Source organism: Pinus tabuliformis, chromosome 8 (genome assembly GCF_031772625.1).
Source record: "Pinus tabuliformis cultivar Carrire ecotype Pingquan chromosome 8, CPIR1, whole genome shotgun sequence".
Taxonomy (NCBI): Eukaryota; Viridiplantae; Streptophyta; class Pinopsida; order Pinales; family Pinaceae; genus Pinus; species Pinus tabuliformis.
In genome coordinates this window covers 1,876,825,488-1,876,891,997 of record NC_142294.1, presented here as the reverse complement: position 1 = coordinate 1,876,891,997, position 66,510 = coordinate 1,876,825,488, and the positions used below count along the sequence as shown (strand labels likewise).

General features: G+C 38.4%; 1 protein-coding gene across 1 annotated transcript; it reads left to right on the top strand.

Annotated features, from left to right (window-relative positions):
* Positions 1-5,773: 5,773 nt before the first annotated feature.
* LOC149243874 (lipase-like PAD4) lies at positions 5,774-35,571 on the top strand. Its single transcript, XM_089374646.1, has 4 exons — positions 5,774-6,036; positions 7,458-7,776; positions 7,918-8,673; positions 34,395-35,571. The coding sequence occupies exons 1-4, from the start codon at positions 6,020-6,022 to the stop codon at positions 35,169-35,171; spliced, it is 1,869 nt and encodes a 622-aa protein (XP_089230772.1). The 5' UTR covers positions 5,774-6,019; the 3' UTR covers positions 35,172-35,571.
* Positions 35,572-66,510: the final 30,939 nt, after the last annotated feature.

The following is a 66,510-nucleotide window of genomic DNA, read 5'->3' as shown; positions in this document are numbered from 1 at the left end:
ATCTAGGGATTCTTTAATACTCTTAGTTTGAATATTTGTCATTATTTCACCCTTCAATTACTAGCAAAACTCATCTTGGCCTTCATTTCTGTTATGGCGTCCTTCATTTTTATGAGCTGAATACATATCTATAAATGCATTTTTTATCATTTTTCCAATTTTCATACTATTTTCCTAATTTAAAAAATCTATCGGCCTCTTTTTGCACTTTTTAGGGCAATTGCTAGTTATAATTCTAACGTACATATTATTAACCCTCTTTACACCAGTCGATCATGTTGTTGTGAAGGCCAAATCCCAACACATACCACTATCAAAACTTTAATTTACGCGTCATTATGAGGATGGGAGTTTTTTTTAAAGAAAAAAAATAAGAACAGGAATTTCAATGTTCATATACAGTTGTTAAAGTGGCAGTGGTATTACTATACTGTTTATTGTTGTTTTTTTTAAATTAGTTTTTATTTTTTTGGGTTTTATAAGTTATTTTTTAATTATAAAATTGTTTTTGTTTGGTTAAAAGTTTGTTTTTTTTTTTAATATAAAGAAATAGGCTAATAGCCTAAGACCTAAAGGTATCTTGGAAAAAGTGAAAGCCTACATTTTTATGGACCACCAGCTAGAATGACGTGGTTTTTATTGAATAACAATGATAAGTCAACATGCATTTGTAGATCACTGTCAATAATAATTGTCTCCCTTATTAGTTTGACAAATGAATTATGATAATTTTTTCCACTATATAAAAATATTATCTTTCTTATATAATTTATCTAAACATATATCACATATAATATAAATTATCTAAACCTACATCACATATAAACATAAAATTGTGAATATGCATTCTTTTCAAGGAAGCTCTAAAAAGTCAAACTACTTCACTGATTACTCCTTCCATACTATCAATTATTACATCGAATGCTTAAAATTTAATACCGTAAAAATTCGAAAATAAACATCTTACAAATACTTAAATATATTGTTTTATCAATATTTAAATTTTTTGAGAATTACAATATAATATTGAAAATTTAAAAAACATTTATTATCTATATAATCAAATCAAATTCTAAATTATAAAGATTAACAACAACATTTATTACCTGTTATTATATATTAGAAAACTTTAAACATTATAATTTAATATTTATTCAAATATAAAAATATTATCAAAATTTTCCATCATATAATCTTTATCTTTTTAAATTTAATAAATATACCACAAATATATTTATCATCTATTTAAAAAAAAATCTATTTTAAATATTATAATTTAATAGTTATTCACATTTTCCAAAAAAAAATTAATTCACTTTGCAAATCCTAAACCATAAGTAATTAAAATTTCCAGCCTTCCTAATAAATTCACCTTGCAAAACCTTCTGTAATTCTGATTAGAAACCTACTCCGCGTGTAAACAGAGTATGCTAAATCCAACTCCATTAATGGAAAGTTGTATACAGTTTAACAATTAACCATATGCAATTTCATGAATGCGAAAGGGTTTATGAAGAGCGGATGAGCCACGTGCTGCGCTATAGCATAAATTGCGCCGTACTTTCGAATTTTTTCCACCCATTCGATAGAATTGGGTAAACTATGGTTTGTATTATATGTGAATTTTACTTCTAATCTTATTATGTTTTACCTTTTCTTTTCTCACCTTCCCGAATAATGTATATACTATATATGTAAATGTTTCTTAAATTAATTGTTGTTTTTAATATTTTTTTCATATATTGACTCTATACTCTGATCTTGACTCAGGTTTATTTTTCAATTAAATATATATATATATATATATATATATATATTTTTTAATCAATTAAATATATATATATATATATATATATATTTAATATTTGTGATGTATTTTTGTTATTTATTTATAATAATATATTTATTTTTTCAATTTTGTCAAGAAGATGAATGACATTAAATAATTTGAAATTTAGATCAACAAATGATAATGTAAATAATCTGAAAAATATTCACTAAATCAATATAAACTCTGAAATCAATAATATAAATCATATTAATTTATCTATTGTAACATAAAATTATTATTATCACATAGACAAATATAAATCACAAAACTCTGAAATCAATGATATAAATCATATTAATTTATCTCCTCTAATATAAAATTGTTATTATCACAAAAACAAACAAAATATTGTGAAGAAAATACTATAAAATTTTCATATATTTAGTTTACACATTTATGTTATTAATTTTTCATTTGGAATAATATGTTTATTAAATATTTTTTTGAACAATCAACATATTTTATATATAAAAAAAAAATATTGTTTATATTAATTTAGGTACTATTTTCAAGTATAAAATTATTGTAATATGTTTCCTCATTTATAATATGTACAATTGTTTTACTTTCCACCCATCTACTTATCATTTTCATTATTCTCTCATATTTCAAATTATTTCAAATTTTTAGTATAAATGTAATATTTTTCGTTTTAATTTAAAAATATTTATTAAATTTAAATTAAATAAATATTTATATTATTTTAAATATTTTTTTTATAAATATAAATATATTATTTTAAATTTATAAATTACAATTAAATTTAAATATTTAAATAAATTTATTTATTCAAATTTCATATTTGAAATGAAAGGAAAAAATATTTTGAAAGCTTTGTATTTTTTAATAATAGTTATATATAGAGATGGTGCTTTGTATAAATTAAAATTCAAATATTATATATACATTGTTTTCCAATTTTTTTTTCACTATTTAGATTTCTTCATAACACAACTCAAAATACGACTAGGACTAAGAAGCCCATATAGAATTAAACTCCAAAAGTCCATACAAAGCTATTAACTATGACTAGCACTTAACCCATAGCCACACAACAAAACGGACATAAAGACCTGCCAAACAAAAGATCACACATAACAAAGCCAAAACATAAGTCGCCACAACATTACATCTAAGATCAACGTTTAAACAAATGAAGGTTAAGATCATCATCAAACAGACAAGGACCTTGTTGACGAGGCCAAAAGTAAACCTCTAAGTCACCAGACTACACAGATGACCATCTAAAACTCTATACATTCTCAGAAGAGGAAATTGTGGCCAAACCTCTCGCATTTGACCTCAAAGGATCCACCAGATCTCCCATGTGCGACTCACATGCAATGTGACCCTCCACATGTAGCAGGCGATAATCGATCATGTCCAAATAAAACCTCTGATTTTCCAGTGCAATGTGATCAAATTCATATATTTCTTCTTCCTACCCCTAATGTGTCCAGGGTCAGGAACCCATGTCGACATGTCTTCTAGGATTTTTGAAACAGATTGAGATTAACGTTCAATCCCTACTTAAGTCTCTAATTTTCGGATTTCCTTTCTCATCTATGGCAAAACATCATTGAAGTAGGTGGTAGCCAAATCATGATCAAAGAGTCTTTCCCTTCTCTACCCCTACGAGACACTGCCACACCACCGCTGCCCCGCCCCCCCTCATTGTTTGCAATGCATTCTTTGGCTTGGAGGCATAGTTAAGATGTTGGGGGCATGCCTAGAACACCCACTAAATATTTTGTGACTTGCAAAGTAATAAGAAAAGAAATTGAATGAACCCACTTTAGGGCCAAGACTTAAACCAATTATGTCATCCCCATAACTTCGAACATATGTTTAGCCTCAACCGAGTTAGTTGAAGAGACGACAGAGTTCACAACACCCTCGAAAGACGACCCACTCCAAAAAACCATGAAACAATGAAATATACTTAGGTAAAACACCACGGCTCAGATGATAGATACAAACAACGAGACACGAAAGCCAATCATTAAGAGTCTGCATACTTTACTAATGGAATTCACATATAGACACCCCAAAATTTTCATTAAAACTACAGCCTCATGCTCCAAAGCACTCAAAAACAAGATACCTTAGAAATGATCACACAAGTAGACTACCAAGGTCCCTTGACCTCTTTCAGCTAACAAAGATTGGAATTCAACAGATGGACACAGTAACCTTAATACTAATGGAATTCACATATAGACACCCCGAAATTTTCATTAAAACTACAACCCCATGCTCCAAAGCACTCAAAAGCAAGATACCTTAGAAATGATCACAGAAGTAGACTACCAAGGTCCCTCGAGCTCTTTCAACTAACAAAGACTGAAATTCAACAGATGGACAGAATAAACCTAATAACATAGACCCCCACAACAAGCTTTTGACAAATAAAGTAACGGAAATACAAATATTTGATTTTTAAATTTTGGAATATGATTTTAACCATCCTATAGATGTAAGTCCACTCCTTTAACATAAGTTCATCTCTTAATATTACTAAATAACAAATTAATGATATATTTGATAGAACACACATTTGAATATGATTTTAACAATATTGTAATATGATACATGAATGATTGGAAATTTAATATAATTTATTTTAATAATTATTAATTTATCTATGGCTGATAACATGGAGTCAAGTTCTTTTTGAGGAACTTAGGGTGAGTTTGGGTGAAAAATGATGGTCGATCAAGCAATTTTTAAGCGCTTAATTGAGCCGTTGAAGAGCTTAAAAATAACTGGATTAAGCATTTAAATAAATTCTCGATCGAGTCATTTTCTAACTCAAGTTAAAGACTCGATTGACCATATGGCTGTGGTTAGACTTTTAATGGCTGGATCAAGCTGCTATTTGGCCACGTATACGGCTCGATCGAACAATTTGAATTTTGAATTTAAAGGCCTCGAGCAATTTGAATTTTGAATTTAAACCCTTGATAGAACTCCGGAATTAAAATTAGCACTAGATTTTTTCTGCAACCCCATTTTGTACCCTAGCAGATTTCCTAAAATTCGCACTAGATTTTTTTGCAACCCCATTTTGTACCCTAGCAGATTTAGGGAAAAATTTGTCCTTAAGTGGCAGAGTTGATCCTATTGGATTCGTGAAAAGAATCCTCTATCCAATGGCGCATGAATTTGAAACTTTTGAATTCATATGATATTTTTCATCTAATTTCTTTTAAACATAAAACTTGAATTTTTTTGAAAAATTTCGAAAACACTGAATAAAAAATCAATAACATAAAATATACACAACTAATTTTTTTCAAAAAATACCACTCGCTTCATTTACTCATCCTCTTCAAAAGTGTACTCTTAATTTTTAAATTTATTTAAAGAGTTGAAAAAAATCTTAAATAAACATATATATCTCCAAAATATAATTGAAATATTACTTCACCAATTTTAAAAAATAATTAATTATAAATATAAAATACTAAAATAATTTTTCAAATAATTTATAAATTTTATTTTTTAATATATAAATAAGAGTTTGTGTTTCTTTTCAAAAGTCATAAATGAGTAGATGGAATATTCACATCCTCTTAAATTTTAACCATTTTCAAAAATTATAAATTAGTAAATAGAATATTTACATCCCCTTAAATTTTAACCATTAAATTATACAAAAGACAAATTCTCATCTCATAAATCAATTTAATGTAGAAATTAGTGGATAGAATATTTACATCATCTTAAATTTTAACCATTGAATTATACAAAAGACAAATTCTTATCTTATTAATCAATTTAATGCGTAGAATAATTTGAAAAAATAGATTATTATTATCATATTTTAAATAATTAAAATATATATATAGTTCAATACCCCAATTAATATTATATAAATATGTTATCGTATACAACAAAAGCTAAACAGATATGACTATTTCAACTAACCCATAGTTGCGTTCATATAATATTAGATGACTCTGTACAATCATGCTTTTTCGTCCTGGAAAAAATATTAGATGGCTGTGTACAGACGCTGACACTGACCGGGAATCTCCATAAGATTGAAGGTCTTCAGACATACCCTTTGGAGTTTTCTTTCTTCGTTGTTGGAAGATATTGGACACCCATTTTCTGGGTTGTAAGGAAATTTCAGTTCTTAAAACGAAGACCACTCTGATGCCAATCGACCAGCAGTAGCGGACCATGGAATCTACTACACTGTAAGGCTTCAAAATTCGTTTTCTTTTCACTGGATGTGGTTGTTTTCTTTAAATTTTGATAATAGTTTCTCTGTTAAGCTTAAATTTTGTTTGGATCAAATTTGAACGGATTGGTAGGTGAAGGATCGAGCTCTAAGCGAAAGTATTTTACAAGATGAAGAATGAAATGTTGTAGTTAGTTTAAGATGGGTTTAGAAGAAATTATGGGTTTTTGTAGTGTTTAAACTGACTATTTTTCGAGTTCTGATGGGATTATGCCAAGACAAAAAAAAGTGTAAGTATAACCATTGTTGGGTAAATTTTTTTCATTTCCATTGTGAATTTTTATGGGTTTTGATTTTGTTGGGTTTTGGTTACACCAAAATTGGCTGGTTTACTAAAACTTTCAAACCCTTATTATTATTTTGAGTGAGCTTTTACTTTTTGTGTAATTTTTGTCTCAAATTTTTTACTGGGCTGTTAGTCCCATGTTCCCCCCGTGGCGGCTAGTCCATGTACTTGATTCCCAATGAGGTGAGGTAAGTGTGACAATTACTTCAACCATGCCTAATCACAACTCAAGGAACTTGGCCAAGGCTCTGATATCATATTTAGGTTTTCCGTTACACCAAAACCCAAAAACAGTAGTAAACTTCCAAACCCTTATCATTACTATAAATAAGCGACTAATACATGTAATTGATTCCCAATAAAATAAGTGTAAAGATCCAAACTGCTTGTGTGAACCTGGGCAACCAGAATCATAAAAATGGTGGCAGTTAAACATGAAATGCTTCTCCTACTCAAAATTAATTTTCTTAGGCCTTTGGAAGGATTTTAGGATTTATGCCCTTCGGACTGAACAATCTAAGAAAACAAGTGTATATGTTAGAGGATATATAAGGCTAAATCGATTTTTCAGTATACTAACCTCTTTATGTATGCTGTTTGTTCTTTAAATTTCAAAATGACGACATTTGCTCTGTAATTTTGAATGGGTTGTTTTGATTTAGCTCAGTATTGATAGATCGAATAATTTGGAAGTTGGTCTTTGACTTATAGTTTTTGGCCAGTTAAGTGGTTTCATGGTTATAGATAGATGAATAGACATTAAAAATCAAATTATATAAGTGAAAATGGTTTCACAAACAATAAGTTTCATATAGTTATATTTATAATGTTTTTTTATTAATAATTTTTTCTCATGGACACATATAAATTAAGAAGGAAGCACAACTCACTAGTCCATAACGCCTGAAAGATTATATTTATAATGTTTTTTTATTAATAATTTTTGTCTCATATATTTAATGCACACAAGTATAAATTAAGAAGGAAGCACAACTTTGCAAATTTGACATATTTAATGCACAAATTTCTGAATTCTGAACAGTTCATTCTCGAGTGCCCTTATGGTGCTAATGTATAGAGTGTTGTTGCAGGTTCACTGTTGGTCAGGAGATTGCAACTTTCCTTGTTTCAAGTGGAATAGTGTCCAAGGCTTGGGAAGAGTCACGTCTTGCAAACAACTCGGAGGGTTTTAGTCTGAATGAATATGAAGGCGTTGCATATGTTTCCTTCCCCTCATTTTATGAAATAGAAGGTTTCGCTGCCCATAAGAGCAAATACGGAGAGGGCAATATACAAAATGACAAGATCTTTGGTTGCCTCGAGGGCAATGATGGTCAACCAGCCCTTGTCCATCAGGGATCTCTCAATTTGTTCCTACATATTCTGGAGAATACAGATTTCCCAGCAAAGGTAAATTAATTTATCTAAATACGCCCATCAGGACAAAGTGATTTTAGTTTTATAAAAGATGATTTATTGCACTTATTAGAGATTAATTTAATTTTTGAGACCAGGGAAATTAATATTATCGATGCATTATCTGTCATTCAGTTGCAGACTTATATGGACTCGAAGCAAAGGAAACTCAAACCCATTATATTTGTGGGTCATTCCTTAGGAGGAGCAGTTGCAACGTTGGCCACATTATGGGTACTGGAAAAGAGGCTGATGCAAAGCTCTCCTTTGTGTATAACCTTTGGTTCGCCTTTAGTGGGAGATGTAAGACTTGTTGAGGCTGTTGGCCGTGAAAATTGGGCAAACAACTTTTGCCATGTGGTTTCCCAGAATGATATTGTTCCTCGGATGCTCCTTGCACCATTTGAGTCCATTTCTGATCCGCTGATTGCTATTTTGCCTTATTGGCAGGGCATAATAGCAAATGACAGTAAAGATGAACCTGATTATTTTATTCAAGATGCATGTAGGACTCTTCTTAATAATGTTCTGCAGTATACTCAGACAGTAGCAAACTACGAGCTTGATTCTCAAAAGAAGTTAGATGGGATTATCAAGAGAAGCCCATACAAACCATTTGGCACTTACATGTTTTGTTCAAGTGAGGGCGCAGCTTGTATTGAGAATTCCGAGATCGTTTTGAAGATGCTTCATTTAACAATGCAGAGCCATGAAAAGCTTTCCAACGAGATTGTGCATGACTGTTTTTCAGAGCATATAGGGTATGGTTCTGTTTTAAAACATGTCATAGAAAAGTCCATAGTTGGGAAGAGAATTGCAAATCCTGGTTCAGAATCCTCTTACGAGAGAGGAATCTCATTGCAGCTACAAGGTATTGGTGTTGGAGCTCAGGTAATATTCAATTTTTTCTAAATTTAAATTTGAAAGAACAATAAATAAAAATTATATCTAATGTTTTTGTTTTGCTGTTAGTTTTTATTGAACTTAGAGTTTATTCTACAGCCTAGTATATGTGTAATACTGCCTGTCTGTTATCAAAGTTGAAATTTTGCTCTGTCCACCAAAATAGAAAATTTAAAAACTTTAAAAATAAAAAATAAAATAACTATACAAAACATTTAAATAATGCCCGTCTGTCATTAAAGTTGAAATTTTGCTCTGTACACCAAAATAGAAAATTTAAAAACTTTCAAAATAAAAAATAAAATAACCATACAAAACATTTAAATAATACCGACTCATACAAAAATTGGATGTGAAAAAATTAGATCTCTGAGTTGCTCTGTCCACTAAACTAAAAAATTTAAAAACTTTAAAAATAAAAAAAATAAAATAACTGTACAAAACATTAAATAATGTTGATTCATACAAAAATTAGAAAATTTAAAAACTTAAAAAATAAAAAAAATAAAATAACCATACAAAACATTAAATAATGTTGATTAGATGTGAAAAAATTAAATCTCTAGATTCATTTTAGATCTATATTTAAAATAGATATATTCTAATATAACTTAAAAATATAATGATCTAATATAAATCCATCCAAATGAGGGGTAAAAAAATTTGGGATACCAACCTCCCACTTCCTAATTGACGCAGCCCGGGATAGCCTGCAATCAACAACAGCCACCAGGGCTGTCAATACTAAACTCAGAGGACACAGCAATACAATGGAAGTACACACAATTCTGTTAAAAAGAAGCACAAAAAGGGGACAACTCAGGTTTGCACAACCAGCTATATATATTAAAGTGCAGATTTATGAATTCGCACATAATACCTGAAATGGCTTCTGCTGCTGTAATAATTACAGAGCCAAATACTCTTTTCTTCAAACCCAGTTAGGGAGAGCCCGTTAGTCTAAGTCTCGGAAAGAACAAATGATATATAGCATAAATGATAGTGGTTTTCCTTAACAAAACAAGGGAATCATTTCACGGATACTTCTACAGGAATTAATGGCTCTTCTTCTTGCTGCTTGTTTCTCTAAGAGCCGGCTCTTCTGCTATTCTCCTTGCAGCTCTACCCAGGTAAAACTCTGGATTTACCCTTCTTGCTCTCAAGAATTGATAGTACCAGAACTGTTGGTGGAACCAAGTTCTTTTCTTCCTCGAGGGTTCTACCCAGTTTCAACCCACTGGAACCCTTCCTTCGATTTTCTCTGGATTCCTCTCTATTCCACAATTCTGCCCAGCAAATACTGGAATTGTGTTCTTTTTATTTTGCAGATCGTCAATCTCTTTTCCTTCTTCAATCTGCCTTCAACGTCTCTGTCTCAACAATTCTATCCAGCAAGCTTGCGGGAATTGCTGCCTCCTCTCTATTCTTCTATCTGTTGGAACAGTCACACTGTTCTATTCGATAGTCTCTATCAACAACAGTTCTACCCAGCTGTCTGCTGGAACTGTCTATTCTTTCACTTTTCATTATTCTTGCCTTCCTTTGTTTTTCCTTCTTCTCCATTCTCTTCTTTATCCTCCTTTCTGTCCTTCCTTGAGACTGCCTGATTAATTCCCCTGTTCCAATCTTATTGTCGTCCTCCCTTTTTCGGAGAGCTTGGCGTAATAAGGCTCCCTTCATAACGCCAACAATCTCCTACAAAAGGCCGACACTCGCCCTCTCAACCAAGGCCACGTGGTGTCCCTTTTAAATCTTCCATCAAATAATGCTAAAGCCCAAATGGGAACGGACCAACCAGACTTAGACCACTGACAAACATCGCGTGGGTGTTGACCTGGAGCCTATTAAACATTGAAATGCATTTCAAAATGCCCTGAGAATTCACTGTCGGATGAGAGGGGGCAATTCAATGGAGGACGGGCCATTTCTGAGGGCAAGTGGGTTGATGTCACTTGACAATCCAAATGCCCCGAAATAAGGAGGGCCATCAGATCTTAGGGCGAGATAGATGATCATGACGACTTTGGAGGCAATAGAGGGAGACATCGCTCAGGAAACCAAGTGCTTTGAAACGCTACGAGTCCCAAACTCGTGCGCATGACATGGTGGGGTGCTCATGCGCTAGTTTTCCCTGGTAAGGAGAACAATGAGCTTTGGTTTGTTAAACTGGTAGATAAGATAAGATAAGATAATTATATTTATGTCCAATTAATGACTACAAAATAGGTCAAAGACACTGTTGAGTACATTGATGTTCATAAAATGCGGGAGAACCAAACGGTCTCCTATAAAAAATACAATGCATGAATATAAAATGTACAATGCAGGACAAAAGATACAATGTATGGAATGCCTCGACGAAGAGGATTAAACCCATCTCTCCTAACATCCGAGACTGACTGAAGAGCACTGAGAAAAATTCCACAAAGTTCGCTGGCCCGATGAAGGGTCAGTGGGAGGTGCGGACTGTCCATTAACTCGTTGTCTGGGGGAATTTGTTTTCTATCAATCTGGTGGTACCTCTCTACCTGAAGTTTATGAGAACCTACACTGAACTGGCCTAGAGGAATGCGAAGAGCATGCATCCAGTGGTGAAACATATACTGGGGTTGAATAATGAGCCCGTCTCTCAACTCCAAGAAGTGCTCAGCGTAGAAGGCCATCTTTGGGTGCAAGCCTCCTGGAGGATTGACCCAGGTGACCTGGACGAACTGCCTATAGATGTCCTCCTTGATGATCTTGTTCAACTCTTGTCTAGTAGGTAGAAGGTGACCAGGAGCATCCAAGGAATATTGGAAAGGAGGGAGACGATCCAACTGAATGCCCACTGACTCTAAGAGATTTGAAACTCATGTAAACCAACATCTAGCCCGGCCCGAGGGAGTAGAACAAGCAATAGTCTCAGAAGAGCAATATGCCAAGTAAGGGTAACGGTCCCTACTCTTTATTGAGTCTGCAAATCCCCAAACACGATGCAAGAATGAGACCAAACTGAAGACTATCTCAAGCCAAAAGGGTTGAGCTCCAAACTCTGCAAGGATGATGTGCTGAGGTATTGTCTGTTTGCATCTAATGATGCGGCGGAGAAGAAGAGTCTGGACTCTCTCAACTGAAGCCCAATCTGACTCAAGTAAAGACGGTCCCCAAATCTCTGAGCCATATAGAACAGTGGGACGAATCAAGGTGTCCATGAGGCTCATCTTGGATGAGATGTCTTGGAAGTGATGTCGAAAGCACTGTCTCTCGAGAAGGGCTAAGGATCCATATCCTTTGTTGATCCGAGGCTGAAGTGTTGGTCGCAAACCTAAGTTGCACTGAAACAGATACGGGAACGGATACGGATACGGGGTTTGAAACGGATACGACAAATTTTCAAAATATGAGGATACGATACGACAAGGAAACAGCATGCATATATATATATATATATATATATATATATATATTTCATATTACCATTCATCTTTTAGAATCTAGAATCTATATCTAAAAATGCATAGTCATCGTCATGAATTCAACATAAACAAATCATCATCATCAATTCAGCATAAACATTGTCATCATCATTAGTGATTATTATAACATTCAACATATTATCATCATGAGTAATAATGTAATCAGAAATGCAACAGCCTTTGTGCTTTCGGGTCCAACTCCTTCAAAGAACGTGTCATGCATGGCAGATGATATCTATCTTCCTTGCATGACAATTAAAAGGCCCATGGGATCATTGGGATATTCCATCAAGACCTATTTGAACATTTCAATCTTCTCAATGTCAGCTTGGTCTCATGACTATATGCAGGCACAAGATTGGCTAGAGAAGATTTGTTATATTGGAGGGATTTATGAAATCAAGAGCAAAATCAATGACAATTAACAAAACCTTAACCAAAATGAAAATTAATCACTCAAATAAATCTCTTTACGAAGACATTCATCAAACCCCTTTATTTTCATTTTTGAACATCTATCTTTTTCTTAGTAAGAATTTTTGATAAATATATGGAGTGTCGTTGTTTCTAAATATTTAGAAAAGATTTTATGAGACTCTGTTTATAGTGAGTTTATTTGCAAATCTGATTTCTTCATTTTTATTATTTATTTATGGCTATGCAAATTTTCAAGCTTTTAAACATTTTAAGGGTGGATTCTGATCACAATTTTCGTGGATCCGTTTTACCGGAAACGGATCCAAAAAAATTTAAATCCCTTGGAAACGTATCCAATTCCAAATCTAAAGTTTCCGATTTTTTGAAACGGCACAAAAACGTTTTTACAGCGTTTCGGACAAGAATTGTATCCGTTTATGTATCGGAAACGGGGATCCGCGTTTCCGGAAAAGTCTTCAGGAGTTTCCGGTAACTTAGTCGCAAACTGAAGTAGGGACCCGAGAATTGCACCCCCAAGTACGTATATGTGTTGGTGATTTCAACCTCCTCCCCTTTGAATAGGAAGTGAAGGTCTGAAGTTTTCTTCACCCCATTGAAGATCATAACCTTGGTTTTACCCAGGTTGACCATCAACTGTCAAAGATCGCAAAACAGAGCTAAGGCATCCAACTGTCTCTGTAATCCTTCTGGAGATGAGGAGAGGAGGACCACGTCGTTAGCAAAGAGAAGAATAGATATCATGCCCTGGTGAAGAAGGCAACCATCAGTGTCCTGGATATGCCCGTGTAGAAAAGACTCCAACTCATCAATATAGATCCCAAACAGGGTAGGGCACAATGGACAACTTTGTTCACCCAAATAGTGCTTCGGATGAAATCAGACATCCCATGAACCATGCGAAGACGACCAAGGACGGACTCATATAGGCGCGTAATAGCTGTCAATAGGGTCGTCGAGATGCCAATATCTCTGAGTCTCTGGAGTAAGGCTTCCCTCGGAACAGAGTCAAAAGATTTCTGAAAATCTACGAAACAACAATAGACTTTTGAAGAGCGATGTTGTGCCTCCTCAATCACGGCGCGGAGGGTGAAGATGTGGTCAATGGTTTGATGAGCTGGTCGAAAACCTGCCTGTCCCCTAGCTCTGAGTTGTCTCTGCTCAAGGTCACTGGAGAGCTTCCTATGTAGAACAATAGCATACAACTTCGAGAACGTGTGGCCCACCATGATCGTTCTATAGTTATTAGGATTTGAGCTGGAGCTTGATTTGTGGATCGGATGGATGATGTGGTGCGACCATGCCGGTGGAAAACCTTCATGGACTACATGGTTGAAGATGTAACAACCCAAAATAAACATGTAATTAATTAGATTAATCAAATAATCAACATGCAATTATCCACTAATTAACATCAAGGTTCAAAACTATGAGTAGAGACACTTACCTGTAATTTCAGTTGAAGTCTGCTAACTGCAACAAGGTTTTGGGGACGACTCTCCACCCAACCGTAGGCTCAGTTGCACAAAATCTTGCTACAACTGGCCACCCCCGAGCCCTCAATCAACGTACTACTGCCAGGGTATCTTTTGTCTCACAACACTATTTTCTCAAGAGAATGGATGGTGGAATCATGGAATGATGGAATGCCTCTCATCTTCCTCACCATCTATTAAATAGAGCAAACGTTGGAAGGGGAACCACATGCACACACTCCATGTGTCTACATGCAACTTTATTGCTTTCTTGTTTTATTTCTTTTGTTTTTACTTTTTGATAGCTTTACTGATTTTTACTGCTTTCCTGTTTTATTTCTTTTTATATTTATTTAGAGCTTTAACATTGTTATTTATTATTTATTTACTATTACTATTTTTATTTATTTATTGTTTATTATTTATTTTCTTGTATTTTAATATTATATTATATTATTATTATTTATTATTATTAAGGGACATTACATATTTCCCCACTTTAAGGAACTTCGTCCCGAAGTTAAGTTGAATTATTTATTATTAAAGGACGTTACATATAGTTATTTATTACTTCATGTTTGCCCTACACCCTCTACTGAACTAGTATAACCAGCAGGTATCGAAAGTTTCACGACACCCGTGAAATCTCAAGGAATCTCTGTCCTTTTTCCCACTTTTGGAACCAGGCATAAGCCTCCCCGGTCTGTATCCTAGTCCAAGGTTGGCCTCAAGGCTCGCGCCTGAATCAGACCTCATCTACCCCAAGGCAGGCATCCGGTACGATACTCAATGACTCCGGGCATCTCGCAAGGCTGGCCCACTCCCTCCACAACTACTAAGGTGCACAACCCCAGGCATCGAAGTCCTTACACCCCCACCAGACTTCGGCATCCCAATCCAATAACAGGCACCTAGCCTAGAACATCAAGCACTTGGCCTCCTCAAGATGGTCCCATAGCCCTTCAAGAGCTATCCATCAAGAGCTACACAAGACAAAGGAACCACTGGCATATGTAGTGTTGATTGAGTTTGTCCCCAACCCATATGGTGTTACTTATTCTCCCTCGTGCGTATGGGCTCGCACAAGATCATCAAATAAACCGGCCCTCTCGGCCCATTTGTGGAGTCCTGTGAATCATCACACCTCAACATGCAACCAATGCATTAGCTATACCATCATAGTATCATAGAAAATAATCCACATGCCAAGTCTTGCATGTCATTATGAAAACATTCATCATTGTTAATTGCAACATTATGAATAATAACGAACTGCATGCAAGACTTGGCATGTGGATTATTTTCTAAACCGTAGGCTCAGTTGCACAAAATCTTGCTACAACTGGCCACCCCTGAGCCCTCAATCAACGTACTACTGCCAGGGTATCCTTTGTCTCACAACACTATTCTCCCAAGAGAATGGATGGTGGAATCAGGGAATGATGGAATGCCTCTCATCTTCCTCACCATCTCTTAAATAGAGCAAACATTGCAAGGGGAACCACATGCACACACTCCATGTGTCTACATGAGATTTTATTGCTTTCTTGTTTTATTTCTTTTGTTTTTACTTTTTGATAGCTTTACTGATTTTTACTGCTTTCTTGTTTTATTTCTTTTTATATTTATTTAGAGCTTTAGTTTTGTTATTTATTATTTTATTATTATTTATTATTTATTTACTATTACCATTTTTTTATTTGTTGTTTATTATTTATTTTTTTGTATTTTAATATTATATTATATTATTTATTATTTTTATTATTATTATTTATTATTTATTATTTATTATTAAGGGACATTACAGAAGAGATCAACCAAGTAACTAACCAAAGCACGGAAACTGTGTTTAAAGAACTCTGCTTGGTAGCCTTCCTCATCGGCTGCTTTGCTGCTGTTCATCACCCAAATGGCTTCTCTAATATCTTTGTCTCAGAATAGGTAACAGAAGAGGGTGGGGAGGTAACATGAACTTTGCCCTGCCTCAATATCATAAAGGTTTGAAGTGTGAGAGAACATGGATGTAGGGTCAAGGTTGGATGGAAGCGGGGAGCATCGAGCATGGATGGTATGCCAGAATTGTATAGGGGAATGGGCGAGGAGAGTAGAAAGTTCCCGTCTTCTATGAGAGACAAATAGTCGTTTCTTGCGATGAAGGAGACGATGGTAAGAAGCTTCGAGGTCAGGGTAGAAGGGTTGAGAATGGGTGAAAGCATATCGAAGTTCTCGATGTAGAGTCTTGCATTTGTCGTCGTACCATTTGTTCATGGGGCATGATCCAACTTGTATGGAGGTGAAAGTGGAACGTGTGGAGTGAGGGAAGGATTTGAGTGTTGTTTCCCAAATGGCAGATGAAAGACAAGTGTATTTAGTGGAAGCAGAATCAAGCAAGGAGAATTGGGTTTCTGATGGGAGCATCTTGCGTAGAGTAGAGGAGAAGATGTGAGGGTCGCCTTCGTCAAATCGAAAGGTGGTTCGGTGTGGGCCCCAAGGGGAAGGATGGGGTGGAAGGGGAGGGTCAAACTGGAGAGAGAAGGAAAGAAGTGCATGATCAACAAGGGGAATGGGGGAGACCGAGAGATGGCGAATGAAAGGGAGCAAGTTCTGGCTAGCGAGGACATAATCAACTACACTCACACCCCCTTCCATATGGCCAACATGTGAAAAAGCGAGTCTGGGAAATAGGGGAAGAGCATTTAGAATTAACAATTCTTGTGTTTCCCCCAACTGCAATAAATGCTTACCATAAACTGTTGTGGGCCCCAAAGCATCATTTGACATCCGGTGAAGCCCAACTGAATTTGGAGCTATCCCCTGGGTACAAAACACGTCCTCTGATTGATTGTGGAGAGGGATTTGGAGATCTCTAATACGAGCATTGAAGTCACCTAGGAGGATGACTTCCCCAACAACAGAGTATTGGGTGATGCTGGTGTACAAGTCTATAAAGGGGTCCCCATTTGCGCCATTATGGATGGCAAATGGTGAAGAGTCTAGGGGAAAGTAACAGACTGCAATGTAGATGTCCCTCAGACGAGAGACTCTGATGTTAATCCGAATCCACATAAACCTGGCAAATTCGTCTTCGACTACCATAGATACCCTGTTCCGAAGTGAGTCGCTAGCCAAATAAGCAACTCCACCTGACCCTTTGACCCCTCCCGAGCTCCTCATCTCTTGCTTGCAAACTGAGAACCAATGGTAACCTATGATATCTGGGAGGGGTCAAACGGGGCTTGCATGAGTCTCGGTCATGAAGAGGACCTCCATTGATTCGAGAGCGTCATACAAAAGTCTTGACGATGACCAGAGAGATCTATTGCCATTCCAACAACGGATTGAGATTCTCGTACCCTATTGTCTAACCAAGCGGGCCCGTCATTTGGAACCTCCAATTCAAGGTTTCCACCCAGGTGGGAAGGAGTCTCGAATGATTGCCCAAAGATTCCTGATAACTGCCCATTTCCCTGCTTGCCGTGCTGCCATAACCTATTCTCTGGATTGTTTAAGTTCCGCAAGCTGCGCTCGGGTGAGGTCCTCATCCAAGAAAACCTGTTGGGGAGAGAAAACAACTTCCGTTTAGCCCTAAGGGTGCGGAGTCGATCGGATGCAGTCTGAAACCTGAGGAAGAGAGTGGAGTCGTAGCCCAACCAGGCTCTGTCCAGAGCTATATCAGGGAGGCTAAGGGTATCCTGAAGGAACCTAGCCCCCACTTCCATAAGATTCGGAGATGAGTGAGGTAAGGGGAGACCTCTCACCTTGAGATTCAATTCTCTCGCTCGTCTGGTGCGTTCTTCCACAAGTTTTGCTTGCACCACCTCCTCAACTGCTGCAAGAGGGGTAGGAGTTTTATCCTTTGCCCGAACCACCTGTGCCCAAGAATTGATGTGTGTCTCAGTTTCTTGTTTGAAGGTGGCCTGTTGGGATCGGATTTCTTCCTGCTTGCTTTTAAGGTCGAGAATTTCTGCATGCAACATATCATTTGGAGGATGGAGATTTTCCTGCTCTTTGCTTTCATGTAATATCTTCTTAAGGGATAAATTATCCCCTTCCACCTCCGAAACTCTGGTAGAGAGGGTGTGTATTTCAGAATGGAGCTTGTTGTTTTCAGTTTCCAAAAATTCCATTTTCTGCAAAATTTGTTTTACTTGGGCTGTCCAAAATGAAAAATTCGACTCCATGGTTTTTTCATGGACCCCAGTTTCAAGCTGTACCCCTTGACCTTCAACCATTGTTACTTTAGGCGAAGCTGGAGGCTCTGACAAGATTTCAAGGAATTGGTTAACGTCCATGTGTAGGTCCATCAGAAGTCCTGTAAAAATACTGCACAAACAGGGACTGTAACTTCAGTTGTTATACAATTGATTCATCAAACACTTAGCGTGCATCCTCTCTTCCTTTCCTAGTTTGCGCCTCTGCTGTTCCTGTCTGCAGTCGGTGCCTTGTCTGTGGCGGCAATGCGGCTTGGAGGTTACGGATGGATCCAAATCTATGGAAACCCAAGTGTGCGTTTCCGCAGGAAACCCCAGGTGAGTGTTTTTGTAGAAAACCCAGATGATTCCAGAAACTTGATCTGTGCGCAAATGAACCCCGAAAACACAAGTAATATTCCTAGCGCAGTCACCAACAGCGGCAACATGCAGGTGGTAACACCTTGATAAGCATACAGTTCACAGCCAGATAACAACTTATTGTTTCAACTTTCTTTTATGGAGCCGATTACAGTTGGAATTCCTTCCGACGTGTGGAGTGAGCGGACGGCTTCACACAGCAATGCGCTCGGACCGCTGGTCAACACAGCAATGCGCTCGGACCGCTGGTCAACTACTCTGTCTCTGTCTGTGAAAGAGCTAGCTTAGTGAGAGGATATGGATCTTTTGCAGGTATGCATGGCAGATTTATGCCGACAGATTAATGACGTTGTCTGGAGTTTATGGGTTTTGGAAGTATGTATCAAAAGACAAAAGCTGAGTAGTTCATCCAGTTCTGCTTCTGTATATCTCTTGCATTGCTTACCTCAATGTAGATGCCATTTTGACATGCACAGCCAATTTGTGCCTCTTTAGCTTCTTCCTCTAACTTCACGCCTTGAACTATTCTTGGTTCTGCACTTCGCTCCTGGAAACTTTCTCAAGGCTCCATCTGTTAAAACTTAAAATCTGTTGCAAATAAATCTCTCATGGAGTGGAATGACACCATATCTAACTCAGCACACTCCCTTGTCCGTCTTATCTTTCCACTAGCACTTGAAACTGTGATGTGTGCTTCTTGGGACACTAACATACCAAGCACTATTTCCTCTAGATGCTGCATGGACACAGTAAGGTCCATGATATTGTTCTCTTCATTTCCCCATTATTATAATTCCTGCCAATGGTCTTCTTCCAATTGACCAGCTGTCGGTGGTATTCTTCTTCCTCCGTGCTCCAAGGCAATTATACTACTTCTAATTGTCTCTTCTCATCTCCCTTGGTTGCAACAACCAAGGCTTCATCCTCTACTTCTTCCAACCTTTCAGCTACAATGGGCTTATCTTCTATATGTGCAGCAGTGGACATGGTTCCTATTCCTGCAATCAAAAGTATAACAACATTTGCTAGAAAAAACAAGAGTTCCCATAAGCTGACCTTTAGGTGGTGTTTCCTTGGCCACTTGATGCCCCTCGAAATCAATCCTTGTGGTCAAAACACAAGAGACATCAAAGAAATTGACGAATTCTGTTGACACATCTTACACTACTGCTTCCCCCGTTGCTTTGCCTTCGTGCAAATACAAGCCTCCGTGCATGCATATAACTGCAAGTTCATTTTCCTTCACCCCCTTCATCTCGGACATGAATGTATGAAATGCTGAAACTGCCTGCAAATCGATTACAATTTCCTCTTCTTGCATGCCTATGGTTGCAATTTCCTCTATGTCATCATCATTATTATCTTCTTCTTATTTGCTTACCCTTGTTTAGCCACAAAATTGGCACTTCATCACGGTGCCCTTCCTTCTTTACACTTGCAGTCGCAATGCTATTGTCTATCACAAGCACATACATCCACAAATAAATGGTAAGATAAAACACAGATTCATTCTGTAAACTTCTCATTCTCTTTTGCAGCTTTCACTGTAGCGTTTGCAATTCCAAGGGCTTTCCTCTGCTATTGCTTACACTGCTGCTATGTCTGCATAATCATCCTCATGTCTATCATCTAGATGGACTCTCTTTTCACTATTATGCTCCTCTGGGGCATAGGAGCATTCTTCGTCGCAATCAAAATTGACAATGGCAACATTTTTATGTCTGCATTTTGCTTCCATAGCCTTCAAGGTTATCTCTTCTATTCCTTTAAGTTCCTTTGTAGCATTCCTTACTATTGCCTTCTTCCCATCCTCAACTTCTGCAACCTTTTCCAATATTGTAGGGACTTCAACCCTTGCTGCGATGCCTTTTTCAGCAATCTCCCCTTCGAATGTACCTTCAAAGTTTGCAACTTTCTCATTGCTGTTACCTTGACCTCTGTTTGATCTTCTACAACCTTACCATGGGTTGTTATCTCTCTCCCACAACACTTCGATTTTTGTCTCTTATTCAAAGTTTTCTACCAATGCCACAGCAGTCTTACTGTTGTCCTATTCTTCAATTGCAACAAGAAAAGAGCTGCTTCTTCCTTCATCTATACCTGCACATTCACAAACATGAGATGAATTAATTAAGTCCATTACCCTTATGGGCATGCCATCCAAGGACTCTCCACTCTCAAATGCACAGATGCTAACTTTAGCATCACAATATTCTTCACACTTGCAGGCATTCAAAAACCTATTTCTCTTCACTTCCTCTCATCTCCACTGCTTGGAGATCTTCTTTCACATGGAAGGTGCCCTCAACCTGCTCTAAGCTATCCATTCTGCTATCATAACCTCATCTTCTCATCCATTCTCATCACTCCTTTCTCAACATTATCATAAACCCATCTTCCTCACAAGGTCTTCTTTTCCCCTTTTGAAGTCTTCAAAGAGTTATACTTAGGATTTTCTCTTTACCTTACTTCATTGGCTCTTTCTTTTAACAGGTTACTTGGGCTGCTTCCAAGGTTTCTAACCTAGCTGTTAACCTTCTTAATTTGTCTAAGATCTCTTCCTCACAAGACCCTTTTCTGCGGGTTCTCCCAGTCTTTGCGCTTCTTCCTACTGTCATCTCTGTACTTGCAACGCACAATCTTCTCCTTCTGAAAATTCCAATACTACCCATCTCGATAGATCTAGAACATCTTAGTGTTCTGATTTAAAACAAATTTTCATCAAGAACAAGAACATAGACAGGATCTAGAAATGCAGCCCTTTTATTTATATTATTAGCTGAAAACAAAATACATGCCCATACAATAAAACTGGAGCTCCTGCAAATGGCATGCACGACTGCTCGTTAAAAGACTGATCTAAGACATTGAAGCTCAATTGTGGACCTTGGATGGACCCACCGGATAAATTCACCACAGGGTTTTTGTCCCGGGATCGAAAATGGAACTGGCCACGCCAAGTTCTCAAGAAAACACAATAGGATAGATAAATCAGAATGATCCAAATGCCTAGCTTCTGTCCCCTTTTAAAGGCTTGATCGACTCTATAGAACCTTATTTTATTATTTTCCCTCGAAAACCGAAGGCAAATATCATGCGCTGATACCATGGGAAAATACCACAGTAAATACCGTGGGCAAATCTCGTCCAATTTGACCATATCAAGAAAGGAAATATTACAAATCCTCTTGCCCAAAGATTGCTTGCCCTCAAGCAATCCACTTCTATCCACAACAGAAGCATTCGTACATTGATACCAGGATCCCCTACAAACCAGTGTGCTATTCCATGCCTCCATGCTAAATGATCCTGAATGGATCCTTCGATACTTGGATCCCAAACAATCCTCCGACCAATCCTGCCCTCAATAGATTTACCTGGATCCCAATGCCACCTAAGTCCTGGGACCTGTGGGTTATGATACCGCCTCATTCCTCCATCACTGATTGTGCCTAAGAGCCCATGTTGTGATATGCCCTTGGCTAAGAGTGTCCTCCTTAGAATCATCCCATCAATAGAGTACCAACTCATAATCTCTCGCCAATCCATGTTGTGGGAAGGATGAATACATGGAACAAATCTACTATGCTGATGTTGCTCGATGTCCCACTCATGTTGCCCTACCCAGTCACTCAACATGATCCATTTGAAGAATTTTGCCCTGCTCTCCCCAATGTGTAGAGGTGGGTTGGTAGTGCTGCAAGCCTTATCTATGTACTCCTGTAGAGGGTTGTTCTGGAACTCCCCACTGTACTCCTCTTGCTGCCTTGTGAGGGACTTGAGTCGCTCCTCAACACTAGACAACTTGGCCGTTGATTCGACACATACTCTTATGAGCTCCTCAATTTTCCTATTCTCCTGTAAGGCAGTGTCTTGGACTGCCCAGACTCTTTGCTTCAACATCATAATATCTGTCTTAAAATGCATGATCTTTTCCTGAAAGTCCTCTACTAGCAATTATGGTGCCCTGCTGAATGTCTTTGTACATGTCTGCACTGGATGCCCAACGACCACAACTTCAATTTGAGCTTTTGACCGGCTCTCTGGGAATGGTTTATTTTGCACATTATGTCTGTCATGCTGCTCCTCATGATCCTGCTCATCATGCTGGTTCACTATTGTTGGCTCCTCACTCAAATTTCCCTGGCCTCCTCCATCTGTGAAGACAATATGTTGTTCATCCTCTTCAATTGTCGAACATAGATGTATTGGTGGGCTGTTATCTACACTTGATTGCTCATACTCTTCATGGACGTCCTCTTGGATATCTATGGACTCAATTATACAAGAGTCTACCACATCGTTAGGAGGAATTACCTCCTTCCTTTCCCCATGCACTTTGTCAAGTTGTTTGGCTATCATTGACTTGTCATGCAAGTGATGCTGCTCACCATCTGTACTTCACTGCTTGGATCCTTCGTGGGTGCTCTCCTGAAAACTGATGAACCCAATTATAGATGAATCCCCGTGATCTGAAGCAATCTCCTCTTGTTCTGTCCTTGTTGCCTCCTTGCTGTCACCTGGACATGAATGGTCAAGAGCCCAAGGACCCTTGCAAATAAAGCATAATCCTCTCCTCCTTATTTCATTCTTGCTACAAGTTTTACTACCTTTGTTCTTGCTTCCTCCATCAATCTTTTTAAGCTCCTTCTTAGTCAACACCCTTTTGAGCAATTTTATGTTTTGCATGACCAACTTCTCCACTAGATCATAGGCAGCTGGTGATACAATTAGTCCCTTTCTCCAAATGGTCAACAGTCTGGATCATAGGATCTTGCATATGTCAGCATCTCCTTCTAAAAACAAGGACATAATCTTTTGTATGCTTGTTTTGACACTGTCTGGATGAGTTGCTGTAATGCTGGTGTAAAATTTCTGGAACACCTGAAAGATCAAGTCTTCACATTCCAGATTCAGCATGAATGTGCGAAAGTTGAACTCTGCCATGAGTTCTAAGATTTTGTGCTGGCTTCTGAAAGGTAGGATGCATCATGTTGTTCAACCCTCGAAGGGCTTCCACTATCAGCTGCAATATCTCTCTCATGAGATCATTATTGTAAGGCAGCAATGACAATGTTAAAGTTATGATCCTGTTGAGACAAGAAGCAACTGTAAGCCTGACCTCTTCACAAGGATGCTCCCAGAGTTTGGGTTGTATTAATGCAAGCATGGATGGCTTGAGAGCCTAATTGAGTTTCTTCCACTCTGACTGCCCCACCCTGGATAGACATGTATCTAATTCCTCCAACTTATGAAGGTTTATGACTAACTTTGTTTGTTGTAGCTCGGATCCAAGTGTGAAGAGCTTAGCCCCTCTTCCCTGTCCTTCCTTCACTTCCCATGGGCGCTTTTGCTGCAAAATGGCATCGACTCTTTTTGAGAAAGGCCTATTGTTATGGTCTAAAGTGGTATTACTGCAAAAAGGCTCCCATGTTTCTTCTATTTTATCTAGAATTTTGTCCAAAATTTTATGGGTGTTTTCTAGGGAAGGTCCCATCTTCAAGGAAAGAATCCTTAGATCAATAATTCGAAAGGATCACAAAAACTCCCCATCACATTTTATTTTTTTTAATTATTACCCTGGACCCTCAAATGATTTGGGATTCTTATATCCTTATACCTCCCAAACTCACCCCCTCTCTCTCCTCTTTTATTTTTTTATATAGGAAAAATGTGATTTTATTGAGGATAATCTTTAACACAAATTGACGGCAACACCTGTATTCCACCCAGCTGATTCAATTACAAGTAATTTGCTTCCTTTAGATGGATTTGGCCTCTTGGAAAGTCTGCTACAACTCCGCTTTAATCCTCATGTGCTGATTGAAATACCAGCTGATACAAATATTAACTTTTAGAACCTCCGCTCCAAATCTAATGCCTTCATTTCACCGCTAGAGATAAGAATGTCACCACCCCAAATATGGATCAGCCTGTAGGGAATTTGATCTGAAGAAACCTCTGTATTCGATTCTATATGTTCAATGAATAATAATGTGCCAAGAACCCCTGAAGATGCCAACCTTATCCTCCTAAAATCTTAGATGAACTCGACCACTGTGCTCACATACTAAGCACCCATTGTTTCGGCCCTCTGAAATCTGAGTCAATTCGACTTCTGCTATAGATTGAGAAATTCAGCCTTTTCCCTTGGTGATTGTGGCACCAGATTCCACACTTCGAAAAGATCTCCAACAAGATTGAATTCAGCCCCTCTTCTTGTGTAAACAACCTCAGCTCTTGATTCAGGAATTCAGTCTCTCGTTGGCACCATGATTTCTGAAAATGTACATTCAAAGTCGACCTCTAGATCTAAGAAAGAATCGAACCAAGGAAGCAACTCGACAACTCTTCTTGCAGTATTATGACTTCCTTGTTCATCTCCTGCGTGTTGGAGGAATGAATCCTCGACCCTGCTTCACGGCCTCAATATTTGCTTCTAGAGTCCCCAGATGATGGCGTTATGGCTTCTCTGCCCCTGGTTGGTGACCCGGCGCTAAATCGAATGGCTCAGGCAATTAAGCCCACCATACTCTTAACTCCTTTCGGCGCTGTTACATAATAGTCCAACTTTCCACCAGCGAGCGGTCAACCACGTCAGATCGAATTAATATCTTATTTCCCTGCTGCGACCGATCTGTTGAACGCTCTCACGTCCTTTGGGCTGTTCCTTGGCAGTGCAGGTCTCACGCTCCTCCCGCTTAAACAGATATGGGACTCGCTGCGTCCCAAGGACTCCAGATCCCTTCTGATGCCAGCGACGTGCCTGACCCGTTGACTCTGCTCCACAACACGAGATCAGCAGCGCAGTCTCCCTGTGGTGGCCCGCTATCTACTTGAAGTGCTCCTCTTATCGTGATGCCCCTCGGCTCTTCCAAACAGTGGATCGGCCCCCAGAATCATTGACAATACGCAAATAATCTTGGCCGCGTAGATCCGCAACTAATGCATCAAGAACTCGCTCTCTGACTGTTGGGGGAATTATGGCAATTTTGCTTTTGAAAACCTTTGATCCACCAGAAGGAATATTATGGCTCCTAGCATACACAGTTGATCACAATGTAGAACTCGACCTTCTTTATTTGTGTTGCAGAAGTCTCTGCCTTGAATAATCCTTGTCCTACATGAAATCGATTCTTCAATCCGGACACTTTCCCCTCACAAAATAATATTTGCACTCGGTTGTGGGATTCCTCGTTTGTTGATGTGGATCGCTATTTAACGCCACAATCGCATTTGCTAATCAGTATCTAAACCATGGCATAAACCCCATGCTAACAGTCACGATCTCCTCAGAATTCAACGGTGATTTGCAACGCTGGTATGACTGGCTTACCCTTGATTCGACAATGCCTTTCCTGACATATTTGCCCAATCTCCACACAGCCGGATCAACTCGGTTGTCCAGGGACCTTGCTGTTGCTATGTTTTGCTGCAAATCGAATGCCCTATAAATAAATAATTGAGCTAATGCAATTATTTTGCCCTCCTTAAAAAAATTTATTTCTTCTGCAACATACAATGTTCTTCAAAATCACTTGCAAAATGATAAACTTCGGAAGAATAATAGACCAATAAGGGTGATTATAGAAAACCATCGAAATTGCTGAAATTCTAGCTAGGGTGATTTTGGAAAATCACCGAGTACTAGTTTCTCCTGAACCTTGATCTTCTTCAAAATTGATTTGCAATAAACCCTCAAGCTGGCAGATGCACAACTCTGATACCACTGTAAAATTCTAAACAATAAAAATTTCGATAAATCTAAAACATTTTAGTGTTCTGATTTAAAACAAATTTTCATCAAAAACAAGAACACAAACATGATCTAGAAATGCAGCCCTTTTATTTATATTATTGGCTCAAAACAAAATACATGCCCATACAATAAAACTGGAGCTCCTGCAAATGGCATGCACTGTTGCTCGTTAAGAGACTGATCTAAGACACTGAAGCTCAATTGTGGACCCTAGATGGATCCACCAGACAAATTCACCACAAGGTTTTCGTCCCAGGATCAAAACTGGCACTGACCACACTAAGTTCTCAAGAAAACACAATAGGATAGATAAATCAGAATGCTCCAAATGCCTAGCTTCTGTCCCCTTTTCTAGATAAATCAGAGTGCTCCAAAAACCTAGCTTCTGTCCCCTTTTAAAGGCTTCATCAACTCTCTAGAACCTTATTTTATTATTTTTCCTCGAAAAAGGCAAATGCCATGGGCTGATACCATTGGAAAATAACACAGTAAATAGGGTGAGCAGGTCCCATCCAATTTGACCATATCAAGAAAAAGAATATTACGACATTATCATAAACTCAAATACCATGTGCTGATACCATGGGAAAATAACACAGTAAATACAGTGAGCAGATCCAGTCCAATTTGACCATATCAAGAAAGAGAATATTACAACATTATCATAAACTCATCTTCCTTGCAAGGTCTTCATTTCCCCTTTTGAACTCTTCAAAGAGTTATACTTAGGATTTTCTCTTTACCTTACTTCATTGGCTCTTTCTTTTAGCAGGTTCCTTGGGCTGCTTCCAAGGTTTCTAACCTAGCCGTTAACCTTCTTAATTTGTCTAAGATCTCTTCCTCACAAGACCCTTTCCGCTGGTTCTCCCAGTCTTTGCGCTTCTTGGTACTGTCATCTCTGCACTTGCAATGCACAATCTTCTCCTTTTGAAATTCCAATACTACCCATCTCGATGGTTGGAGTTTTCCTTCCTCTTTGTTGGCTTTCTTCATTCAGCAGTTTACAACACTCCCCCCAACGTTCACTTTGCTAAAACTGTTGTCTTCTCAAGCTTTTCTTGACAAATCTACCCAACAACTTCGATTGCTGGGGCTGCCTTTTCAAAATCTACCTTTCAATCTTCAAAACCTCAATGGGTTCTTTTCCTGCATAAGAGTAATCCAAGCTCACATGCACTTTAACAATTACGACCAGATTTCAAATCTGCCTAGTTCTCAAAAGCAACGTCTAGCCAGTCTTCCTTCTCTTGATTGAGTCGCAATTTACAATTGTAATCCTCCTTATCTGGTAAGAAATTGATGTAGCCTATGATGGCACACAAACAACCATCACCAAGGCTGCTGAGACTAGACTCAAACAATATGCACCCCGCAGGATGCCAAACTCAATATGCTTCTGTATTAATGCACTGGGATATACATCATCAGATCTAAGACCATTTAAATTTAATAATGGATATTTCAGCATATATGACATTTATTGCATTGGTGCAGGATGCATATTGTTGATTTTTTCAGAGAAGAAAAGCATAAAATAAGTGTACACAATCATTTATGAAACACAAGCATGAAAAGGGACCACCCAAATATGCGCAGCCAACGGCATATATTAAATTGTAGATTTATGAATTTACACCCATAATGCCCAAAGGAGCTTTTAGTGCTGTAATAATTACGGATCCAAATGCTCTTTTTTTTCAAACCCAGATTTGGGAATGCTGGCTGGTTTAAGTCTCAACACGGCTTACACAACACAAATTTAGTAAATTTACAGCGGTTTTCTTTATCAAAGCAAGGGAATCATTTAGTTAATGTTAGCAGAAGAAGTGTGGGCTTTCTTTTCGCGTCCTGTTTCTATGAGCACTAGCTCTTATGCTGTTCTTGCACCACTATACCCAGTGAAAATGATGCAGGAGCATAACCCCTCTATCAAATTTGATTTCCAGAAGCCTTCGAAAGGAACACCGTGGCAATCAGACAAAGAGGACACTTATGTAAAATCAAAAGAAAATCTGTAAACTCTAAAAGGCGTGAGGTGGCAAAAGGACTAGATTTCGAGATTTCTCTCTTATTCTGTTAGGGTTTTGTTTTCTTTTATATGTGCAGCCGGCGAGCATGTCGTAGCCGGCCTGGCCCTGAGAGGTCGTACCATGTGTTCGCAGATTTGTGTTTGTTTGTTTTAAGTCCACAAACCCTATCAGATTTTCATGTTTGCCATGTTTTGGTAAAGGGGTCAAGAGGTGAGCAGAAAGTAGCCAAAATACCGAGCCACCAGTGAAGCATTGAGAAGAAAGCAAAAACCTTGGAGATGGTCCGAATTGCCAATTGAGGGAATTCGCAGTGCCTGCATTCCAATGCTCCAAGAACATTGTCGAAAGCATACCAAAGGAGGTGGAACCGTCGGCGGGGCCGTTTGAGACCTCGTTTTCCACCGATGAGCCACCTCACCCCAAATAGACTCACGCTTCAGCCTCGGATCAACAAAGGATATGGATTCTTAGCCCTTCTCAAGAGACAGTGCCTTCGACATCACTTCTAGGACATCACGTCCAAGATGAGTCTCATGGACACCTTGATTCGTCCCATTGTTCTATATGGCGCAGAGATTTGGGGACCGTCTTTACTTGAGTCAGACTGGGCTTCAGTGGAGAGAGTCCAGATTCTTCTTCTCCGCCGCATCATTAGGTGCAAACTGATAGTGCCGCAGCACATCATCCTGCAGAGTTTGGAGCTCAGCCCTTTCAGCTTGAGACGGTCTTCAGATTGGTTTCATTCTTGCATCGTGTCTAGAGTCAGACTGGGCTTCAGTGGAGAGAGTCCAGATTCTTCTTCTCCGCCGCATCATTAGGTGCAAACTGATAGTGCCGCAGCACATCATCCTGCAGAGTTTGGAGCTCAGCCCTTTCAGCTTGAGACGGTCTTCAGATTGGTTTCATTCTTGCATCGTGTCTAGGGCTTGGCAGAGTCGATAAAGAGTAGGCACTGTTACCCTTACTTGGCATATTGCTCTTCTGAGACTATTGCCCATTCTATCCCCTCAGGTCGAACCAGATGTTGGTTTACAGGAGTTTCAAACCTCTTAGAGTCAGTTGGAATTCAGTTGGATTGTCTCCCTCCTTTCCGATATTCCTTAGATGCTCCCAGTGACCTTTTACCTACTAAACAAGAGCTAAACAAGATCATCAGGGAGGACATCTATAGGCAGTTCGTCCAGGTCACCTGGGCAAATCCTCTAGGAGGGTTGCGCCCAAAGATGGCCTTCTATGCTGAGCACTGCTTGGAGTTGAGAGACGGGCTCATTGTTCGACCCCAGTATACATTTCACCACTAGATGCATGCTCTTTGCATTCCTCTAGGTCAGTTCAGAGTAGGTTCTCATAGACTTCTGTTAAAATTGGCAACTAGGGCCAAACTCCATGTGGGTCATCTTATTTATGGCAACTGATATTTTTCTTGGATCCCTCTCATCGAGAGGTGTAGGATTGATCTAAAGATCATCCGATTTCGATAAGTATTCATGGAGTTATGAATTTATTTGCGCTATAAGACAATTCGTCAAGGTCGGGCAGCGACCAAATAAACCCCACATGTGCTCAACGTTTTAATATAAATAGAGGTGACCTTCGACTTGGGATCTCTTCCTCTCTCTACTTGTTTTTGGTTTTAGTAGGAGGAGAGATCCTAAGGAATAACGTTCCCATGATCCAGAGCGCAGAAAGTTGGAACTGTCGGAAAAGTCGGAAAATCTGGAGCTGTCGAAAAAGCCGGAACTGCCGGAAAATATGGAACTGCCGGAAACGTCGGAAATGCTAGAAACGCCGGAAAAGCCAGAACTGCCAGAAAAGCCGGAACTGCTAGAAAAAACGGAACTGTCGGAAAAGCCGGAACTGCTGGAAAAGCCGGAAAAGCTGGAACTGCTAGAAAAGTTGGAAAAGCCAAAAAAGCTAGAAATGTCGGAATTGCCGGAACTGTTGGAAAAGCCGGAACTGTTGGGACTGATGGGAACAACTGGAACTGTAGAAACAGCCGGAACTGCTGGAAACTGCCGAAACAGCCGGAGCATATGTCTCTGAAGGAGAGCAGCATGTAAGGGACAACTAACTAACATTGGGACAGTTGTATGGTACTTAGCAGCGAATACACCAAGCATGCAAGGGACAACTAGCATGCAACAACAAGCATGCTAGGGACAACAAGCAAGCAAGGCGCAACGAACACATAGGTCAGGATGGCAACATGGTGCAACAATGGCACATAATGTAGTACAGTGATGGGTACAGTCATGATTAATGAAGCGTGATGAGATGCAGCGTAGTGATGATGGGTGTAGCATGGTGCAGTGCGGTGAGGTGCAGCATGACGACGAAATGCAACACAAAGATAGGTGAAGGAGTCACCTTGGAGAATTAGTTGAAGCAGCGTGTCTTCCACTGATCTCATGTATCATCTTCTTAGAGATGATCTTTGCTCTCATCTAGATAAGTCAAAGTGTTGACTTCTGTTGTAAACGTACTATCTCTGTGTGTGTGTGCTGAACTATTGAAGAACATATAAGAAGAATTGATCAAGGGTTTCCCCACATTGGGGTTTGTCCCTGGCTAGCGCCACATCTTGTGTCCTCTTGTCTTGGTTTGTCTTCTGCGATTTATGTTTATGTTCTATCTGCAGTTTACTTTAATGCTAATGTGATTGCTAATCTAGAAAAGATATGGAGCTAACTCTGAAAATTGAAATAAATTGCTCTAAGCATAGAACATACCTAAAATTAACAACTTCGGGTAGAGACAAACCACTAGGTGGATAGATTAGACAGACTCTGTCAGGTATGTCATTTACAGGAAGTGGAGACCGAGGTGCACTTCATCCTTGGATGCCCTGTCTACTACGAGATCAAAGGAAGGTTTCATTGCTTGTTCAGAGATTCTCGGACCCTCGTCGACTTTTCAGGTACCCTGATCAGAGATGTTTGGCCTTATATATCCAAGAGGCTCTTAGGTTCCGAGCGCATATTCTTCAGCTTCCCATCAGACCAGACCCCAAACAGAGGATCACGACATTTTTCAGGGTACTATCTTCAGACAGGGGCACCAAGAGATCGATTGATACCAGTACATATCCAAATTCCAGACTCCATATCAGTGAGGATCCCTGGGACCTCACCTTGCCACACGAGATCTCATTAGCAGTTCCGTCTCATATCTGTTCCTGGGAGACAGAGTAGGTCCTCCAACATTCAGGAGCATGTGAACCCCCCAGGACACGATTTAGTGGACAGTTTGCACCTGCCATCGGCTCTTCATTGGGCCAACAGAGATTATTGAGTTTCTTTAGCGTTATTCATTCAGCCTCAGATGTTAGGAGAGATGGGTCTGATTCTCAGACCTATTAGATCCTCAATTTTCATACATTGTATCTTTGATTTACTTCATGCATTTTATCTTTTATAGAAGACCGTTTAGTTCTCCGCTTTGTATATACATCAGTGTACTCAATTATTAGTTAGACATAAATATAATTCTCTCTTATCTAGCCCGATCGTTGCCAAACAGGGAGTCGGCCAGAGTCGAGGCTGGTTGGTGCCTGATGGACCTCTGCCCATCGATCTCCGCTGTTTGATCGTCGCCGTCGGTTGCGAGGGCTGTGCGACGAAATGCACGGCCACTGGGGAGCGTGTGACCACGGCTTAATGGAGGTCCCGGCAAGAGCGTGGGTGCGACGAATTAGGAGTTGAAGCCGCCCGAACCAGAGAAGAACGGCGGTCATGCTCTGTTCTCCGCTGTTTGATCGTCGCCGTCGGTTGCGAGGGCTGTGCGACGAAATGCACGGCCACTGGGGAGCGTGTGACCACGGCTTAATGGAGGTCCCGGCAAGAGCGTGGGTGCGACGAATTAGGAGTTGAAGCCGCCCGAACCAGAGAAGAACGGCGGTCATGCTCTGTTCTGGCAGTGTTTGGCATCGTGAACTTTGGGGATTTGGAGGTGAATGAACTCCATTGCTGCAGAAGGGCTAGATTAGGCAAGTTTTCGTGGGCCCATAACCTACAAGTTCAGGAAACGAACCTTGAGGGGTCCAAATTGATCAGAACCCCAGATTGGTTTTCATCAGAAAACTCTGGAACTACCCTTCTTGCTCTTGAGAATTGGTTCTACCCAGCATTGCTGCTGAACCAAGTTCTTTAGTTCTTTAAGAATATTGTCCAACTTCAATCCGCCGGAATCATTTCTACCATTTTCTTTTCTCCAACTTCCTCACTATTCCACAATTTTGTCCAAAAAAAAATTGTTCCCTTTCCTCAAGTTTCGATATCTTTTCCCTATTCTCTTTGCCTTCTATATCTCTGTCTTGGCAATAGGTGGACAATTCTACCTAACAGGTTCGATGAAATTGTTGCCTTCTCTCTATTCTTCTATCTTTCTGACCTTCTCTTTCTCTTTCTCTTTCCACATTCATTACTCTGTTCTACCCAATAGTCACTATCAATGATGGTTCTAGCAGACCCTGTTGTCCGCCAGAACTATCTCTTCCTCTTTCTATAATTCTCCTTCTCTGGTCTTCCCTTCATGTGTTTTTCCTTATTCTCCGTGAATTCTCTCTTCTCTTCTTCTTTGTCCTCCTTTCATTCCTTGAACGGTTTTTAAAAAAATTTGACCTCGCTCTGCCCCGGCCGCATTTTGGCCATTACATCACGCAGGCATTGACCCCGACAATTTTGTAATTTTTTCGATGGAATCTGATTTTTTTTTCAAAAAATTTGAACTTGAAAGTATTTGAATTATTTTTGATAGTGAAATTTTTATAAAAAATTTATGGGGGCACTCAAAATCCCCGGCCGCATTTTGGCCATTACATCACGCAGGCATTGACCTCGACAATTTTGTAATTTTTTTGATGGAATCTGATTTTTTTTTTCAAAAAATTTGAACTTGAGAGTATTTGAATTATTTTTGATAGTGAAATTCTTATAAAAAAATTTATTGGGCATTCAAAATCTTGAAGTTTGATGATTGTCACTTGGAATTCCAAACCCAAAATCTTGAAGCTTGACAGCTATAACCTAGATTTCCAAAAATTTCAAACAATTTATATCAAAATCGTACCAGAATTTCTATTTTTTTCTGGGCGAAAACGCCGCTCCTTAAACTACATGTAGAACATTAATGTGTGTTGGAAAATGCCCCAGGTTTAAGTGTGCGCATAAGATGACATGTGGACAATCTAATAGAGGGCTCATTTTGTAGGGAAAGCAGGCCAGTTAATGGACTTGTTTAACTATTTTACTTTTTAAGGTTTTAGAGTTTTCTAGATTGTTATTTTATTGTTGTTTAAATGTATTTTTGAATGCATAAATTAATTTAGTGTTTTAATTATGCAAAATTTACAAATTAATTAACTTCTACAAAATCTCTAAAATCTTAGAGCAGATTTAACAAAATATATATATATATATAAAACTACAAAACTTAAAACAGTTAAACTACAACCTAACCTATAACCTATATATACTGAAATATAAATGGGCTGAAATTAAAAAAACCATTGGATCTGGCGGTGAGATCGACTGTCGAGGGAACTTTGAAGGCAATGGAAAGTGGCATCTCCGGAATTGGAAAGTGATCCTTTTTTAATGTTCATAAGAATGCTACACATATAGACCCACAGGAGCATCTCCCTTACCTGGGATGTTAATCACCTCAATTCTTCTGTCATTACAGCAAGATTCCAATCTGATAAACTGTGAGTCCCCAAGTTGAATTTTGAACATTCTGAACTCTTGAGCTTTCTCCAATGAACATATTATATAAAAAATGAAGAGTTTATTATTTATGTTCCTTGGGTATTTCCTGAAAATTCAAGGCCATCCTATGAGCTCTTGTAGAAGTTCTTCTAGTTTCTTATTGTGTAATATTTGATATTAGATTAAATGTAGCATTGTCTTTATCTGTATTATATTTTCTTCATTTCCGCACACTGGTTGATGTTTGAAATGTGTTTTGGTGATGTCGACTTTGTGCAGAATGATCATGCACAGATTTCCTTACAAACAGGAGGAAATATTGAAAACAAACGTAACAAAAACATTGCTAAGCTAGCTGTTCAATTAAGCGAGGCACAGCGTAGTATGGCAGAGCTTGAATGGTATAAAGAGCGTTGCGAGAAGGAAAATGGCATCACATATTATGATTCCTTCAAGATACTTGATAGGAAGGATATCGATGCTAATTTGCGTAGGGTAAAGCTTGCCTTATTTTGGGACGAGGTTATTGAAATGTGGGAGAAGCATGAGTTGCCTAGTGATTTCCAATCCAAAAATAAGTGGATATACGCTGGAAATACCTATAGCAGACTTGTAGAGCCTCTGGATATTGCACATTATTATCTCACGTCTAAAGGTAACGGCAACTATCTTTTAGATGGAAGATCCACTCGCCATAAAATTCTTCAGAAGTGGATGGAAGAGAAAGAAAACAGTCGCAGTTCAAGAGGTAAGAAACCTCGCACAAAGTTTGCATCTCTCACTCAGGACTCATGCTTTTGGGCACATGTAGAAGAGGCTTTGAAAGACTTGGAAAACCTCAAACAAGACCAATACCAAAAGCTACACAGGCTTGAAATGTTTGAACGCTATGTGACAAGGATGATTAATGAACGCAAGATATCAACTGAGGTCTTTTTGGAAGAAAGCAGCTTCATGATGTGGTGGAGAGAATGGAAAGAACACAAGAAAAATGAATCACCTGAATGGAGCTCTCCTTTGTCTAAAATAATGGAAACTGAAAGTTGGAAGGGCTGAATTGGCATGCAATCTGAATAAAAAAATCTGTTTCTAGTTTCAAGGAAGTGGAACTTCTTCCATTTAAACTGCTTGTGACGTTTTGAGATGTGAAGAAGAGGACCTCCTAATTAGGTTGCTAGTTTGGTTTCTGAATTGTAATTTTTGTTTCTTAACACACAGGAAGAAGACTTGAAGACTTTCTTCTGATTAGGGTGCTTGACCTTTGAAGAAGAGGATCTCCTTCCAGCTTGTTTGCTTTGTTTTGTTTTTTAGATGTGCGGAAGAGGACCTTCTTTCCAATTAGGTTGCTTGATTTGTTTTTCCAGATGTAATTTCTGTTGGAGGCAGACTGCCGTCTTCTAGTGAAGTTGTTTGTTTTGCTTTTAACATATATATATTTCTTATTTCTTGAGTGTGATGGTCAGTTGTTTCAATTTTAAATTTTGGGGATTCATTGGGAATTAGATTTTTTTTAATATAATATATGTTTTATTTATAAGGCGTAAATTTGTTGGTTTATGTGGGTTTAGTTTTTATTTGGTTTTAGATATAAATTTTATGGAGAGAAATTAAGAGTGGGAGTTAATTGTGGAGGTTACACTGTCTTAAATGGCGTCTAAGCTTGATGGTTTATGTGGGTTTAGTTTTTATTTGGTTTTAGATATAAATTTTATGGAGAGAAATTAAGAGTGGGAGTTAATTGTGGAGGTTACACTGTCTTAAAGGGTGTCTAAGCTTGATTTAGTCTTGCACAGTCTTGGTGACAACATTTAACTGTTAGACAAATCATTTTTCCATCCAACACATGAATTGACTCAATCTAAACATATTTTAGTGATAAAAAGAATCAACACATATTCTTGATTATAATAAATATATTTAATATATAATATAAAGAAAAAAATAATGTAGATTTTTTAATTTTTCATATTTTTAAAATAAGAATTCAGATTGTCTCAGTATTGAAAGTTTTGTTAGCGAACAAACTGCTTATGTTTTAACTATTCACTTAGTAGTTTATTTTTTATTTTTATTTTTTTTTAAATTCACATTTCTTTTATTTATAGGTTTAAAATACTGAAATAAACATTCTTATTTATAAAATACTGAAAGTAAAAATTGTTGTTTTTTTATTATCAAAAACCTGATTTGTATTTCATTGGTAAGTACGGCCAAGTTGACCTTATTTTTTGTACAGTACACAAAAAAATCATTCAAATATTATACTTAAGATGAGTCTTTGATGTGTATTTCCAAAGTCAAACTTCATAGTTTGTTTAACCCTTTTTTAAATTCACATTTCCTTTATTTATATGTCCAAAATATTGAGAATAGGCACTAGTGTTTATTTTTGTCAATAATCTGATATGTATTTCATTGGCAGGTACTACCACATTGACCTTATTTATTTGCAGTACATGAGAAAGCCAATGAAATATTAAGATAGACTTTGATGTTAAATGACCCAAAAGAAAAGCAATCTCGTGGTATGTACCACGAGTGCACTTGTAGGACAGTGTGAAATAGGTCTCAGTTTTTATGTTATTTGTGATGTAGCTTGTAAAAATAGAAACTATGAATGTTGCATTCATAAAAGGGAAATAATTTTATTTATTTATTTTAATGATGAGATATATTAGTATATTTATTTAAAATATTTAATTGAAAAAATATAAAGTTTTTAATTATAAAAATTAATGGTAATCGGTAAGAATATAGATTAATTTAATTTAATTTATAAATAAGTAATGTTTAATAATTTAGTGAACAAATATAATATTTACTAATATTATGATTTTTGTAATTATAATATTGAGGACCAAATTTTTTTAGTTAAAAGTCTTTCCTATGATTTGATTCAGGTTAGCTCATTTTATTTATTTTTGTTTTTCACTTGTAAAATTTTATTTTGTCTTTGATTTGTATGGTTTCAATCTTTATTTCTCAGATTAAAGATTTAATGTCCAAATTAACTAGTCTTTTTCTCTCTTTTAGTTTAGAAGACCTAATCTTGAAAGCTCTTTTAATAATGATACTCTATAAAACCAAATGTTTAACACCAATGTTGTAATATATATTGTCCTAAATATTTTGGCAAATCCACTTTCATTTTAAGCCCAAGGTGTTAGCTCAACTGGTTGTTGCTAATATTTTTGGGGCTAGATCCATGCTAGTGGTTGCCCTCCTCTTGGGTGAGGCACCCTAGTCTATGCCAATGGGTTTATTAGGGACAGCATCCCCAAATGTGGGAAAACATAATTAGGTTTCCTTGTGAAGCTTTCTTCGAAAAAAATCCACGTTCATTTTCCATATTAAGTGGAGATTTTTCTAACTTCTTCATTGCATTATATCTACTCAAATTTCTTATTATAACTCTTCTTTATACACAAGTTCCAAAACAAAGATTCCTCTTTATGCTTTATAGATTGGTGACAACTACAAAAAGTCCAAAACAATGACGCCCTCGATTATATATGGTGTTACTATGCAACGACTCAATGTATTGGGTGTAATATAGTTCTAAATTTTTATATTGCTAAGAATATTGAATAAGAAATTTTCATAAGAAATTTTCATTATGTATTATCATATTGTACCTTTCCTAATGAAAAATATGAATTTATATGTATAAGTAAATTTATGTAAAGATATTTCTTTCATATATGTAAGTGTTTAATCATTTTTTCCAAGATATAGTACAAGATCATAAGTCAACAAGCTAGAAACACATTTTGAAATGACAAATAAATTTACATACACTTACCAAGGTTGGATTGAACAAATAAGAAAACGAAGAGCTATACAAATGTGCATTTTGCAATTCTTAAATCTTTTCCCTTTCAAACAATATAACAATGACATATCTCAACAAATGTGAATCTTGTACTCCTCCTAGGTTTACATTTTCAAACATTATAAAATATTCCTAAGATTGAGATTTCTACAATGAACTACCATATATGGGTATTATATTATGGTGCATTGGTAAATGCATTATTAGATTTAATGCTTGGGAGAGGTCTAGGTTTCAAACCTCTCTCCTTTCATGTTAAAGTGGTTGTGTCATATTGATGTAGTTGGGATTGTATGTCCCCATTGGTTTTTCAAAAGCCTCCTTCCTGAGAAGAAGATGCTAAATAAAGGTGCAAAACATTCTTAACTATTCTAGAGGTTCAGGATAGGCTCTTGGCTGTCTCGTTAACCAAAATCACTTTCATAGCTTAGAATTTTAGAATGTAGAAGACTTGTCACTCTTGTTATTCTTACAAACAATTGACAACCACCCACCATTAGCGACATTGTTTCCTTGATGATTACCTTAGGTCTGAGCCTAAGTGACATGTGTGACAATAATGGCCTATGACTTTGATCAAACCATCAAAGGATAGTCTTAAATATTGTGGTCTAAATTTTGGCACTAAGAGCAATTACTTTGTAGATTGAAGTATTTAATGGGTTATGTCAACATTGCATCCCTAACAAATATAAGGAAAAACCATTTCAAATCCTTAGGAAAATTAACAAAAAGGAGAACCCTTAGCATGTGCTACTTTGTTCCAGGACAACTAGCTAATGGAAAATAAAACTATCCACGTGTCAAAAAGAGCCTTAGGAAATGTCGAGTCCACATGGGTGGACAAGAAAGTTGAGTAATATGATTCAAAGAGAAATCCTTAACCCAATGAGTGAAATGGGCAAGGTATTTTTACATGCCTAATAAGCATAAAAAATATACACCATTAACATTAGCTTTTTGAATGAGAAAACAAGAAGATACATTTGGTTAGGCTCTTATTACTAACATTATGCCAACTGCACAATGCTTACGCTTCTTAACTAAGGGAATACATATAGTGTTGGGAGAAACCAAACTCTAAAATGACCAATTGGTAGTTTTCCTTATACACATACATGCATTTATTCTTGTTCATGTGCTATATTATCAATAGGCATTTCCTCAAGAGTTTCAAAATTACCTTGCAATAGACTTTGGGGATGAACTTCTAAGAGAAGATGACTAAAATAAACTTGGATGCTATATTTGGAAGAATGTTGAGGATGACAAGTTCAATAAGTGGCAACACCACTTACTAGAAAATATTCTATTTTTGGATTTTGTGATTCCAAATAACTTGGGGGTCTATTAAATCCCTAGATATTAAGTTATTACATTTTTATTGTTGTATTAGTGTTGTCCCTATTGCTTAGCTAGGCTCTTTAATGGATGATTAGACTCTTTTAAGTTTTAATTGCACCTTTTGTCTCACATATTGTTGATAGGGATGGAATGCCCTGCAACAGATAGGGGTGTTTTGCTATGTGAAATCCCAATCAGAGTTCACACTATTTGGTGTTAAAGACCCATTTGAGTTCTATCTCGATAACCATTATGGGGATTGTTTTTCTATTGATTTGAATAGAAAGTACATAAATTAAATGCTATCTATTCTAAAGCACATAAATCTAAATCAATGCTAACATATCCTTGCTAGGTGTCATTTATAGTGAATCAATGAACAACAAATAACTAAATACCGCTTTCACATAAAAAAGGCATTAGCTGATTTTCCATCCAAACAAGAATTAACATTATCCAAACTGGTTAAACACAAATAATACTTTGTACATAGAACCAACCAGTACCATTCATTCCAATTAAAAAGCAATTATGAAATGAACGATAAAACATATGAAATTATACCAAGTAACAAGAGAATAGTCAACTATATGGAAAACAAATTGGTTATGAACCTGACGCCTTAAAAATTGATTAAAAACCAATAATTAAGTCCTCTTTGAGGGAGAAACTTTCTTTTACAATGAATGCAATGTACAAGACAATATTTGATGGTCATGAGATTATATATATATATTGTTGGGACAGGGTCCCCTAAGGTAAATTTTGGGGCAAAAGCCCTAGTTTTTGTTGTGTAAAGTGTAAAGTCTCCGCAAATTGTGGTTGCGAAGCGCGTAGATAGTAGTGTCATAAAGGGTTTTACCCTTCTTTTATGTAAGTTGTGTCAGATTTAGTAAATCTACGCATGGTCCACGAACCATGGGATTGTATAAAAATGGGAGTCTTAGAGAGTCTAAGGCATGATAGATACGAAGGATGATGAATGTAATGGGTCAGTAGAAGGAAGAGTGAAGAAGTCTTAGAGTAGAAGAAAGGCTTTGCAACGGTGTGCACAAAGGCCTAGAGTAGAGTCCACAGCTAAGTATGTGGACCCCTGCCACTGAGTGCGCAAGCAAGTCTTGAGTCTGTAAGCAGAACTAAAGCATTAATAAAGAAGTTATTCCAGAAATTCATGTGTTTTGTCTATTTACTCCAGTTATGAATGAATGCGCTTTATGCTATGATAAATGATGGGTTTATGAATTAATACTGTATTGATGTGCGATTTTACATGATTTATTTTGTTATATGAATGCAAGTAATAGTAACTGTTTACGCGAGGAATATCTTGTTGCATGTTAAAGTTATCAAACACTTAAGCCGATATGGATAAATACAAAATTAGGAGTAATCACAGAGGTGCGTAAGTGGTTGATTCACCTATTTAGGGTCCGCGAAAGACAGTGGTAGACCTTCACGAAGGACTAGAGGTTGGTTATAGGAAGTTATATTGATAAGCCTAAAAGGCTTATCGATCTGCGCAAAGGTATGTTTAGGGCACAAAACAACATTACACTAATCTCTGGGTGTAGAAACTTGGTTCCAGCATCCCCCCATACCGCTTTGGGTGAGACTTCAGTTCGCGCTCCGCAAATTGATGCTGAACGGGCCAGTGGTGTAGGGATTTGTTTGGAAAAACTAACTCTGAACCTAGGTCAGGATCCACTAAGCCAACAAATGGTTCCGTTGTCGGGACCGAGATTTGCATAAAAAGATGTGTGATGTTGCATCACTGGAATCCAACTAAGAAGGAAATTGAGGAGTGGTTGGATAGAAAGATCCACGAATTCGTGGTGCAAGAAAATAGAAATCCGCGATTAACGAAAGAACAATGGTTGGATAGATATCTATACATAGAGATACATGAAATTTTCTTCCATTCCTTCCCGATAGAACTATACGAGTGGATCGCTAAATTGGTAGACAACCACGGAAGGTGGATGCTTGACAGTCCAATAGTGTGGACCTCGGAGCTAGTGCAGAGATTGGAAGCCTTTGAAGATAGGATCGCACTTGATGTCGATCACTGGCTTGATCGCATTATAGGAGGATTTGTGACAAAATTCGTGGTTGATACCTCAGTTATCCACAACGAAGCAGAGCGATGCTTCTTCAAGGGACCGCAAGGCAAGTATTTAAGATCTTTGAATACTTGGATTAAAAAGCTCTTGTGTGAAAAGTGGGTTATGCCATTACCTTGATGTTTGGAGCTACGCGAAGTGGAAAGTTCTTCAGGGATAGAGGGAGAACAGGTCCTGAATATAGCCTGCTAATTGAGCCTCCTCTGAGCGACGACGAGGGAGCAACACAGGCTTCACCTCAGAGCGTTGTCCAGTTAATACAACAAGGGTTCTCGCGAATACCTCATCCATCCACACCACCTCACCTTCACATCCCCAGTGTACACCTTCGCCCACAATGCTACCACCATTCGATATGTTGAATACGATGAAATTGCCCATTTTCAAGGGCTTGAGAAATGAGGACCCAGACTAGTTCTGGTTCGCTTTCGAATGTCGTGTAGACAACCCAAAATATTACAGATGATCAGATGAAGAAAAAAACATTGGTTACTGCTCTACAGGATCGTGTGCTAACGTGGTACATTAAGTATTGTACCGATAACCCAACAGCTTCGTTAGCAGACATTCAGACTGCGTTGAATAAGGAATTCAGTAGGCCCAGATTTGAATCAAAATTAGTTGTCGGATTCAAGGAAATCATGATGAGGCCTGGCGAAACACCCTGGGAGCTAGATCAGAGATTGAAATGCCAGATCCGTGAAGCTAATATGAATCTTATGGATGGGCAACACCACTAATGGTTTGTAGCTTTGCTCTTGCCTCACGTGAGAGTTGCTTTATCACATCAAAATATTGGGACCTAGGCGGAAGCCCTGGAAATTGTGATGAGATTTCATGAGACATTGATTCAAGATGCTACTTTGGGAGTTCAACAGATTCACGCGAAGTTGCAAAATCTTTGCCTAGAGTTTCAAAGTCTGAAGAAGGATAGAGCGGCTCAGCCAGAGGTGCGCAAAGAAGTTTGGTGCCTGAAATGTAAGAGCTAGGGGCATGATAAGTATCACTGCCCTATCTTCGCGAATTATGTTGCAGGAGGATGGTCGATGCCTCTGAGGCTGGAAGCTCAAGCAGAGCCAAGTACAGGGCCTGCGCTGTGGTGCGATATCTGTCAGGTAGCTGGAAAACATGAAACAACCAATTGCCACTTGCTACAAAAATTTGTATAGACATTGCAACAAATCTTCTGCAACTTCTGTAAATCAGTGGGTCACAATGAGCATAATTGCCGTAGCTATGAGCTGATGATGGAAAGAACGCCTGCGTATCGAATGCAGACAAAAACTCAGCCTGTAGATCAAGGCGCTGGGGGAGTGTGCAGAGGATATCAGGGGTGTGGACGAGGCCGAGGAGGAGGAGGAGGACCTGGTAGAGGTCAAGGACAAGTTATTTGCTACAATTGTGGAGTGCCAGGACACTACGCGCGAGAGTGTAAGAGACCAATGCGCATGTCGTGCCGATATTGTACTCAGTTTGATCATGCGATAAAAGACTGCCTTGTATTGATAGCCAAGATACAGGAAAAGAGGGCGCAGCCTCAGCAACCTACCTAGAACCCGCAAATGATGAGGGCTGAACCCTGCGAAGAGGATCCTAATGTGAATATCATGCTGTGAAGTGGAATGACGACTGACGAAGATAAAGGAAAGTAGCCTAAAGAAAGTGAGTGGGTCTGCAAAGCTCCAGAGAAGGAGGTTGGGTTTGATCTGGAGTGCGTGAAAGAAACATTCATGGAAGCAAAGAAAATATTCGCTGAGGCCTCTACCTCAGGAGTCAGGATAAGATGTCTGAAGAAATGGACGCCTCCATGCTCACTACCTTTTTGGAAACTTGCATGAAGCTGCTGCGCGATAACAAGGTTGTGAAAGGATTACAGGAGTTGATAAATAATTGTGCTAGAAAAGAAAATTCTCCTGAAGGACCTCGAATGGTCAGAAAAATTGGTAAGCATAAGGCAAGAACAGGGCGTGAGATGAGGCTCACTGAGCAGATAAGAGAGTATGAAATGGATCAAGTTATTATGGATTTGGGGTCGGATGCGAATGTATTGCCTAAATAGACCTGGGAAAGAATGGGGAGACCTGCATTGTAATGGTCTCTGATTCAATTGAGGATGACAAATCAATAGAAGATCATCTCCATGGGAAGATTGCAGGGAGTAACAATAGATATTGAGGGCGCGAGCGCATTGGCCAATTTTGAAGTGATAGAGATTGTGGATGACAGAAATCCATAACTTGTGCTCCTTAGGATCAATTGGGCTATTGAAATGAATGGGTTAATAAATTTGAAGAAGAGGATAATGTCATTTGAAAGGAAATCGCTCCACGTAGTAGTAACTTTGGACCCTTTAGAAGGACTGCACTATACTGAGTCGGTCCACGATTATGAAAGCAATGATGATTTGGATCAGATCTATAAGATAACAACACGTGATCAAGATTGGGTTAATCTAACAGCGGATGCATGCATTTCATGGGACCTTAAAAGTTCCTGCACATCAGATTTAGATGAGGAATTGGAACACTGGAAGAATAGGTTGCACAAAGTATCTACGTTGCACTGTAATATGATGACTAAATCGTTGCGCTGTGTATCATCGGAGGTAAGAAGTTTTCCTTATTATGATGGTTTAACTAATGTAGATAAATTTTTGGATGCATTTGAAAGGGAAGTACCAAAGAAGCATCGCTTCCAAGCCTTAGATTTGGTGCTATGCGCTACGCCCGCAAGATGGTGGGGTACACATAAAGACAGTTTTGATGGATGGCGCGAGTACAGAAAAATGATGAGATTGTGGTTTGGTCGCTCAAAAGTTTGGCTAACAGAGAAATATGATGGAAGGAATGATCCACGCGATCATTTGGAAAAATGGACTGAGGTTTATGGAGCAGAGCCACAACCTGAGTGGGTACATTTATTCTGTCATACTTTGGATGTAATACCAATGAATTGGTACTTAGAAACAGATCTTCGCCACGACACTGAAGAGTGGGACGTTTTGAGACAGGGATTTTTGATGACATTCAACTTCGAGGATGGGTTCGATTGCATTGATGAAGCATTGCAGGAGGTCAAGGCACCGACCTTCAGAATACTGCATGATCCTTTGGATTTGATTCAACCAGATTAGACCACCCAATTGTGCCATGCGCTGGAGTGCTACAATGTGACCACTAAAGAGGAAGACGAGGATCCAAGGAATATTAATATCCCAGAGGTAGAAGGCCACCACGTAGTTGAGGGACCACAAATAGAGAATCTAGATATCACCGCGCCACTGAAGACTAGACTAGTGAACAATGGCACCGAAGCGGAGCTGAAGTTTGTGAATATTGGGGACTACTGGGATGATTCTAAGATGGATAAGGTCGCTGAGTTGCTCCACAAATATCAGGATTTGTTTCCCATAAAGTTTTCAGACTTAAAAGGCATCATAAGCGACTTGGGAGTGATGAAAATAACTTTGAAACTAGACGCGAAGCCTATTAAGAAGAGGCCATATCGAATTAATCCAAAGTATAAAGAAAAGGTCCGCTTTGAGCTGGACAAGATGCTTGCAGCAGTTATTATTGAACCGGTAGAGGAATTTGATTGGGTGAGCCCAATGGTAGTTCAGGAAAAGAAGTAGAAGGATGAAATAAGGATATGCGTCGACCTCAAGAAGCTCAACAATGGTTGTATTCTTTATCCTTTTCCGACACCATTCATGGATGAAGTACTGGACAATGTAAGAGGACATGAAGCATATTCATTCATTGATGGGTTCTCTGGGTGCCATCATATTAAGAACGCACCGGAAGACAAGAGTAAGATGACCTTCACGACCGAGTGGGGATGTTTTCAGTATACTGTAATGCCTTTCGAACTTAAGAATGCGCGGTGATCTTCTCGCACGTAGTCGTCGGGGTGTTCAAAGAGTTCATTCACAAGTTTTTGGAGGCATACTTCGATGATTGGACGGTGTTTGGATTAGTAAAGTGCCATGTAGCTAGTTTGCGCTTGATGCTGGATACATGCCGAAGGTATCAAATCACACTAAACTTGAAAAAGTGCTTATTTTGTGTCCCTTTCAGAATCTCGCTGGGTCGTGCGATATGCAGGTAAGGATTAATGGTGGACCCTGCTAAGATCGCGGTTATAATCAATTTGGAGGCACGAAGGAGTGTTAAACAGCTGCGTGCAACGCTGGGTCATACTAGATACTGTCGGAAGTTCATCAAGAGCTATGCCCAGATTACTGTGCTGATGGAAAAACTGCTAAAGAAGGATGCTACATTTTGTTGGGATGAAGAATGTCAGTGGAGCCTAGATATATTAAAGGAGAAAATGGTCACTGCGCCGATCCTAGTCTTTCTGGATTGGAAGAAGGAATTTCATGTGCATGTGGATGTGTCGTGTATTGCGTTGGGAGCAGTACTGACACATGCCAGTGAAGGAGATTTGGATCACCCTATAATATTTGCAAGTAGGAAGTTGTCTAAGGCTGAAAATAATTATTCGATGACAGAGTGCGAAGGTTTGTCTATGGTGTACGCGCTCCAGAAGTTCAGACATTACCTGCTAGGCGAACAATTTAAGATGTATATAGACCATTCTGCATTAAAGTACCTAGTCAACAAGCCTGTGTTGGGGGGGGGGGATATGCAGATGGTTGCTGCTATTTCAGGAGTATGATTTCGAAGTAATTGTGAAGCCAGAGCGATTGAATGCAGGGCCAGATCATCTGTCGCGCATTGAAACAGGAGAGGATCCTACCAATTTAGAGGAGGGGCTGCTTGACGCGCAGCTCTTTGCGGTGCATGTCACAGACAGTCACTTTGCAGACATTATCCACTTCCTGACTACAGGAACGGCTACAGAGGGATACACTAGTAAAAAAAAAGAAAGGAATTGGTGGTGTGCGCGACAAACTTTTCTGTTATTGCAGGCCATTTGTATAAAATGGGATTGGACGAAATACTGCGACGTTATGTGCTTAAGTTTGAATGAAACAGTATCATCGCTGAAGCTCATGGAGGAGCTATGGGAGGCCATTATGCAGGAAAAGCAACAACACAAAAGATTTTACGCACTGGGTTGTGGTGGCAAACATTGCATAAGGATTCCAAAGCATATTGTAGGGCATGCGATGCATGTCAGAGAACCGCCAGGCCATCGCGGAGAGATGAGTTGCCTTTGAATCTGCAAATATCATTGCAACCACTTGAGAAATGGGCAATTGATTTCGTAGGACCAATTCAGCCTCTAGGAAAGAAGATGGGTGCACGGTATATCATCACCGCAACTGAGTATTTGACCAGATGGGACGAGGCACAGCCCGTGAAGAACTGTACAGGGGCAACAACAACAAAGTTCCTATTTGAATATGTGGTTGACCAGGTTCGGTTGCTCGAAGATCTTGATGAGTGATCGTGGTATGCATTTCCTTAATGAAACAATCAGCGCACTGACAAAAGAATTCCAAGTTTATCATCATAAGAGTACGCCATATCATCCTTAGGCCAATGGGACAATTGAATTGTTCAATAAGATATTGGAGAATGTGCTGATGAAGGTTTTCAATGCGCAGCGGAATGATTGGGACGTGCACATACCAACAGTATTATGGGCTTACATAATTACCTGTAAAAAGCTTACTGGTCAGACACCTTTTAGGCTGGTCTACGACGTAGACGCTATGATGCCTATGGAGTACATTGTGCCTATTCTACGCATTGCGGCATTCACAAGAATGGCATACTGCAGAGCCTTAGAAGAGAGGCTCATGTAATTGACAGATCTCGAGGAAGATATATTTTTGGCTAGATTCCATCAACAGATTTAGAAGGAACGCGAAAAAGCATGGCATGATCGACACATCAAACTACGCACCTTCAAGGTAAATGATTTAGTTTTATTATACAAAAACAAGTTTGATAAGTTTCCAGGAAAATTTCGGATGCATTGGTTGGGGCCATATGTTATCAAAGAGATTACCAATGGTGGAGCAGTTTAGCTTGTAAAACTGAATGGAGATCCACTTTTGGGAAAGCTAAATGGAAGCCGATTGAAGCCATACACCGGGGATTCGACCCAATGACTACATGATGGTAGCATAGTATTAGTGCTCCAGGAAGCTGCAAGGTGGCGTAGGACTATAAATTACACTGCCCGGGTTGTAGAGCTGCGCAACAGGAGGTCTGTGCGAAACATGAGGGTGTCACAACATCAATAGAAGCGTGAAGGGAGCTGCGCTATAGGAGGAGAGACCACACAACATAGCCATAAAGTGACTGTTACCATCAATATTCATGATTTGACAGTGAGAAAATGGTTAAGAGGACCTCGGGGGGGTGACATTTAAGGCAGAATTTAAGAGTGAAATATTTGAAAATTTGTCGCCAATCTAGCACTTATGCATGGATTTTTGGGGGAACAGTCAAATTTGAATTCAGATTCGCCTATAACTTACATGTGGCCGTCCAACGAAAAGCACTTTTCATTATGAGAATTTCTGTGTTATGTTGTCTGTTGTGCATGAACCGTGACTTCTTTCAAGATTTGCTTGCAAGCCCTATGTTTGATCAGTATCCCGAGTCGGACAGAAAGCTTATTCGTGATGTCATGTTAGGACCAGGTCCCACAGAAACCGCTAGTGCTGGAGGGACTATCTCCTAGGAGGGAACTGCTCCTGAGGTTGTGAGTAGGTTCCAGCTACAGTGCCTACGGTGCCGAGGTCACCTCCGTTGAAGCCTACATCAGTAAAGGAGGTGCCCAAGACAAAGAAGGATAAAAAAAATAAGCCGATTCTAGTGCACGAGTCACTGAGGAAACATGCAGCTACACAGGCCCAAAGGAAAGAAACGCTGAGCGCCAAGGAGAAGGGGAAAGTAGTGGATCTAGAGGCTAACGAGTGCATGGAAGAAATTGACATTAAGGGGGTGGACCCTACTTCTAAGCTGCCAGAGTACATCCCTCCACACAAAGGCAAAGTGAAGGTCCCGAAGGACCCAGACGAGGGATAGTTCATCCTCAACACAGACCTGTTACTAGAGAACCTACCTTTTAATGGTCTGCGCTTGGCACGGATCCCAGACTTAAAGCTAGAAGATTGGGATTTGGCAGACCACGAGCGGTTCCCCCACCTGGCTACCGACACCTTTATGAAGAGGATTTCCTACAAGGAGTCTGGTGTAACTGCGTTGGAGCCAGTAGAATGGATCCATGGAGTCAATAAGTCAGGGTTGCTAACCTGTTATGCGCCCCGATAAACCTAATCGTCATCAAGCAGTTGCTGTGCCTGGTGCATGATGGGCGCTTATGGCTGAATGAGCAGATCCCTATCATAGATATGCTAATCCATCAAATCAAATTACTGCCACATTCAGGACTGAATCCAGCCAAGGCATTTGGTGGAAAGACGAGCGAACGCGATCTCGCTGAGAATATGAAGGACAAGTTCAAACTTGTCAAAAAGTCGCGCAGATACTTGATTACCAACATTACTGACCCCACGTTGAAGGTTTCCACACAGATTTTGGCTAGAAAAATTATGAGGAAGTGCTGCGCAGATGAGGTGTCGGCACTTGTGGTTTCGTTGGCAGCGTAGTGCACGAAGGGCGTACAATTCAACTGGGCGCGCTACTTGTGTAGCGAGTTCCTCACAAATTGCAGAGACGTGCAGGACGAGACTAAAACCTTCCACTATGCATGGTAGTTGCCTCCGATCGAGATGGATTTACTAGAAGCAACAAAGTTTGCATCTCTCTTGGCCACAAAGGATGCTGTGCGGGTCAGAGAAAGCAAAGTTTTTTGGGTATTGATGGAGGTGAGCATTCGCACAACCATTAATCGAAAGATGTGGTTGTCACCAACCGTGTTTGAGAAACTGTCAGGGTATGCAAAGTTCAAAGCGGACTTCCAGCATGTCTACATCCGGGTGTGGAAGGATCCGAATCAAAAGTGGTATGACTTACCCTACTTGGCTACGGATGACGCTATTGCAGAGGTCATCAAGCACCGGCTAACATAGTAGCATTCAACATCTGATTTGGCCGCTAGGATTAGCAAGTCTGTGGGAAAGTAGAAAAAGGAAGCGGTCAGACTAAAGGTTCAACAATTGGCTAAAAAGAGGAAGAAGGAGACCGATGAGAAGGCCCAGGTAGAAGTGGAGCGCGCCACGAAGGAACAAGAAGAACAGGAAGAGCACGGCTCCGAAATGAATCATAAATCTCGTTCACCAAAGATGGAGGAAGAGGAGTGGTTAGAGTAGGGCGACGAAGATCAGGAGCAGAGCACTCCCTTCCAAGTGAAGCATAGGGAGCAGGAAAAGGAAGGACCACGTAAGAAGACAAAATCCACTAAGTTGTTGCTAGATCTAATTACCTCGACAGAGGGCGACTTAGATGATATTAGCGATAAGGTGCAGGATACAACAACAAAACTGCTACAGAAGTTTGAGCAACAGTAGAAGCAGGTACTGAGCACCATACAAAAGGATCTGCACAAGCTGCAGATCTAGGCGACCAGGATCCAGGTAGGTGCAGGGTAGAGAAACGCGACATCAATTAGTGTGGCACTGGGGACCACTTAAGCAACAAAGTTGGTTCGGTCATTGGATCTAAAGGTAGTCGTGCTACTGATGGAGCTCTGAGTGCAGAGACGGCTACTCACAAGGCTATTGTTAGCACTTTGAAGAATATTGGCCTCAACTTGGCCGTGCTCCCTAGTGAGTTTCTTCACACACTGCAAGCAGGTGTGATTGCAAAGATTAAGGCCCGGGAGCAGCGTGTGCTGAGCTTGATCAATGAGTAAAAAATCAACAATGAATAAATGTTCGTGGAGAAATCAGCAGTGCTGGAAGCATGGAAGAAAGTTCAAGAGAAAAACGAATGAATTGCAGTCGTGGTGGCCGAGGCATGCAGAACAGTCCCTGAGTTGCATATACCAAAAGAAGCATTGTTGGAGGCCAAGATTAGGATGTTAGCTGCAGGTGTGCAGGACACCAAAACAAAAGTGGCCAAGGTTCAATTTAAATTGAACTTGAATATAATAGAGCTAGAGTTGAAGTCACCACCTTCAACTCCACTAGAAGTCAGAGAACAACGTGAAGCCACTGTGAAGGATGGAGTCACAGCAGTAGATGCCATGGTGGTGGATTTCATAGCGCTCTTTTTTACAATCCATGGAGGTAGTCATGACTCTACAGGAAGATCCTAACGTGTAGAGGTTAAACATAGAGGCCCATGAATTGCAGCAACGGTATGATGAAGTGAGAACGACGGCACGCACTGTCGCCATAGTGCAACGATTGGCAAAGCTGCAGGAGGTGAAACATTTGCTTGAATAGGTGGGAGCAGTGTAGCAGAAAGAGGCAGTCCTCAAGGCCAGATTGGGGCCTTGGTTAGATGAATCCTATGTCGTCTCTACTACCATTGAGGAGAAGTTGGAAAGCCTATAGAAAACGCAACAAAAGATCAAGGAAGACAGTGCAGGACCAGCAACAGAGCAGCTGGTGGAGTAGATCAAACAAGCAGCCACGCAGAGTTGGGGGGTCTCTGTAGTAATATCTTTGCACCAGCAGAGTGACTCGAGGGCGAGTCACGATATTTTTGTTGGGGGCCTATTGGGACAGGGTCCCCTAGGGTCAGTTTTTGGGCAAAAACCCAAGTTTTGGGGTAGAAATCCCAATTTTTTGTTGTGTAAAGTGTAAAGTCTCCACAAATTGTGGTCGCAGAGCGCACAGATAGTAAAGTGTCATAAAGGGTTTTACCCTTCTTTTATGTAAGTTGTGTCAGCTTTAGTAGATCTACCCATGGTTCGCGGACCATGGGATTGTATAAAAAGCAGAGGCTTAGAGAGTCTAAGGCATGATAGATATGAAGGATGATGAATGTAATGGGTCAGTAGAAGGAAGAGCGAAGAAGTCTTAGAGTAGAAGAGAGGATCTGCAACTGTGTGCGCGAGGCATAGAGTAGAGTCCGTAGCTGAGTGCGTGGACCCCTGCAACTAAGTGCGCAGAGAAGTCTTGAGTCTATAAGCAGAACTAAAGCATTAATAAAGAAGTTATTCCAGAAATTCCTGTGTTTTGTCTATTCACTCATGTTATGAATGAATGCGCTTTATTCTGTGTTAAATGACAAGTTTATGAATTAATATTATATTGATGCGCGATTTTACATGATTTATATTGTTATACAAATGTAATTAATAGTAACTGTCTATGCGAGGAATATATTGTTGCATGTTAAAGTTATCAAACACTTATGCTGATCTGGATAAATACGGAATTATGAGTAATCACAGAGGCACATAAGTGGTTGATTCACCTGTTTAGGGTCCGCAAAAGACAGTCGTAGACCTTCCTGAAGGACTAGAGGCTGGTTACATGAAGTTATATTGATAAGCCTAAAAGGATTATCGATCTGCGCGAATGTAGGTTTAGGGTACAAAATGACATTACACTAATCTCTTGGTGCAGAAACTTGGTTCCAGCATCCCCCCATACTGCTTCGGGTGAGACTTCAGTCTGCGCTCCGCGTATTGATGCCGAAAGGGCCAGTAGTGTAGGGATTTGTTTGAAAAAACTAACTCTGAACTTGGGTAGGGACCCACTAAGCCAACACACACACACACACAAACAGATATATATATATATATATATATATATATATATATATATATATATATATATGAGACAAAGGGTATAATTATAATAAAATGGGACCATGAGAGGGTTCTTGCTTACATAACAATATAACAATAGAAATGTAATACTCAATATCCAAATATTAATAAGGGGTTTTGTGGTTAACATGGGGCTTAACATGCCCCTCCCCTTCAAAGTAGTGTTTTCCTCAATACTTGACTATCTGTGGGTGTTTTTGCGTGAACAATTCATCTTCTCATGTCGCTTCTTCCACTGGTAGGTTCTTCCATTTGATAAGGTACTCAACAATTGCTCAATTTTTCAACTCCTTAGTCCTTGTTTCCAAGATTGTTTCTAATTATAGTATTATTTTTCACTCTTCATTACTCTAGTAGAATAGTTGGACTAGATATTATCATGAATTACTTTCTTTAAGCAAGAAACATGGAAGACTAGATGTACACGTGAAGATGGAGGCAACTCCAATTTGTAAGCCATACTTTGAATCCTTTGCAGCACCTTATAGGGGGACTAATACCTCGGTGCTAGTTTATTGTCCTTCTTTTATTGCTTGAAGGACATTTGTTTGTATGGTTGTAGTCTCATAAATACCCAATCCCCCATTTCAAATTCCCTTTCACTATGATGTTGATCCCGTTGAAAATGGTTGCTATTGAAGTCAAAGGTTGTCCAAATGAAAGAGGAAATTCCACAAGCAAACAAAATATTCTAGGACCTTTCCAATACTATTTGGAACTCCCTCTAATTCCATAGGAATGAGGAAATATAAAATATTTTTCCAGGATAACCTAACCGAAGTACACGCAGGACCCATTTGGATACCCCATTTTGATGGATTTTTTACTCCAATTAACTAGCTCAAATGGAAGCATAATATATATGGTTGGAAAACTTATTCAAATACCTTTCCAATGGTATATGGCACACCTTCTAACTTCTCACATTTGAGGAGATATAACTTTTTTAATATTCACTATAGATTTTTCCAGTTACACTAGTCAACCCAACCAATGGATAATTCAACCCTAACCAAGCATCCAAACAAACTATAAATAGGAGTGAGAAGGACCATTTCTAAGCATCCAACTTAAGAATTTGGTTTTGTATTTAGGAGAGTGAAGGAGTAGGTTCGAAGTTCATACCTCATGAACTAAGAAGTGAAGTGAAGCCAAGTTGAAGTAGTTTTTTGTGGATGGGTTTTGACACATCTTTTGAAGGGTTTTTGGCATTGTTCTTGGGAATGGTTTTTGGATTATTTGAGGTATTTTTTTTAAGGATAAGTATTGTTTTTTGAAGGCCGAGTTTCAGGGGATGAGTTCTATTATTTGAAGGTCAAGTTTCAAGGTTGAGTTCTACTATTTGAAGATATAGTTCAAGCTTGGCTTGAAGGCCAAGACTTGGTGTCTTCAAGGCCAAGATTAGATCTCATTTGAAGTCCAAGTTCTAGTGTATTGAAGGATGATTTTAGGTTGGAGCCTATAATTATTTTAAATTAGTGTTTACTATGGCTGTCTTGAAGGCCAAGCTCAGACCTGATTTGAAGTCCAAGTTTTGGTGTATTGAAGGTTGATTTTAGGTTGGAGCCTATAATTATTGTAAGTTGGTATTTACTAAGGATTGGTGTCCTCATCTTATTGATAGGTTGGACCTTGCAATTTTTTCAAGTTGGTGCTTATAGAGGATTGGTGTCCTCACAAGAGATTGTAATAAATTAAAGATTGTTTTCAAGTATTTCTTCTTCAAATTTTGATTTTCATGCTAATATTTGATTCATAAATTGTGGATGATTGATCATGTGATATGAATCTAATACAGAAATGGCTCAGCTATTCAAAACACTAAAGAGAAAATCCAAATTCAAAGGTAAGTTGCTTCTCATCTATTTTAATTGTGGTAAGATAGGAAATTTTTCTGCTAAGTGTCCTTATAGGAAAATATTCGAAAAATAAAAATATTTGAAGAAGAACCCAGAGAAAGGGTCCTCAAAGGAAAATATTCGAAAAATAAAAATATCTATTCCAAAAAGGATAATGATTTTGTTAAAGAAGAATATTATCCTGATGATGATAGAAGAGAGATCATATTTTTATCCACAAATAAGGAATCCAATATAGACAAATTAGAGGAGAAAAAAGAAAAAGCAAAGGAAGAAAGTGTTTAAGGCACAGTGGATCTTGAAGAAAAACTTATCATTGCATTAGAAGAAATTGACAACCTTAGTAAGAAGAACAAGAGATTATCCAGGGAAATAATATTCATCAAGACTGAAACTAAGGAAGAAAAAAAGAGTGGAATAATTTTTGAACATTCAATTAAAAGAAAAGGAAGAAAATTGTGAAAATATTAAAGCATAAATTGTTTCATTAAGGAAAGAGCTAGATAATCTGAACAAAAACATTGTGATGACCTTGGAAAATGTAAATATTGGAATTTTACTGTAGTAAGAGATAGAGTTGAAAGACTGTTTAAAAAAAAAAAAAACTCTAATCATATTATTTTATTGTGAATTAAATATATATTGGAAAAATATATACTTCTTGAAATGCTGGCAACCTCTGAAAGGAGGATTTGAAGAAGAAATCAGTTATGAAAACTGCATGAAACTACCCTGCCTAACGGAAAAGGCCTCCAGGGGAAAAAGGGGGGAGAGACAAAAATTCTGTGCTGTAGAGAGAGACAGAAGTAGAAGGAAAAAGAAAGTTGGTTAAGTCTGGTAAGGACCAGATAACCAGGCACAAGGTGCATGTATCTTGTTGAGGGCTGTAGGCCTGCAAGATAGCTCAGGGGGAGATTCCAGTCTTAGCGATGGATCTCATGGTTGGGAGGACAAGAGCAAACATGGATTGCAGGTGAACTTCTGAAGCATATATACAAATCTGGCGAACCAGGTACGTAATAGTATTTGAAGAAAAATTAGTTCAACAGTGATTGTAGACAATACTGTTAGCTAAAATCACAGTAGTTGGCAGTGAAGACCCATTACATTATAAAAATCCCACATCGATATTATGTTGCTGTAATATATTTGATTCAGGCAAATATTACTGATTTAATGCCAGATAACTGTTAAAGGGAAAACCTGATATGCTAATGGTAGTTTCAACAAAAAAAAATATATAAAACAATGAGTCGGGACCAGAGGCACTGTGGAGGTTATCCGAACAGTTAGTGCATTAAAAGAATGATTAGGTTATCTTTAATTACTTGAGTTTATCCATTATTAAAAAGAAGGAATGTAAAAGGCCTCGAGCTATTTTAGACTGCCAGCCAGGGTTATCAGAACTGTAATATGAATACCCGCTGGACAAATCATCTAAACGTACAGTGTGATCATAGTTTAGAGTTTAGAAACTATACGAGTCTGTGGTAGCAAGAAAGTTCGCTTAAAACTGTGAAACAATTACATATAACCAAATGATACCGAAAGAGGTAAATATTACGAAACAGGTTGCTTAAACTGTGAAACAATTACATGTAACCGAAAGATACTGAAGAAGTAAATATTACGAGAACGATTAACTTAAGAAAAGATACCAGAGGAATACGAACCAAATCTAGATTCCGTAGTATTCCATTCAAAGGACAACAAAATGCAACCACAGAAACTACTCTAACCGTGGCCGTGGACACGACAGCGGAAGTATTTACATGTATGTACATACATTCAAACCAAGTAAGCATATATACTCAGTAACGATCTTAACATTTCCATTATAAATTAAGCTCGTTAACAGTAAATACCCATATGCTGGTAATACAGAGTTCCGTAACTGTGAAAAGGAGCATTTAAACAAAAATGAGCAGCAAGGAAATAACAACTGTCCTACCCTTCTCGAGGACAATAGCAAAATGCTGTAGCTGGAAAACCGGAGAATACATACCATCCACAGGACAAAATTTAACAGCTAACCGATTCAGAATGGCAAGCCAATAATATCGGGCTGAGCATACTGAAACACAAGCGGCATGCTATTAAAACTATCCGAGGAAAAACCAGAAGTGAACCAACAATTACAGAGCAAGTTTTTATTAAAACGATGAAACTGGAAGTGCAAATGAAATATATTCATCAAATATAAATAAAACACCCTTTGAACAGAGGGGTCTATATTCAGCGGCCAGTTCAATAGTGGCCCTTATCATTTACACATAAACAGTTGCATCTGGATGACTAAACATAGAAAAACAAGGTTGCCTTCAAATAACTCAATCGCTGTACAAGGTTAAGGCTTATCCCGTGCAAGGGAACCGACTGTTCCTCATAACCCAACAGGGTAAGCCGGGAACACAAAACCTGGGAATACGAGAACACATGCAAATCATGAGGATCCTACTCTGGAAATCCTCGCTTGGATTATAGAAAGCAGGAAGCCAGTAAACATAAGAAAAAGAGAAGAAGACAAGCATGTATGAATCACAACCGACTCAGGCACATCAAGGAAAAACCCCAGTTATCGCACCAGGACCTTATGGCCGATTTGCATACCTGGCACGCGGCGGAGAGGGTCGAAACGCTGAAGTTCCATCAATTCGCAAGCAGAAAGGCTGCATCGCTATAACCCTTACCTTCATACGACAAATAACAAGAGACAAACTGTTAACAGATGCATGCAAAACCAACAGTGGAACTCGTGAGAAACACATGCATAACTAATAGCGAGACACGGAAGAAGGAAATAACATATAGCGAAAAACTGTGTCTAATTTCTAAAAAAAAAATATATTATGGCTACAGTGACTCCGGGAATTAAGCATAAATTCTCTGAGCTGTTGATGAAGCCTGGAGGAGGCGAGAAATGGAAACGAGTCCAAAGAGTAAAGAGACAAGTGAAATCCGAAAGCCATTCCAGTACCAAATGAGCCGCGAGAGAAACTCCAAAGGTTTATGAAGAGCTCTCAAACCCTTAGACGGTTTCCCGCCCTCATATCTGAGTCATTAGATCTCCACCGTAGAAAAGGAGCGGGAACCAAAGGCGTGAAGGCCGAGGGTACGAAGAACGGCGGGTCACATGGCCAAACGGGTGAGCGAGGCCACCTGTGCTGGGGTATTAAACAGCTGCAATGAAATCTTAAATGCCACCAACAACTCATCGCCGGAAAAGTTACCAGTCGGACAATGCATACATTCCGATTGCCGATTAATACACATGTAACCCATGCAAACGAGCCGAACCGTGAACCAATTAACCATATAGTTTGTCAGGAAATAAAATATGTCCAAGTTATATCAACTCCGAATGGCTATAAGCAATGATAAACTATGTGCAATAGTAGTTACGTTAAAGGGGTTTATGTAAGGGTATCATAATTTACCATTAAAAAAAAATTACTTTTATGTATTGTGGAAGGGTCGTGACAAACATGAAAAAATCTCAAGCCCTGGATGTTATTCTCAACAATCAAAGATCACCATATGAAAAGACTGGTCTTGGTCTTGGGTGAGATCTCGTACAAAGAATATGTAAACGTCAAGTCACCAAGTAATGAAGTTGAAGAAAATCCTAAAATCTCCAATCTTAGCAAGGACAAGAAATCAGAGGAGTATGGAAAAATATGCTACACCAAAACGTTATGTTGATGCTCTCAAAGGGTCCATTCACAATGCAAGAAGAAATATCAAAGGGAGAAGGACTAACAAAGATTTGGATCATCTCCAAAGTAGATCAAATTTAGAAGAATTAGTCCATCAAGGAAACCATACTCAACAAGGTATCAAACTATTTTTTTGGGTCACTATTTTTCATGCAAAAATTTTGGTCACCAAGGGAGAGATTGTAAATCTTTTGTGAAAATGAATGAGGTTCTCATGAAAGCTCTAAAAATAAACTTGTAGACTGTTGACACCTAATCCTCATGATTGGGTGAATATAATGTAAATAGATAAATAAGTAATATGAACAGTCATCGGGAGATGAAGTGAACAGTCTCTCCCTCATGTATATAATGAAGACCTACCTGAAGGAATATACATGGATCGATTTCTGGTTGAGGAGTTACTGCCTGGTCTGACATGGTATCAGAGCCAGCTCCCAAAATAGTTGTAACTCCCATCTGCCTACTGCTCTCTGTCCCCTCCACTGTCGCTGCTGTGTGTTGTACGCTGGTCTGACATTGGTATGCGTTGATGCTGCTCATTACAACACTGCTCGTTACTATGCGTTGATGCTGCTCCATATCCAAAAAAAAAAAAAACCTTTTTCGTATTGTCAATGAACACAACTGTTTGTTTGAGGAATTCTTTGGATCTATTCTGTTAATCATGGAAAAGAATTCAAGAATTTAACGTGCTTAGTGTTTTGAAGAGCTGAATTTCATTCTTGCTCTGAACCTCATGAGGTCCGTATACAGCTGCGATAACTTTTGTGTTCCCCATCTCAAAGATAGCAGAGCCATCGGCTTTGTCAACAACTCCCAGCTGTGCATGTAACTGTCGCATTTCCAGTGGTCGACGCCCATCCAGACGTAGCCCCTCTGGACTAATGTACTCCATAATGTATGATATGGGAACAGAATGCTCTCCCTCCAAACAAATTATGCTGTTCCTCTAGCTATGCAGTCACGATTATTGCTCAATAGCTCGTAAATGAAGCCGCTCGCACTCAAGTGAGACTCCACACCGATTATTGCAAGAAACTGAGGTATCAGAAAGCTTTTAACGTTGGCTTGGTATTATATTAACGTTGGCCTGGTATTTTTTTAATGCTAGCCTGACATGGAAAAGGTGCCTGAGTCTGCTGCGTGAATGATGGTATATATGTTGAAGTTTTTTTGGCATACACGTTGAAGTTTTTTCACATAACGTTGGCATATACTTTGAAAGTTTTTGGTATATACGCTGAAGACCTTTTGGCATGTAAAATGTGTTAATAGCCACGTGTTGAATGTACTTTGAACGCTGTTGAATGTACTCTTAACGCTGTTTAACACATGGAATTGTATTGAAGTTTTATGGTATATACGTTGAGATTAGATTGGTGAAGACAAAATTCAGATAACTTTGTTGCCTTTTCATGTAAAACAATTCAAGAACGTTGCAGAAAAAATGATGAGGAAGAGATTTGAAATCTTTTGAGAATGCATAGCTGATCTATGTTTTATATTTTCATTAAAGACAAAGACAGTACAAAGCTTTATATGGAGAGAATGCCCTTTTGAATTGTAATTTTTCAAAAAAAAGAAAATCACCACCAGAAGTACAATTTTACTGTATATTGACAAAAGTATTTTTCTATCAATAGAAGTAATTTTTTTACAGAATGCATTCAATCATATCCATGGTGGGAATAGTTCTCATTGGCAAGGAGAACTATCCTGAATGGTCCCGGATGATAAAACACACCCTCATTTTCAATGAGTTGTGGAAAGGAGTGTGTGTCAGAGACGGAGACAATGAACCAGTACAACCTATCTCAGAGAAAGAGCTTGTCATTTGGGAAAACAAGAACAAAAAAGTTTATGCATTAATTGTAGCATCTGTAAATGAAGAGGTGGGTTGCCATATTTCGTCATTTTCAACTGCCTTTGAAGCCTTACAAAAGCTGAAAGAACTTTATGACTCACATTCTGCACTCGAAGTTGTTCAACTCATGATTAAACTCTTCACTGCTCTTGCATCTGAAGTAAAATCTATAATGCATGATATCAAATCCACTAAGGTTGAATTGGATATTCCTCTTATCGCTTTTCTCAAGGCAATTTATCCTACTTACTCCAATTATCTTGAGTCATTGCAAGCAAATTGAAATCTCAAAGATATCACCTTTGACTCTCTTGTGAAAAAGTTTGCTGAAAGAGAGAAAGCTTTTGGAAAGAAGACAACCCCTGAATCTTCTGAAGAGGTTGCGTGCCTTGCTCATAAAGAAAATCAACCTGCTCAAGATTCTTCAAGAGGAAGAGGTGGTCTAAGAGGAAGAGGAAGATATTTCAGAGGCAGGGGGGCAGACATTCTCAAGGAGAAAAGGCATATTTGCACTGCATTCGTTTCAAAAGAAATGGATCACATGATGCCTTTACATGCAAGCTACCATGGGACAAAATTGAGCAGAAAAGAAACCAACAGAAAGGTAAAATTGATGATACAGACAAAGGTAAAGCACTTGAATCTGCTCACTATGTTGTGGCACAATGTAATATTGGAGTAAATGAAGATTTATTTAATGCTTCACTTGCTTCTTGGAAAAATTATTGGTTGCTTGATTCAGGAGCAACCTGGCACATGACTCATAGAAAAGATTTTTTTGAAGAATTTACTGACAATGTTGATGGAGCAGTATACTTTGCAAACCAATCAAAAATCAAGCCATCAGGGCTTAGCAAAATCAAGCTTAAACTGCCTGGTCTTCCAGACTTTCTTCTGCATCATGTTCTATATCTCCCTCATCTCAAGAGAAACTTGTTGTCCTTGGTTCACATCCGCTATTAAGGTCACTCCATTCATATGTTTGATGGCAAGCTTGAGGTGAGAAAAGCATCTGACCACTCACTTGTCATGAGGGGAATAGAATAAGAAAGGCTTCTCAAGCTGTAAGGAACCTCTGCTCGTGCACAACGTTTCTCATACAATTCTCATCATGAAGAAGGTACACTTCCATCAAGTTTATTATGGCATGCTAGATTTGGACATTTGAACTATGATAGTCTCCGCTTGTTGAAGAAAAATGGTGTTGCTGGTTTGCCTACAATTCCTAGGAAACTTAAACAATGTGATGCTTGCGTCCTAGGAAAGCATAGCAAACAATATTTTCATGATTCACATTCAAGAGCACTTAGAAAACTTGAACTCAATCATTCAGATTTATGTGGTCCAATGCATGTTCCTTCTGCAAATGAAAATAAATATATGATGACATTTATTGATGACTACACCAGAATGTGTTGGGTTTATTTATTGAAGAACAAATATGATGCTTTTCAAACATTCAAGGGTTTTCATAAATGGATTGAAAATGATGCACAATCTCATATTGGGTCTATTCGCATTGATAATGGAAAATAATACACATCAAATGAATTTGAAATCTATCTTCGCCAACATGGGATCAAACATCAAACAACTGCGCCTTATAATCCCCAACAGAATGGTGTAGCTGAAAGAATGAATAGGACAATCTTAAATATGGTACGATCCATGCTCTTCTTCAAAAATGTAAAGATAATGTTTTGGGCTGATGCTGTTCTATGTGCTGCATATATAAAGAATAGATGTCCATCTAATGCTATTAGAAACAAGACTCCTTAGGAAATGTGGTATGGACATGTTCCTTCGGTAAAGCATCTCAGGTTCTTTGGTTCCACCTGTTATGCCTTGATACCAAAGGTGCATAGAAACAAACTTGGTGCTAGAAGTCGTAAATGTATCTTGTTGGGGTATTCAAACACCTCCAAAGCATACCGTCTCTATGATGAAGTAAATAAAAAGTTTGTTGTATCTAGAGATGTAATTTTCTTGAATAATCAAAAACTGACAATGTTGTTGAGCAGCAACTTGATCGCTTGGATAGATTCCCAAAAGAAAAATCATTTCAAGAATTTGATAATCACATTCCACATCTTGAAGGGGGAATTCCTTTACTAGATCAACATGTGGAATCTTCTTCTGAGGAACACTCTCCCTTGCATGAAACTCAAACAAAAAATGATGCTTTAAGTGATGTGATTGATAGAATTGGGAGACTCAATCTTGATTCAGTCCCAACTCAATCAACAGAGCAGCCTGGACCATCTGAGAAATGTCCCCCAAAGTGGCTGACAAAGACACTTGAAAGTGTTCATCCTGATGAGGTTGGAAAGACAGGAACTAGAAATTCAAACCGGCAAAATGGAGGTGATGTGGATGACTCTAATTCACCTATTGATATGGATGTTTCTTATGGTTGTGAGTTGAACTTGTATACATATTTTGAACCAAATTCCTTCAAAGAATTTGCTTCTCATGATGAATGGAAAGAAACGATGCAAAAGGAGTATGATTCCCTCATAAAGAACGACACTTGGAAGCTGGTTGATCCTCCATTAGGAACCAAACCAATTGGCTGCAAGTGGGTCTACAAGAACAAGTATAAAGCTGATGGCTCACTTAACAAGCACAAAGCTAGGCTTGTGGCAAAAAGGTTTTGCACAGAAGTAAGGGGGTGATTATGAGGAGACTTTTTCCCCCACAGCAAAATGGGCTACCATCCAGACACTCTTTGCCCTAGCAGCTCAGAATGGTTGGAAAGTCCATCAAATGGATGTAAAAACCGCTTTCTTGAATGGAGATCTAAAAGAGAATGTTTTTATGTCCCAGCTTGAAGGATTTGCTGTGAAAGGACATGAACATAAAGTATGCAAATTGGTGAAGTCCTTGTATGGCCTCAAACAAGCACCGTGAGCCTAGTATGAAAACTAACTAAGCATCTTCGAAACTCAATTTCAAACATTATGATCTTGATGATGCAACTTTATTTGTCAAGAAAGTTGGCATAACAGTTGTATATCTTGTGGTATATGTAGATGATCTTTTGATGAAAGGGAACAATGAAAGCTACATTGCATCCATAAAGAAGGAATTGGGGAAAAGTCTTGAAATGATTGATTTGGGCTATGTTCATTACTATCTTGGCATTGAAGTAAACCAACATCCGAAGTCCATATTTCTTTCTCAAAAGAAATACATTGTAGATCTGTTGAACATGTTTGGCATGACAGAATGCAATCCTCTTACTACTCCAATGGAACAAAACTTAAATCTCACATCTATTGAAGGAAAAGAATTTGAGGATGCAACAAAGTATAGATAGCTTGTAGGAAGTCTCAAGTACCTAACTACTACCAGACCAGACATTTCGTTTGCTGTTGGAATCCTCTCCAGGTTTATGCAAAAGCCTTGTGAGGGACATTGGTCTGCTGCAAAAAGAGTTCTAAGGTACTTGAAGGGAACTCAAGACTTTGGAATCAAGTATACACAGGTGGATGACTTCAGCTTGATTGGATACTCTGGTTCAGACTTCGATGGAGACAAAGAAACTGGGGTATGTACCTCAGGATATGCTATGAGTCTTGGATCAGGAGCTGTCCCCTGAAGATCATGCAAATAATTAGTTCCATCAGATTCCACAATAGAAGCAGAATACGTGGCAGCAGCTGAAGCAACAAAAGAAATTGTGTGGCTCAGGAAAATTCTTGAAGATTTGCAGGTAAAACAAGTACAATAAACTCCACTCATGATTGAAAATACCTATGCAATAAAGTTGGCCAAGAACCCAAAGTTCCATGATCAAACGAAGCACATCAATACTAAATATCATCTGATTCGACATCATGTTGAGGCCAAAACAATCCATCTCCGACATTGTTCCACTAATGAGCAAATTGCAGACATCTTCACCAAAGCGCTTGGAAGAGAAAAGCTTGAACGATTCAGAATGATGCTTGGACTCACCAACATCCCTTCAGATTAAGGGGGGAATTTTGACACCTAATCCTCATGATTGGGTGAATATAATGTAAATAGATGAATAAGTAATATGAACAATCATCGAGAGATGAAGTGAACAGTCTCTCCCTCATGTATATAATGAAGACCTACCTGAAGGAATATACACGGATCAATTTTTGGTTGAGGAGTTACTGTTTGGTCTGACATAGACATCAGAATCAATGATATTGAAGATAGTAGAAATAATAATTCATTTGCACCATTATCCAAGTATGGTATAAAGTGTTATGAATGCAACAATTTTGGACATGTGGCATGAGACTATCCCACAAGATCAAGAGAAGGGTTTTGGAAGAGAAAACGAGAAGAACCACCGATAGAAAAACGTGGACTTGTTATGTATGCTCGAAATAATAAAATTTAGTGGTTCATTGATAATGGGTGCTCTAGACACGTGTCAGAAGATCAAAAGAAATTTATTAATCTAAAAGAAGAAAAAGTAGGAAATGTGTCTTTTGGAGACAATGGATTTGCAAGAATCATTGGAAGAGGTACCATGAGCCTTGATAATGGTAGGACTAAAGAACAAAATGTTTTATATGTTGAAGGACTCAAACATAATCTTTTAAGTGTCAGCCATATGTACAACAAATTTATGATCTCAATTTTTGTGCTAAAGATTGTGAAATAAGGAAGATTAATTCATGAAGATAAATAAGGACTCCGAGAAATGTATATATTCTTTATGAATGATACATTGTAAAAAAAAATGAGGGTTGGTTGTGGTATAAAAGGCTAGGGCACTTGAGCTTTGATAGTTTGGTAAAAGTCAATAGAACATAAGCAGTAACATATATGCCCAAAATATCAAAACCAACAAGTTCTATCTACGAATCTTGACAACATGGGAAATAAACAAGAGTGAGCTTCAAATCAAAGGAGTGTTTGACATCAAGGACACTAGAGTTTTTTCACACAAATCTATGCAAACCAACAAGAACACCAACCTTGCAAGGTGAAAGGTACTTTATGTTATTTATTGATGATTATACTAGAATGGTTGGGTTTCATTTCTTAAATAAAAATCAGAAGCACTAGATACTTTCAAATCATTCAAATATTTAGTTGAAAATGAAAGTGATCTAATAATAAAATGCCTAAGATCATATAGAGGAGGTGAATTTACCTCAAATGATTTTAATGAATTTTGTGAGAAGTTTGGAATCAAGAGACAACTTTTAGTTGCAAGAACTCCACACATAATGGAGTCGTATAAAGGAAGAGCATATCAATGAAAGAAATAGAAAGAACCGCACTGTTAGAGTCGAAATTACCAGATAAGTTTTGGAGAGAAGTAGTTGTTGCAGTAGTGTACATCATGAATAGGGAACAACTTCAAGTTAATAACGACAAGGAACCATATGAGTTATGGAAAGACAAACCAACTTCAATTAAATATTTCATAATTTTTGGAAGCAACTTTTACATGAAGTTAAATAATCATAAACTAGGAAAATTGATTTTTAGAGTAGACGATGGAATATTCCTTGGATACTCAACAAGAAGTAAAGCTTACAAATGCTACAATAAAATACTACGCAACATTGTGGAAAGTTTTAATGTAAGAATAAATGAAGCATGGATAGAGAAAGAAGAAGAAAAAATAAGAGAGAACTCATAAGATACCATCTATGTGGAACAAAAAGAGATTACTACAAAGGGAGAACAAGATATTACTCATTGTCCTAATGACGAGTTTTGTTATAGACTTGAAATGTTGACACAAAAATTTCTACTATGGATCCAATTCCGATGCAAAATCATACTCAACAACTTTCAAATTTGTGAAAAAAAATCACCTAAAGAACCAAATCATTGGAGATGTTTATGCAGGAATACAAACCCAAATAAGAATGACCAATACACTAAGAAAATGCAATTTTGCTTTGCTATCCAAAATAGAGCCAAAGGATTCTGCAGAAGCCAACAACGACCAACATTGGGTGAATGTTATGGGATAAGAATTGAATCAAATTGAGAAAAATGGAACATGGGAACTTGTTCCATGCCTAAAAGATAAAAATGTGATTGGGACTAAGTGGTATTCAAGAACAATATGAGTGCAGAAGGAAAATTATCAGAAATAAAGCAAGACTTGTTTTTAAGGAATATAGACAAACTAAATTAATTGGATTTGAGTTTTTTTTTCTCCAGTTGCTATATTAGAAGCAATAAGAATTTTCTTGGAATTTGCATGTTTGAAAGGCTTCAAATTTTATCATATGGATGTTAAATCGACCTTTCTAAATGCATATTTAAAGGAAGAGCTATACATAAAACAACCAAAAGGATTTGACTTGTCCAAAAATAAATACTATGTGTGCAAATTGAAGAAATCTCTTTATGGATCAAAACAAGTTCCAAGAGCTTGGTATGCTAGGCTAGACCACTATCTTCGATAAAAAGGCTTCAATAGACGGGAAAATGACAACAATATCCACATCAAGATGGTGAATGAGAACGTATTTATTACAATTGTATATGTGCATGATCTCATTTTTGGAAGAAATGACAACAATATGAGTCAAGGATTTGCTTAGGAAATGTTAAAGGAATTTGAAATTTCGATGATTGGAGAATTATCCTCCTTCCTTGGACTATAAGTTTCTCAAACTAGTGACAAAATATTCATTGGCCAAACCAAATACCTCAAGGAGATGCTCAAACAATTCGAAATGAAAGAATGTGCACAAGTCAATACCCCTTTGATTCCCGGATGCAAGTTAAGCAAGGATGATGAATCTCTTGAGGTAAATTCAACACTTTATAAATCTATGATAGGGAGTCTACTATACTGGACAACTTCAATACCAAACATTATGCAGGCATTTGTAATGGTTGCAAGATTTCAATCAACACTAAAGGAATCACATATGCAAGTAGTAAAAATGATATTTCGATACTTAAAGGGCACACTAGATTTTGGGCTTTGGTATCCCAAGAGTACATATTTCACATTAACAACATACACA

Bases quoted from the DNA above. Each gene is read 5' to 3' on its own strand.
- LOC149243874 (XM_089374646.1), top strand. The intron at 7,777-7,917 runs GTAAATTAATTT...TCTGTCATTCAG, and splicing joins ATACAGATTTCCCAGCAAAG to TTGCAGACTTATATGGACTC. The intron at 8,674-34,394 runs GTAATATTCAAT...GACTTTGTGCAG, and splicing joins GTATTGGTGTTGGAGCTCAG to AATGATCATGCACAGATTTC.